The sequence below is a fragment of the Selaginella moellendorffii genome, unplaced genomic scaffold (genome assembly GCF_000143415.4).
Source record: "Selaginella moellendorffii unplaced genomic scaffold, v1.0 SELMOscaffold_36, whole genome shotgun sequence".
Taxonomy (NCBI): domain Eukaryota; kingdom Viridiplantae; phylum Streptophyta; class Lycopodiopsida; order Selaginellales; family Selaginellaceae; genus Selaginella; species Selaginella moellendorffii.
This window is the reverse complement of record NW_003314297.1, coordinates 266,036-329,717: the sequence shown is the minus strand read 5'-3', so window position 1 is coordinate 329,717 and position 63,682 is coordinate 266,036. Positions and strand designations below refer to the sequence as shown.

Here is a 63,682-nt window from a genome sequence, read left to right as displayed (position 1 = left end):
ACTAATTATAGTACTATAGTATATGAAGCGTCCATGAGGGACTAAATTTGGTCTAGAGGTCTAAACCGCAATTAATATATTTATTCCCATATCATAAGCACTCACAAATTGAAATATAACCAAGAATGATGCTCAAATGTAAATAATAAGGGAAGTGTATTAAATTGCCAAAAAAAATTTCTTAGGGTGTAGCCATCAAATGGATGGCCCAGGTATCAATAGCTACCAAATATATAACCATTGAATCTAACAGCTACCGACTGGTACTCATATACTAGGTTGCAATGTTACCTAGTTGGTAGTTACTAATACCTAGGCTATTTATTCTGGCCATGAGGGCATTCCAAGACCTGGTGAACCAGGTATTTATCATGCACAAGCTCATTTGGCTTTCATGCTTACAACATATCGTCTGTGCACGTTTTGCTACAAAGGTTTCAGATATAGTATACTACACTTACCTTGTTGTTTGTTGTAGATGTATTTTTGAATGCTGTCACATGCATGTCTGGATTTCCCATACCATTAAAGATGGTATATTTATATTTGTTGTTACCATAATCAATACCTGTTGCTACTGTAGAGGTTGTTCTGCTTATTGTTGTTAGGGTTGTTGCTAAACTGGTTGTTGCTACTACTCTACTTCTTGTGGTTGGTGTTGGCAAAGACTAGAAATCCACTTAATCCTCCTCAAGTTTTTCCTTAGTATCTGGTTAAGTAGTGGTTATTTACTCCTTTTCCTTGGACTTCTCAGACTTGTGGCTTCTTTGCTCCACTTGATATCTAGTTGTTCTTTCTTTACTTTATTGTTCATATTTTCATTCATATTCTTTAAGATATAAATGAATTGTTTTTTATATCCAAAAGTGAATTGTTTTTTATATCTTTTGGATATACACTATTAGAAGGAGAAAATCCTGGATTTAGTGGGTAGCCTAGTCTATCTAATGCTATCACTTAAATCTCCTCACATGCTCTCTTTTCTCTTAAGTTCAATTAGGATTAGGAGAGTGGATTATAGTGAAAGTTGATGACTCTTCTAGGAGAGGACACGATTATATAGGAGAGGAAGGAGATATCATTTATAACCTTGGGGAGGAATAATGAAGGATTTATGGAGAAAGAAGAGGATTATGGCAAATAGTTAAGGCATCCATGACTTAATCTCCAAGTATGCTTGACTTGAGTGTTATCATTTTGGCCTTAGCATCTTTTAGTGCACTGCCTACTTAAAACTTCATCTTGGCTACCAACTGAAAATAAACCCTTGATAGTTTAATATGCATACTTATTATAGTTTTTGCACTTGAGATTCAAGATGGGACTTCGACCTTAATAAAAAGACAAATGCTTGACTTATGAGTGATATATTAGTTTTATAATCCTTAAGCAATAAAGCTATATTTAATACAAAAGTCTAATGGTACCAATTGATCATTAGCATTTTAATGATATCACTCTACTTGACTTTTACCCCTTACCATAGGTGGATGATTTGATGAATGAGTTAGGCAATAATCAGTACTTCATAATATTTGATTTATTAAAGTATCAGTAAATCCTAATGGATCTTATAGATGTTGTGAAAATTGCTTTTCACATGCCTATTGGATTTCATGAGTTTGATTAGGGCTTTTGCCACATTTCAACATATAATGGATGAGATGCTCAAGGGGTTTAAAAAGTTTGCTCATGCATACTATCAATAAATCATGTGTATGAATTATTGGGAGGATCACTTATGTCATATGAAATGAGTGTTACATCAACTTGAGAAGTAAATGTAAGTTTAATCAAGACTTAAGGTGTATAACCAGATCCAAAGAACATATGTCTAGTGGATGAATATTGCTAAGTTGCACAAATTGGTCACTTATTTGGTAAGGTTTGTCTCTTAGTTCTCCTAAAATGCTACAGATTTTCTTTGCCATGATTTGTCTTATAAGTGGTCTCATCATTGCTAACATGCTTGTATGAAGGTTAAACAATTATTGACTACAACACTAATCTTCCAATATCTTGATTTCTCACAAAGATTTATTCTTCAAATAGATGTTTCTAATGCTAGCTTAGGTGCTAATTTGATGCAAGAATCTGGGGATAGGTCATGGCAATGACATCCTATTGCTTATACTAGTCATTTACTCATAAGAAGTACTTAGCCATATATAATGAGTGTTTGGTAGTGATATGTGAATTTTCAAGTTCTATGCCTATCTCTATAGATTTAATAATTGGTTGAAACAAATCATATGGTAGTGACTTCAATTCTTAAGTGTAAAAAATTTTCAAAGGCATTTAACTTATTACACTATGGCACTAAGTTTGTCATGGTGTATCATCCGCACTCTTTCTCTTCACAACTTGATGATGGCTAGGCAATGTATTCTTAAAGTGTGGAGGTAATCCTTCAATTGTGGCCAACACCAAAGATGCACACTACCCAAAAGGAAGAGTGATAAATTAGCTGGTTGTAAAATGTTTTTGATGGTAGTGAGTCTTGTAATAATCCCAACCTTTTGTGTATGCAAAGAAATTTAAGGTGGTGATGATATGTTGATGTATATTGATGATTATGTTAAGTATCAATTAATAGAACCTATATCTTATATTAACTCATAGCTACATTTTATAGAGAGAGTTTGCTAGTAGTTTTTTGGCCTTAGATATGCCTAGATATGTCTAAGTATATAAAAACTTATGGAAAATATCAGCAGTTTAATATTTCCATAATTCCACATATCTTATGTTTGAATTGGTCATTTTCAACTTGAAAGGGTCTTTTCTACAATCCTCCATAGGGCACAATACATCATTGCATTTTATTTCTACTCAATGGATTGAAATATATATGCTTTACCTAATGCAAACTCTTGATATAAGTGGTGTATTGTTTGAGCAAATGCCAAGTCCATTTTAAAGGTACTAATACAAATTATTATTTCTAACAATTTTTTTTTGTAGGTTAGAGCAATCTCATAACCATAAAAATTTAGATTGCAAGTTAGAGCAATCTTATAAAAATGAGAATATAACAATTATTATAAATAAATTATTATTTCTAACCTTTTCAATATTTAGAAAAGATAAATAACTGTTATTGCTTGTAATGCATAATAAATATATAAATATATATAAATTTTAAAGGGAATAAGCAATATTATTAGTTATTGTTAAACCTGTAGGAAATATCTTGAGTATTAGATATTTTGGGATGTTCTACCATATAATAGTTGTTATTCATTTAGATTGATCTTGTATTTATAGCTTATAAACATCTATAAAGTTTGTAAATATATGTATATATTACATATATTACTCTAGCTAGATAATACATTAATTATAATACTATAGTATATAGACTGTCTATTTGCAATTTGTCCATCTATTGCAATTTGTCTCTAAAGGGCAAAGCTTTTCAGCAATGCTTTGCTATAGTGTTCAGGATCATATTTTTATTCTTATTTCTTCATTCTCTTTTAGATCAATATTTGCATTATATTTTTGTAAGATCTAGAATTTTAACTATCACTATGCTTAAATCTATTCTTTCTTATAATTTTCATTACATTCTCTTCTTCTACCACAATTATCAATCAAAGAATATATCATTTAAGGTTGTTGATGTTATACAATTGGATTGAGTTTTTGGTATTGTGGGGTGTCATCATATTTATGTTGCACTTATCTTTAGTTGTGTTGCCATTTCCAACTTCTATGGGATGTGATTATATAGCTTGTCTTGTTCTCGGTGTTTTGCCATCTTCTGTTAATATGGAGCATAATCATGATATCAATTGGTAAGCTATAGATGATACAATCCAATTTTTGGAGAATGTTCAAGGATCAAGTTTATAGGAAAATAATGTTTACTAACTCAAATGGATTCTGAATTGTGATGAGGAACTTGATTATTATGAAGAAAGCTTTAAAGATTCGCAGGGTAAGTGTCAATCTTTAATTTGTCATTTGATCTTTTTACTTTATTTTCTACTCTTTCCCAACCTTTTTTTATTTCTTGGTTTAAGCCACTTTCTCATGTTCGTAGTGTTCCTTCCTCGTTTGCAATATTTCCTTCTCTTGGCACATTAATCATTTCTGACTTTTATGATTTTCATTTATAATCTGATGTTGAGTTAAGTGTTTTCTATCCTTCTTATACTAATTTAGATGTTTGAGTATTTACATGAAGTTGAGAATCAATTCTAGTATTAAATATTCCCTATTCTAAATGTTAAGTCACTTTGGTTAAAATTTCAGGTTGAGTGAATGTAAGAGCTTTTATTTTATCATTGAGGGGTTATCTTGAAAGTGTGGACTTCTTTATTAGTTTTTATGTCTTAAGTGTTAACTTATGTATTGAAGAAGTTGAGCAATGTGAATCTTTTGTTTATCTTATATTAGCCAAAGCATTTTATTATAATAGATCTTCTATTCTCCAAACTTTAAATATATTTCCTTCTTTTCTCCCCATTTCTACTTTGACAATTGTTGAAAATTCCTTTTCAAATGCTTTTTTGTTCATTTTTTTTTCTTTCACAATGTTTTTTCCTCCCTTTTCTTGCTTTCTCTTTTTTGCCCCAATACTTTAAACTTTTTTTTCTTCAAAGGAGGGTTGAGAGGGGATGGATGCAAGTTTGGCCCCAAGAGTAAGGATAAATGGATATAGTAGTGGAGCAAAGACAAACAATATAAATTGTGAAGTGAGGATGAACATAACAAGCCCAAATGGCATATTTAACCCTAATTTAGTGAAGCCAAATAAATGTAATAATGAAGTGAGGCCGAATAAAGATGGTAGAGTGAAGACAAATATAACAAGTTCGAACAAGCTTAAAAGAAAAAAATTTCCTTCAAAAAGGCAATAAAGAGGATGTGGAAAACAATCCAACCTCTCATATACAATGCTAAATATGGACAATAGTAATGAGTTTAAATTAATATGAGCCTCAAATATTGACCAAAGGGAAGATGCAAAAGCAAATTCTATTTATAGTTATGAGTCCAAGCTAATGGTGGTTTTGAAGGATCGTTGATAAACAAACTTAGAGATGGAATGTATTATTTGCTACAATGGTGATTTATAAATTATAATAACTTTCAAAGTCTTTTGCTTCGGTTCAAAATTATAGCTTTATGGTTGATTTAAGCATTTGGTAGTTGCATATCGAGTTACAACTAATTTACTAGAATTCTGTAGTCAGTGAATGTTTGTGTCATAACTTTGAATTTTGTTTTAATCATGGTTGTCAACAACTTTGTTGGTGGTTTTGTGGGAGTTTCAGATTCTTGTGATAGTTTATAATTACTTAATAGAAACTCCAAATGTTTCATCTAACTTATTATCATTACCTTTTCATCTTTCAAAGGGAAAAACGGTATAAAGTTTGTAAAATATATGTATATAATATATATTACTCTGGCTAGGTAATACATTAATTATAGTACTATAATATATGGACCGTTCATTTAGAGGACTGAATTTGGTCCATCCATTTTCATAAATAAGCAGGTTTAAACTTCAATTAATATATTTATTCTTATATCCCAAGCACTCACACATCCTATATTCTAGTTTATTCTACCATTTAATAGTTGATTAATCCTATGTTTAGAAATTATAACTTCAATTTGATCAATTCATTCCTGGCTATGTGAACCAGTTAAGTAACCCAAAATATGCAGTAAATTATTTTTAAACAACAATTTTCATGTTTTTTATATAATAAATTATTTAGTTAGACTAAAGTTTATTATCTCACAATTGACTTATAAAGTTAAGTTATCAAGCCCAAAAAGATTAGCTAAAAAAGATTGCTTAACTAACTTTTGTGGCCACTTAGTTTGGGGATTTAATCCTTATTTCATTAGTACATAAAAGTAGAAAACACAGAAAATAAAAAATAAAAAAATTAGTAAGTCGATAAACTTTGGGATTCCAGAACTAGCGCTTTTTCCAAAAACGTTGGACACAAAAGAGGAAAAGTCTGTCAAAAAGACTTCCAATCAACAAAATGTACACATGATAAAGATCTGCAAACTTTTGATATCACCCCCTGGTAATATCATTGTTGCTCCGGACGTGCATGACCCCTTGTTCTTCGTCCCATACATCGTCGTCGTCCAGCCCAAAACTCTCCCCGAATATCTCGTCCACCTCGCCCTCGTCCGACGAAGACAGCACCGACGACGATCCCATCCAGCTCCGGAACCCGGCGTTCACTCTCCTCTCCATCTCATAAGGCGGCACCGCGCTGGCCTCGAGCATCTCCATGCCCACCGTCCGGCTGCCAAAGTGCTGGCCCTCGTCCATCACCACCGCCGCCTTTCGGTGCAAGAAGAAGGCCGTGATCCCAAACAGGAGAACCAGCCCCCAGCACACCACCTCGTAGCACCAGAAGAGGGCGATCGAGCAGCCCGTGTCGAGGGTGACGATGCTGGAGCCCAGGAAGAGCGCCATGAGGATGGCGGCCACCATGAAGCTCAAGTTGAGAGTGGACAGGCAGCGCACGCCTCCTGGGGGAGCTTGATCAAGAGCTAGCAAGAACTCCAAAGGAGAGGTTACCTCGCTTGGAAGCGCAGCAGCTGTTCTCCACGACTCTCACCATGAAATGCCGCTTTGGAGCTGCGTAAGCCACCACGATTCCTGGCGAGAAAAAAACCATCAATGGGATCCAAAGAACTTTTGCAAGCTTACCAGATGCTAGATACACCACGGCCACCGCGAAGAAAGCCGCGGTAGGGAGAAAGATGACCATCCAGAAGTAGATCCTGGCCTCCTCCTGGGTGAGGAGATAGGCGGCGCGCGATTCACCGAGCGAGGCTGCTGGCAATGGCGTCAAACGTTTCCTGGAGCACGAATGCCACCGCCCTACCTCGAAAACCATCGCGGTCATGGCGATCCCAGCGACAAACACCGCGGTTCCTAGAACAATCGTCGCCCACAGGAGCACTGGCCTCGCCAGGTTGTCCCACACTTTGTTTCCCACAGGCAGGCTCTCGTAATCCTCCCTCGACATGAAAGCCTGCTTCAGAGCATCCCCTGCCGCCTTCCTCATCCTGATCTAAATGCTAGAAACTCTAGAATCGCTCGCCTGTTTCTACAAAATCCTTGCGTGAATCACCAGCAGCAAGAGCGCCCGGAGATCTCCATCTCCCTCCTCGCTCATGATTTTCCCCAAGAACCCTAAAATTCGGCCTTTGATTTGCCATGTGTCACGAGACAATAGCCGTTGGATGCGGGCTGATCCGGCGGCTGACAAAGTGGATGGAGCAAATGATCTAGGGCTCTAATGTAGGGTTTTAGATCGATCGCGCTCCCATTTGTCACAGCGATGGCGCCAGATCGTGGCGCAAATAGGCGATTGGATGTGCGGTCCAAGCCCTTGAAGAAGAATGGATTGGAGCGGGCGAGGAAGCAAGCGTCGCTTGGCAGGCAGATTCGCGACATTCAGCGCCTGCTGAAGCTGGTATTGTGCTTGGATTGCTCGCAGCCACCGAGGATTTCTCCTCCCCTTTCTGTCTCGCAGAATCTCTCGCAGGAAGTGCGGCAGGCCCAGGAGAGCCGCTTGAAGCAGCTCAAGGACAATCACAATCCAGGGCTGCAGCCCTCCCGCGTCAAAGTGGATCGCAACATCTCCAAACGCTACAAGCAAGTGAAATTCGTCGGTGAGTTTTCTATTTTGCGCGATCGGTCCAATCACACGAGCGTTGTTGTTCCAATGTGCCTAAGGTAGAGCGAAGAAAGGTCGAGAGGGGATTGAGGCGTGCCGAGAAGGAACTTAAGAACGCTCCCGATGAGAAATCCAAGGACGAGGCCGCTGCCAAGCTCCAGCAACTAAAGCAAGACCTGGAATACATCAAGGTTAGTGCCATTCCAATCTTTTCTCCTGAAATCCTGCCACTTTTCTTGAGCAGTTCTTCCCAAAGAGCGAGAAGTACGTCTCTTTGTTCATGGAGAACGCCGACTCACACGCGATTGCTCGTCGGGAGAAGTTGCGAGAGACGATCCGTGCTAATATTGCGGCAGCCGCCGCCGCTGGTGTGGAGCTCGAGGAAGAAGGTATGAGCTTCCTTAGATTCCTTCTTTGCTACCAAGAATATCTCTCTCTTTCTCTCTCTCTCTCTCTCTCTCTCTCTCTCTCTCTCTCTCTGTGTCTCTCTCTCTCTCTGTGTCTCTGTGTGTGCTAACAAGAAACCATTTTTTTGCAGAGACTGGTAGCGAGGAAGAGAATGACTCCGCGGTGGACATGAGCGAGGATGACTTCTTTGCGAAAGAAAACAGCGACGATGGCAATGACGAGGAGCAAGAGAATCCCATAAGGTAATCTAGTGTTTTGGATTTGGATTTTCCTCTCTTTTGGTTTTTTCTTGGCTGACAAGGAGTTTAGCAGTTTGCCAAACACTAGCACAGCGACACAATCAAACTCAAACCCCGTACAAACGAAACACCATCAGACTGCGACGCGACCGGTTAGTATTTGTATCGATCGAAAAAACGCACTCTCATCTGGCGTACATTTTCTGTCTCTCAGTCGACACAGAACAAGAGGAAAATGGAACAGCATAACGCCACCACCAGCCGTGGATCCACTGTCCCAGATGCCACACAGGACCACACAAGAGTGGCAGTGCCTGGGAATCTAGGAGGAGAGAAAGAGAAACGCAAGAGGAAACGTAAACGTCCCAAAAAGAAATAAGAAAAGGGAGTACCTCTCACTTGAATTCTCCGCCTTCTTCTTCTTATTTTTATGCGTTTGGGAGCTTTGCTATCTGATCATCACCGCTGGAAGCCGGTGACTCGCGTGGTCGTGTCTTGCAGCACCGCGAGCGCAAGAGTCGCCACCTTTGTGATCCATCCACCGCAAGCACTTGCGCTCCGAGTCTCTCATGGGGCTGGCGGGAACGCTCGGCGAGGACGCCAGGTCTCTCTTCCGGAACTCGAAGAGTCTCATCGGGCTGGCGGGGACGCTGGACGCTTCGCTGGTCTGGCCGGTGAGATGCCTATGCCGCAGCGATCCAACCATGCCCGGCTGCCTGGTGTGAGCGTCCTCCAGCCTCAGCGGGCTGCTGCAAGCCAGCATTGCTCGTCGCGTCTGGATGTCCGAGAATCGTATGGGACTGGCTGCCAGGCTTCCGGGGGGGCACCTCATGTCGAGCCACGTTACTATGTCCTCGAAGACCATGTCGATGTTCTCGTCGGGCTCTCCGGACGTGAGGCCGTGCCACATACCGGGGTAGATCTTGATGGCTTTGTCCAGGCTCCCGGCCGAGTCGTAGAGCTCCTGGCTGATGGCCGGGTCCGTGACGACGTCGTTCTCTCCGTGGAGCACGAGAAATGGGAGCTTCACCTAGAAAAGAGAAAGCTCGCCAGCGATACGATGCGATTTAAGAAAAGCTTGGAAGGTGGTCGTACCTCATGGAGCTGACATTCAAGATTGAGACTTGTGTAGAGCATCTCCACCGCTGTCCGCAATCGTGGGCGGCCTTGATAGACGTAAGGGTTGTCTCGGATCTGGAAAACAACCTCATGACGTTAGGTGAACGAGTTATAGTTCGATTGCTTGCAAGTCGTAAGCGAAGGAAAAGAGAAAAGCTTGAGAGAGATGAGTATCTGTTACCTCCTCTCGTTTCACAGGATCTTTAAAGGCTTGGCCGATCACGTCTTTGATGGGGACGACCTTCCAAGTCGGGATCGTGCGGGCCAGCTTCACGAGGACGCGAATTAGCAGTGGATGCGGCTTCATATTCTTTGATATCTGCGACAAAGATAGTGTAAACTTTGGAGAAAATCACGAGCTTTGTTTTGTTTATACCTTGCACATTGGAGCCACCAGGATTGCCCCGTTCCATTCGCCTGGAGTCTTCTTCTGGACGAGTAGCGCCACAGCGCCTCCCATGGACTCGCCGTAAAGAAAGCATGGCTTCCTTCTATACTCCGGCCATTCTATGGGATCCAAAAGTGTTGACGATGAAATAACAATTCCATGGAGGTTCTCACCTCGGACGTTCTTAAAGAACACGATGCAATCGTCCACGAGATAGTCGAAGCTGCGAATGTAACATCTCCGCCCCTCAGATCTTCCATGGCCTTCATAGTCGATTCCAAACACCGCGTATCCAGCTCTTGACAGGCGTTGTCCAGTTCCTGGATAAAGATGAGAATTTATCACTGCCGACCTCTAGCGATCAATGCCTCGATACCTTTCATGAATCGGCTGCATTCCATTCCATATCCTAGGAGCACAAAGAGCGATCCAAGAACGCATATTTCAAGGAAGATCTCGGTAGAACAGGAAATATTTCGCGTTACCGTGGCAAAGAAAGACCAATCCCTTGACATCCTGGCGCAGCGGGATCCATCGGCAAGTGAAAAGCCTCGTGCCTCTGGAATTGTAGATGAATTCCTGCACAGAAAGGGAGAAAGATCCGGATTAGAGCTCGTCCTGGCCGAGAAATCACACCTCCGTGTAGCTGACACGATCGGCTTTCATCCCTGACATTGCCGGGCGCCCGCTCGCCCGATCTGCCGATTCGATTGCCGCAATGCGGGATCCGGAGAGGCTCCCAGGCAAGGCGCTCGTGATCTTGCCCGGTTCGTGCTCCAAAACCCAAAATACTAAATCCTCCACCGTGAATTTTGTGGACAGCGGCGACGCTAGGCGGGAGCGGCGCCGCTAGTCTCTATAAGTCTCCTAGCGGCGCCGCTAGAGTGTTCTACACAATAGAGACTATGTATCGGCCATAGCGCACAGTTAATGAATGAGAGTTGTTGACGAGGATATATGTGAAGGGAGGTTGGTTCTTATTCTAGTGACACCTGGCACACATCCGGACGTGTCCTATTCCAACGGGTGCGATGCTGACCTTATACCATACCGTGATGCTCTCCTTGTGATGCTCCAACAAGAGAGTTCCATCATTGGGTACATAGAATTCACATTGACATAGACAATTCATCCACCCTAAATTGAACCATGATAATATGAACAAAAGATTACAGCTGAATGTATCTCCAATACCCAGTACCATAAATATGCACGTCTTTTGCACCTCCTTTTTTTCTTTCATTGCTGTAAGAGGCAACAACAGTGCTACTGTGCTACCCATTTGGCATCATTATATATTGCTCAATTTAAAATCCTAATATTTATCTTTTAGATTCAAATAATAAGATTCCTTAAATTTGAGGGCAGAATAGAATAATATATCAGGATCTAGGGCTTAGGAACTACGGAGGATGAGCTAGGAGGTGGAAGACCAGCTATACATTTTAGACTACCACGCAAGGCTATTGAGTGTGCTTGTGGCAGAATCTATGCCAAACCTGAAGAGGACAGGGTTGATTATATAATACATAAACTTATTGACGACCAAATGAGTCCTGATATGCACAAGCTTAATAAAGGTAAGCATTGGCACGGTTGGAGAACTTTTTCGAGATTAAAACAAAAGAGAAACAAATTGAGTTTTCCATGTTTGTTTTATGGATTTTGTTTTAATATTTCTTCTTGGTTAATAATAAATTTTTGCATTGTTCATGATTTCCCAGGCATACATTTTCCAAAATGAGCATGTATAGTGAACTTGTTAGTGTACAGCAAAGATTAATTGGCACAAGGATGAGGTTAGATTTTAACAGTGGTGTCAACCAGCACTGATAAAACTCCTCCTCAAGAACTTTATTTAAGCTACTTAACATCTCACCAGAGAATATTCACACAAATATCCGATTTAGGGCTTTGGGAACTAGGGCAGAAGCTATGGCGCATTTGGGAGGCGGTGCTGAGGCGCACGCCCGGTTCAAGCAGTACGAGTACCGCGCCAACTCCAGTCTGGTGCTGACGACCGACACACGGCCGCGCGACACTCACGAGCCCACAGGTGAGCCGGAGAGCCTCTGGGGTAGGATAGATCCGCGGCGGTTTGGGGATAGAGTAGATCATGGCAAGCCGCCGGAGCTCCTCGAGAAGAAGGCCAAGGCCAGCAAGCGCAAGGAGAAGGAGAATCAGGACGATGTGCTGCGGCGGCCCAGCAAGCGATCAAAGGGGTCACAGGAGGAGAGTGTTTTGTCGCTGCAAGAAGAGGGAACTTATCGCCCAAAGACGAAAGAGACGCGGGCGGCATACGAGGCACTGCTCAGCACGATCCAGCAGCAGTTTGGGGACCAGCCACAGGACGTGCTGCGTGGAGCGGCGGACGAAGTGCTAGTGGTGCTCAAGAATGACAAGATGAAAGACTCTGACAAGAAGAAGGAGCTGGAGAAGCTGCTCAACGAGCTTGGCCAGGAGCGATTCAACCAGCTCGTGAATATCGGGAAGATCATTGTCGACTTCTACGATGGTGGTGACGCTGGCGGTGCTGCCGGGGAGGCTCTGGATGATGATATCGGCGTGGCTGTGGAGTTCGAGGAGGAGGACGAGGAAGAGGAGAGCGATGTTGACGAAGTCCAGGAGGAGAGTGAGAACGAGGAAGATGGTCAGGAGACGAACGAGGCATCAGCAATGCAAATGGGAGGCCTCGATGACGAGGACATGGAGGAGGCGGACGAAGGACTCAACGTCCAGGATATCGATGCGTACTGGCTCCAGCGGAAGATCACTCAGGCGTACGAGGAGATTGAGCCTCAGCACAGCCAGAAGCTTGCCGAGGAGGTTCTGCAAACTCTTGGAGAGGGCGATGAGAGGGACGTGGAGAACAGGCTCGTCATGCTCCTGGACTATGACAAGTTTGGGCTCATTAAGTTGCTCCTCAAGAACAGGTGGAAGATTGTCTGGTGCACTCGGCTGGCCCGATCGCAGGACGATAAAGAGAGGAAAAGGATTGAAGATGAGATGACGGAGGGAGGTTCGGTTTTGTCGGGAATTCTGGAGCAGCTCCACGCTACTCGAGCGACTGCGAAGGTAATGTATTTACATATTCTTGTTTCTTTCTTATCTAACGAGATCGAGCCTTTGCAGGAGCGGCAAAAGAATCTGGAGCGTAGTATCCGTGAGGAAGCGAGGAAACTCCGTGAAGAAGGTGGTGACGGAGAAAAGGATCGAAGGCCGGAGAGGGAGGTGGTCTTGGAAGGAGGATGGCAAGGCCAGCGGCAATTTCTCGACTTGAAAGACCTGGCGTTTGAGAAGGAGGGCCTGTTCATGGCCAACAAAAAGTGCGAGCTTCCGGAGGGCACTTACAGGACGATGAAGAAAGGATACGAGGAAGTTCATGTTCCTGCCATGAAGGTGAAGCCAATGGAGGAAGGTGAAGAGCTGGTCAAGATATCGGACTTGCCGTCTTGGGCTCAGCCTGCATTCAAGGAGATGAAAACGTTGAATCGCATCCAGAGCAGAGTTTACGAGACGGCTCTCTTTACTCAGGAAAATATTCTCCTTTGCGCACCAACAGGCGCTGGCAAGACCAACGTTGCGTTGCTCACCATTCTTCAAGAGCTTGGTTCGAAGCAGGAGTCGGATGGTACTTTTGATCTCAGTCACACAAAGATCGTCTATATTGCTCCGATGAAGGCTTTGGTCGCTGAGATGGTTGGGAATCTTCAGAAGAGACTGGCGGACTATGGTGTTGTAGTGAAGGAGCTCACTGGAGATCAGTCGCTTTCTCGGCAGCAAATTGAAGAGACGCACATCATCGTAGCGACTCCGGAGAAGTGGGATATCATCACCCGAAAATCAGGCGACAGGGCCTACACTCAACTTGTCAAGCTGGTTATCATCGACGAAATTCATCTGCTGCACGATGGCCGTGGTCCAGTTCTGGAGAGTATTGTGGCTCGAACACTTCGCCAGGTTGAAACAACGCACGATATGATCAGGCTGGTGGGCTTATCCGCGACACTGCCGAATTACGTGGACGTGTCCATGTTCCTGAGGGTGGACAAGTCGAGGGGCCTGTTTCACTTCGACAACAGCTTCCGGCCGGTCCCTTTGAGTCAGCAGTACGTTGGGATATCCGTGAAGAAGCCGCTTCAAAGGTTCCAGCTCATGAACGAGATTTGCTACGAGAAGGTGTTGGCTGTTGCGGGAAAGAGCCAGATTCTCATCTTTGTGCACTCTCGGAAGGAGACGGCAAAGACAGCAAAAGCTATACGGGACTCGGCGCTCACAAATGATACTCTAGGGAAATTCTTGAAGGGAGACAGCGCTAGTAGTGAGATCCTGCGGACCGAGGCGGAGAACGTGAAGAACACGGACTTGAAAGGCCTTCTGTCGTACGGTTTTGCCATTCACCACGCTGGAATGGCGAGAGCCGACAGAACTCTTGTGGAGGAACTTTTCGCAGACGGGCATATCCAGGTGCTGGTTTCGACTGCGACTCTAGCTTGGGGAGTAAATCTTCCGGCCCATACCGTTATCATCAAAGGGACTCAGGTGTACAATCCCGAGAAAGGTGCTTGGACGGAGCTAAGTCCCATGGACGTGATGCAAATGCTTGGGCGTGCTGGACGGCCTCAGTTTGATAGCACTGGCGAAGGCATTATCATCACTGGCCACAGCGAGCTCTCGTATTATCTTTCACTGATGAACCAGCAGCTTCCAATCGAAAGTCAGTTCATCTCCAAGCTGCCGGACAACCTCAACGCCGAGATTGTGCTTGGGAGCGTGCAAAATGCGAGGGAGGCTTGTGCGTGGCTTGGCTACACGTACTTGTATATCCGGATGCTGCGGAACCCACTGCTTTATGGCGTCAACCCAGAAGTACTCGAGACTGACGAAACATTGGAGGAGAGGAGGGCGGACTTGGTAAGCACTTTTAGTAATAGAAAATCTGAAAACGTTACTTAACCTTGTTTTTTGTAGATTCATACTGCGGCAACAATTCTGGACAAGAACAATCTGGTGAAATATGATCGAAAGAGTGGCTATTTCCAGGTGACGGACCTTGGCCGAATTGCTAGCCATTACTATATCAGCCACGGTACAATGGCCACGTACAATGAGCACCTAAAGCCAACGATGGGAGAGATCGAACTGTGCCGGTTGTTTTCACAAAGCGAAGAGTTCAAGAATGTTGGGGTCAGGGAGGAAGAAAAACTTGAGCTCGCCAAGTTATTGGACAGAGTTCCGGTACCTGTCAAGGAGAGTCTGGAGGAGCCGTCCGCCAAGATCAACGTACTGCTTCAAGCCTACATATCGCAGCTGAAGCTTGAAGGCTTCTCTCTCTTCACAGATATGACGTTCATAACACAGGTAAGAGAATTGGACTTCACTTTGCTTCAAACTAACGTGCGCATGGTTTTGCAGAGTGCCGGACGGTTGATGCGCGCATTGTTTGAGATTGTTTTGAAGCGGGGCTGGGCTCAACTGGCTGAAAAGGCTCTCAACCTTTGCAAAATGGTCCAGAGGAGAATGTGGAGCACGCAGACACCGTTGCGGCAGTTCAAAGGCATTCCAATCGACGTTCTCACCAAGATTGAGAAGAAGGATTATGCGTGGGAGCGGTATTATGACCTGACATCGCAGGAGATCGGAGAGCTTATCCGCATTCCGAAACTTGGAAAGATGATCCACAAGTTCGTTCATCAGTTTCCAAAGCTGGAGCTGAGCGCACATGTTCAACCCATCACAAGGTCCGTGCTCAAGGTGGACCTGACCATCACACCGGACTTTCAGTGGGACGAGAAGATTCATGGCTTTGTGGAGCCATTTTGGGTCATCGTGGAGGATAATGATGGCGAGACCATACTTCACCACGAGTATTTCCTACTCAAGATGCAGTACGTGGAGGATGACCACAACCTGAGCTTCACAGTTCCGATTTTTGAGCCGATGCCGCCGCAGTATTTTATCCGTGTCATCTCGGACAGGTGGCTGAAAGCGGAGACTGTGCTTCCGGTTTCTTTCAGGCACTTGATTCTACCCGAGAAGTATCCACCTCCAACGGAGCTTCTGGACCTGCAGCCTCTTCCGGTCACAGCTTTGCGGGAGCCTTCTTTTGAAGCTCTCTACCAGCAGTTCAAGCACTTCAATCCTATTCAGACACAGGTGTTCACGGTTCTCTACAACACAGATGACAACGTTCTTGTTGCAGCGCCAACGGGAAGCGGAAAAACTATCTGTGGAGAGTTTGCCGTGCTACGCATGCTGCAAAAGAACGCGGACACTGGAGGTGGTAAATGTGTCTACATTGCTCCGAAAGAAGCTCTTGCGAAGGAGCGGTTTGAGGACTGGGAAAAGAAGTTCGCCGACTTGAAAGTTCAAGTGGTGCAGCTGACAGGGGAAACTGCTATGGACTTGAAGCTTTTGGACAGAGGCCAGGTGATTATCAGCACACCAGAGAGGTGGGATGTGTTGTCACGAAGGTGGAAGCAGCGGAAGCAGATCGGACAGGTTAATCTCTTCCTGGTAGACGAGCTTCACTTGATCGGTGGTGAAGGTGGTCCGGTTCTGGAAGTTATTGTTTCTAGAATGCGTTATATCTCGAAGCAAGCTGGAGACAAAATCCGGATAGTCGCACTGTCGGCGTCACTGGCTAATGCCAAGGACCTGGGTGACTGGATCGGAGCGAGCTCCCACGGACTTTTCAACTTCTCTCCGGCTGTGCGACCAGTTCCACTCGAGATCCACATTCAGGGAGTCGACATCACGAACTTTGAAGCTCGGGTTCAAGCGATGACGAAGCCAACTTTCACAGCCATTCTCCAGCATGCCAAGGGTGGAAAACCGGCCTTGGTTTTTGTTCCTACGAGGAAGCATGCACGCTCTACTGCTTCCGACCTCGTTCTCTACGCGCTGGCCGGCGGGAACAGCTTCTTGCAGTGCACTGAGAAGGATTTGGAGCCCCTGCTGGAGCGGATAAGGGATCCCGAGCTCAAGGAGACTCTGCAAGGTGGTGTCGGATATCTCCACGAAGGCTTGTCTCCAACCGAGCAAGACATTGTTGGGGAACTCTTCAGTGCCGGAGCCATTCAGGTGTGCGTTGCAAGCAGCTCTATGTGCTGGGGGATGACACTTACTGCGCACCTCTTGGTGGTCATGGGGACGCAGTACTACGACGGCAGAGAGAACGCTCACACAGACTATCCTATTACGGATCTTCTGCAGATGATGGGGCGTGCAAGCAGGCCTCTGGTGGACAGCTCTGGCAAGTGTGTCATCTTATGCCATGCTCCTCGTAAGGAGTATTACAAGAAGTTCCTGTACGAGCCTTTCCCCGTGGAGAGCCACTTGGATCACTACATCCACGACCATCTCAACGCAGAGATAGTGGTGCATACCATCGAGAACAAGCAGGATGCAGTGGACTACTTGACATGGACGCTCATGTACCGGAGGCTGACTCAGAATCCAAACTACTACAACCTTCAGGGCGTGAGCCATCGGCACCTTTCGGATCATCTCTCCGAGCTTGTAGAGTCGACTCTCAACGATCTGGAGTCCAGCAAGTGTATCGCAGTGGAGGACGATATGGAGCTGTCGCCACTCAACCTGGGAATGATCGCGTCCTACTACTACATACGATACACTACCATCGAGCTCTTCAGCAACTCTCTGACTGCAAAGACGAAGATGAAAGGCTTGCTGGAGATCCTGGCTTCTGCGTCCGAGTACGCTACTCTTCCCGTGAGACCTGGCGAGGAGGATATCGTCCGAAAGCTTGTCAACCACCAGCGCTTCTCGGTTGACAAGCCGAAGTACTCGGATCCACACCTCAAGGCCAACGCGCTGTTGCAAGCTCACTTCTCCAGGCATCCCGTCCCGGGTAATCTGGCTATGGACCAGCGTGAGGTGCTGCTCCAGGCAATCAAGCTTCTCCAGGCCATGGTCGACGTGATAGCCAGCAACGCTTGGCTCAACCCGGCGCTTGCAGCCATGGAGATAAGTCAGATGGTAACGCAGGGACTGTGGGAGCGAGACTCGGTGCTCCTGCAGCTCCCGCACTTCACCAAGGATCTAGCGAAGAAGTGCAAGGAGAGGAACGTGGAGACGGTGTTTGATCTGCTCGAGATGGAAGACGGGGAAAGGCGGGAGCTGCTGGGAATGGACGACTCGCAGCTGCTAGCAATCGCTCGGACGTGCAACCGGTTTCCAAACATCGATATGGCTTTCGAGGTGCTGGACGAGGCAGAGGCGACCGTGGGAGAGCCAGTTGCTGTTCAGGTGACGCTGGAGAGGGAAGTGGAAGGAAACGAGGAGGTTGGAATCGTGGAGGCTCCCAGGCTTGCAAAGACGAGGGAAGAGGGGTGGTGGCTAGTTCTCGGCGACACTGCGAACAATGTGCTGCTGGCGATCAAGAGGGTGACACTGCAGCGGAGGAACAAGTGCAAGCTGGAGTTCACTCCGCAGGAGGCGGGTGTCAAGAACTATAAGCTCTACTTCATGTGTGACGCGTACCTCGGTTGCGATCAGGAGTACGACGTGACCATCGATGTCAAGGAAGCTGCCGGCGGTGGTGAAGCGGGAGAAGTTCGTGCAATGGAAGAGTAAGGATTCGGTTTTTCAATGTATTTTTCTTTCTCATTGAATGCTTGTTCTCGCAGGTAGGCGGCGGTGAAGCGGGTTGTGCAATGGAGGAGTGAGACTTCCTCTTCTCATCAAATGCTTGTTCTTGCAGAGGTGAAGGACAACTAAACTAGTTGTGTGTATCATGTTTCTTCGAATCCAAGTACTCTTAAAGCAGGATTCTACCACCGCCGTGCAAGGTTTATTTGAGGCCTGTGTTGCATTTTTGTGACAGTAGCCCCGGGACGCCTGATCGTGCACAGCTTCGCGTTTCCCCGCCATACCCAGGCTCTGCTTGTTGCTGCAGGAAGAAGAGATGGAATAATATTGACAGACTGACCAAGATTGACTACCGTTGACTGTGAGGAACGAAAGCATTAAACACGAGAAAATTCTTTCCACTACTTCACTCCCACAAGCTCCTTAGCTCTCGGACTCAAGAGCAAAGGGTATGTCAACTCGCCACGGGACATTCACAAGACAAAATCCACAACGATGCCGGCTTCTTCACGCCAGTGATGATTCCCAAAGGCTGTGAATCAGCCAACACCATGCCCTTGCCACCATCGATCGTGCATTTTGCCCAGCAATCTCAACGTCATTGCAATTGCCATGGTTCCTCCATCAAAGAATTTTCTTTGGTTTGCTTTAGAATACTTAACACTGCCCTATTTCATTCCTTAACTAGACCGCGAAGGAGACGATCCTCCACATGGCAGCCAAGGTATGCCACCTCCGCTCGATGATCTTCCTTTAAGTATGCTGTCCTATACGTGTACAGCATCGACCGGCTAGCAACGAAACTTGACCGGCTAGCAGGCATTGTGGAGTCGAAAATGGGAGCTAACAAAGGTCGTCCGAGGAACGAGGCATTTTTATGGGAAGGAAAGTTGAAAGACTTTGTCCGTTGCATTGTTCACGATAATGTATCACAAGGGTGACGAAGATGGCATGGTTTAAGATGGACTTGGTTTATTACCTTTTTAAGTTAGTCCATCCAAATAATCAAAAAGTATAAAGAAAAGAGGGTCTCCATCCATGGCCTTTTATCCATCCAAAACCGACGCGCACCAAAAGTGCGTGTTCACGGCTCCTCCCTCACAAGGCCGACGCGAGCTTGTGCCACTCGCTGTGAAACCACCCGCTTTGATCCACTCGCTCGTAGGTGTGAGCTCCAAAATAATCGCGCTGCGCCTGGACGAGATTCGCGGGCAGTCGCGAGCGCCTGTACGTGTCGAAGTAGGCCAAGCTCGCGCTCATCCCCGGGGTGCTGATCCCGGCATTGATCGCCAGCGTCACCACTTTCCTCCAAGCGCCCTGCCGCTCCACCATCTCGGTCGCAAACTCGGGATCCATGAGCAGATTGGCCAGATCCGGGTTGCGGTCGTAGGCCTTTTTGATCCGGTCCAGGAACACCGCCCGGATGATGCAGCCCCCCTTCCAGATCCGAGCCAGCTCGCCCAAGTTGAGGTTCCAGCTCTTCTCCATGCTCTTGGCCCGGATCAAGTTCATGCCTTGGGCGTAGCTGCAGATCTTGGACGCGTACAGCGCCTTCCGGACGCCGTCGATGAGCTCCTTCTTGTCGACGTTGCTGGGAGCCAAGATGTCCGACACCCCGAGCTCCTTGAAGTTCTTGGCCGCCGCCACTCTCTCCTCCTTGAGGCCGCTCAGGAACCTCGAGTCGAGCGACGCCTCGATCGTGGGAGCCGCCACCGAGAGCTCCGCGGCCTGCTGGACGGTCCACTTCCCGGTGCCTTTCATGCCCGTCTTGTCCAGGACCTTGTCCACGAGCTCGCCATCGCCCTTGTCGTCCTTGACCGAGAAGATGTGGGACGTGATCTCGATCAGGAAGCTCTCGAGCTCGCCCTTGTTCCACTGCGCAAAAGTCTCGTGGAGCTCCTTGTTGGTGAGGCCACCCACGGACTTGAGCACGTCGTAGGCCTCGGAGATGAGCTGCATGTCGCCATACTCGATCCCATTGTGAACCATCTTCACGAAGTTCCCAGCTCCACCAGGGCCAACGTAAGTCACGCAGGGGCCATCGTCCACCTGAGCAGCGATCTTCTTCACAACATCCTCTATGTACTTGAAAGCCTCCACGGCTCCACCGGGCATAAGTGAGGGGCCATAGCGAGCGCCCTCTTCACCGCCAGAGACCCCCATTCCCAGATACAAGAGCCCCTTCTGCCGCACGGCCTCGGCCCGGCGCTCGGTATTCTCGTACCACTCGTTCCCCCCATCGATGATGCAATCCCCGGGCTCCAGGAAGCTCGACAGCAGCTCGATCGTCTCGTCCACCGGCCGCCCGGCCTTGACCAGGATTATGATCACGCGCGGCTTCTGGAGCGACGCCACGAACTCACCCGGATCCTTGAAGCCGTAGAGCGGGAGATTGCCCTCGCGCGCCGCGCGATCCACCGTGTCGTCGACCTTGCTCGCCGTCCGGTTGTAGACGGAGATGGGGAATCCCTTCTCCGCGACGTTGAGCGCCAGATTCTGGCCCATCACGGCCAGCCCCGCGAGCCCTAGCCGGCTGCCGCCCTGATGCCCTAGAGACGCCATAGCTGTGGAGGAGGAGGAATGAGGAACAGGGCAAGGAGACCCTTCTTCCAGCTTTATAGCGTGGACACGCATTGAGGTCCCGTGTTCGAATTGTGGACTGGTAGGTTTCGCGGATTTTGAATTCAAAAAAGCTCCGCGGGACATCGGCCGTCCAATGGGGTGGCAGATCGAACCGCTCTATGCGTTCCACGTGGCACGAGTCATTAGGTTATTATTTTGTTTTGTACATAAAATCAAAAGTTATTCCTCTTCTTCCTTCTTTTCTTCTTCTTCTTCTTTAGAACGATTAGTTCGTCCGGATCAATGCTATTTACACCTGTACATAGCATATATGGATGGATATGGTGGCTATCTTCCTTTCCCCGCAATCACACACAGCCTTGTTCCAGAAGCGCTTGAGCAACGCGGAGAAAGCTCGCAATGTTTGCACCGTAGACTAGTGACCTGATCCAAAAACACTGCGTGAGTTTTGCCGTGATTGAATTGCTAGTCAAAACAAGTCGTGAATGGCTTGAGCTAGAAACTGTGAGAGGTTAGAGTTAACGAACGAGCTAAGCGAGGGGATGAGTTGCAAAGGAGAGAAGAAAACTTGCTTACTCTGGGGCTCCTCTGGGAAATCCATACTCGTTTGCCACTCCCAGGCACTTCAGGTACATCGTCCTGACGAATTCCTACACAAGAGGGATACAAGTTTAGACGCAAGTTTCACAAACGAATGACGTGCCTGGAGTTGAGCGTCGATTGTTTCCGCTGAGAGTTGAATGCAGCTGCTGTTTTGCATCGCCTCCAGGTCCGTAATGGCCACCTGGTTCGCCGCAACACATGAACATGTCAAACAAAGTGACCTGCAAGGTACAAACATTACCCCTCCGGCATTCGCAGCTTTGCTAGGCGCAATGAAAATTCCAGCCTTGCGAATCACCTCCGCAGCCTCCGTTGTGCACGGCATGTCGGACCCTGACAAGAGTAACTAGACAATGTTAAAAGAAAGAAGGCAACCAAAGAGACCTTACCTTCGATGAGTACTTGACATCCCGCATTGACCAGAGCCAAAGCATCTGAATGATTGATCTCGTTTTGCGTCGCGCAAGGAAACGCGAGATCGCATTTCTCTCCCCACGGTTTCGCGTCTTCATAGAAGCGTGCTTTCGAGTACCTCTTTGTGTACTCCCTGTTTCAGGATCGAAAATTGAATGCTTAGACATGAGCGCAATAGAACGTACCGCAAGCTTTTCCGTTGGAACTTGATTTCTTTTATCAGAGCGAGTTTGATATTGTCGAAACCATCGTCGTCTAGCAAGTAGCTCTTAGAGTCTGCCAAAATTGCAAACATCGGTTACTATTATCTTGAAGAGCAGACTAGACCTGATACGGTCACGGGAACTGCACCGAAGTTGATGAGTTTTTCCAATGCGTGAATAGCTACTTTCCCAGATCCGCTTACAACGCACCTAAAGCAGATTACATCGCTAAAGCTCAAAACTCTTGTAAACAAAATATTTACCTTAGGCCCCTTAGATCCTTGTTCAGATCAGCCAAAAGAAACTTCGCAAAATAAACCTGAAACCGTTCAAACCAGGTCACCGAAGAACGAAAGTAAAAAAGATAGCTACTTACCAGACCATAACCCGTGGCAGCAGTCGCTATGCTTCGAATGTTTCGACTAGCCCACCCTGCTGAAGACAGCTGCAGTTATCAGAGATCAGTCCAGAGGCCAAAAAAGATTACAGAAAATGCAGATTACAAAGCAAGCATACGTCAAAATGGCCTGTTAGACGACGATACTGGCCGAAAAGATATCCCACTTCTCTGGAGTTGACACCAATGTCACCAGTAAACACGTCCTAGAAAAAATAGTTTTAGTCAAATAAATATTCTGAGCACAAAAAGACGATGACAACCTGATGAGCCTTGATGTGGCGATAAAGCTCTTCCATAAAGCTCTGACAAAAACGTAGAACCTACAAACTTCACACTGCCATGAATTTAGGCCACATTCTAAAACATACAAAAGCCTAACCTCGTTATCACTCTTCCCTTTGGGATCGAAATCACTTCCACCTCTTGCACCACCCAGATTGAGCGGTGTCAATGAATGTTTCAACGTCTGCAGCCGCACGGAATTAGAATCAATAAAGCTTACGAGAGAGAAAATGTTGGTCACTCACTTGATCAAAAGCCAGAAACTTGATGATGCTTAAATTCACAGACGGATGAAACCTCAAGCCACCCTTGTATGGACCAAGAGCTTGACAGAAATTTACCCTGAATCCTCTGTTCACGTGAATTTCACCTTTGTCATCCATCCACGGAACTCTGAAAATGATGATACATTCCGGCTCCAAAAGCCGCTCCAGGACATGAGCGTATCTATTGACAGCCGAAAAACAATCAGCTCTAAGCAAAAACACTTTTGAAGCTTACTGTGGATACTTGGTAAGAACAGGTTCCAAAGTATGCACAACTTCGTGTACCGCTTGGATGAACTCTGCTTCATTTGGATCTCTTCTTGCCACACCCTCGATTATAGACTCGGAAGTTCGTGATAGAAGAGCTTCGCCATGCAAGACAATGTGATCTTATAAGAGAAGCAATCAAAGTGGAAACAAATCGAGTACCTTTGATATAAACTGGACGCTCGAGCATTCCATGTCCCTTGTCTCTAGACGCTGCTTGCAATCGCAGTGCTTCCTTGTGTAGCAAACTGTTGTTGTGTTCTTCGAGAGCACTCATTTGCATGTTGCGGCTGCCCTCGTTTCCATAGGGATTCCTTCTGTGCTTGCGGCCAAACTCCTTGCAAACGCGGCAAAAAATTCGAGGACTCCCCTCCTGGAGCGCAACGTAGGCCCATTTGTAAGTGTCGGCCCATTCGTCCCTCCATTTCTTCACCACTTTCTTCTTCCGGGGAGCCTGTTGCTGCCCCTGCTGATGATCTTCCAAAATAATTTCTCGTGTCAGCTCTAAATCGCTGGAAATATCGAACTGATGAGGGAGAATCTCTCACCTTTGTCCTGCTGCTCCTGCTGAGCGGCCTCCTGGAGCGACAATGCGCTGCTGGAGCTCGCGCCATGCAGCGAGCGCTCGATTTGCTCGTGCTGCTGCTGGAGCTGGACGAGCGCCTGCGTGTCGAAACCTCCGTGCTCGTCCTCGGCTCCAAGCTCCAGATCGATGTCGTCCATCGCGAATCCCAGACCTACACTGGCGCCATGCCGCACTGAATTAGGTCTCCTCAATCCGCCATAGCCGAGAATGTCGCTGTACGTTATAGTGACGGAATATCCGTGCTCGTTTGGTTTGCTGATAAGTTTTGGTTGAGTGGGGACTCTACCTGAGAATGTGCTGTGGATCCTTGTCTTTAATAGGAATCCTGTTGTTTACACTAGAAAACTCATCTCACTCGTGATATCAATGGAGCAAAGAGAAGATGCCGACTAAAGATCTAGTGTCTTGGACTGCGTTTGCGCAGAATGGGCATCTGCAAGATGCTTGGCATCTTTTCCAGACTATTCCAGTGCATAACACGGCAACTTGGAATGCAATGTTGAATCCTTTTGCCAAAGCTGGATAGAAGATTTCAAAGGACTTGTTTAATCAAATGCCTGAGCACGATCTAATTTCTTATACAGCTTTGATTTCTTGCTCCACATCTCAAGGATATTTTGAAGATGCCAAGAATCTTTCGGTGTTTGGAATGCCAGAAGACAGCCTCGTTTGCTGGACAGTGCTGTAGAATGCATATGCCCAATAAGGGCATCTTTTGGAATCTAAACGAATGTTTGATGAGTTGCATATGACGGACTTAGTGTGCTGCAACACTATCTTACTGGTTACGCTCTTCATGGAGACATTAATGCAACAAAAACAAAAACAAAAAACATTCTTCTCGGAAGCCATGCTCTTTTTCGATATTGATGCAACCACGTCTTTTGTCAGTGTTATGCCACAGCGTGATCTTGTTTCCTGGACCACTCTTTTAAACACGTATACTGAACATGGTTCTTTTGAGATGATCAACATAGTGATAACTAAGCTTCCAAGGTTTTAATCTAGTTGCTGCGAATTCCAGGCATTTTGTATGTCATGTAAAGATTTCTTTGGTGATGTAAAAGACATAGTTTCGTAGACGACCATGTTGTTTGGGTTTACAAGTTCCATGCCTTTGAAGAGTGTTGGAGTTATGTTGTGTTTATTTCTGTTTAGTATTATTTATTAATCAAATGGATAGAAACATCAAAATTAATATTAATCATCACATAAACTGAAATGTTTAGGAAAGTTTATAAATTATAAATACATAATTTATCTAAATGAATAACAATATATCCTAAAATATTTACGTATATTTAAATATTAAGACAAGCAACAGCATTGCAAGGTTTCAAGAGTCGATTGATGCACTCAGCCCATTCTTGAGGGACTACAAAGCCATGAAACTGTAGCACGAACTCTTTCACAGCCTCGTTCACCAGCAAATCAAGAAGTTAGTAATGAAAAAGCATTTCCAAAGAATACCTTGACTAGTCCATGGAGAAAGAAATAAAGAAGGAAGAATTGCGTCTACCTGTTCTAAATCCATTGACAGAGAGATCCTCGGCAAGGCAGAGAAAACCGCAGCGCCATTGACGTCCCCCTCGATTGCCAATGCCTGAGGTAAAACAACTCAAAACTCTAATTCCATCCTTTTTAGTTTCTGGAGCTTGGCAGAGGCCTCGTCCTTGGATTTCTCATCGGGAAAGTCTACCTAGCAGGTATTTTGCTCTTCGCGATGCCGCTCCCTCGAATGCGATCAATCAAGCCATAGCTGCCACGGCTTTCGTCCAGGTAAGCGATCGCGTTGAGTGATGGAGTGATTTTCTTTTTTTCTAGACGATCCAGAGAGATTTAAAGTACCTCTCCGATCCGGATCGAAACACCAGGCAAAGGCATTGGAGCGCGTTGACAAGCTTATTTGACCGAGTCTCGTTGCTCCAGGTATTTTTTCTTTCGCCTTTCTATCTCCCAAGAAAAAAACAAAATTTGTTGATGGTTTAGATTGTTTCTACTGAAACTGGTCCCTTCACGACCCCGTAGAGAGCTGTCGAGTCGAGATGTAGGATTTTAAGTTCCAATGCTTCTGTGCTAATTTTGATGCAGGTGGAGCAAACAACCTTTGTGATAGTTCCTGCAATAGCTGAGCGGCTTTACTGATTTTCCCTTTGTTTGGATCTGGAAAACTTTGTGACAGTCCAGTTCTTGAACATTCCGAAGAGATACGTGTAAGTTTAATCAACTTGCTCAGTGCGATAATTTGTCAGTGCTCAGTGGAGGGCGTTCGTGAGTTCTCTGAGCACATAGCAAGGGTGAATTCAGTCTTAGTGGTTTTTTCTTTTGTGTTCCAATTGGCTGCTTTTGCAGGTAATCTGCGTGACTTTGTTGGATTCTTTTCACGAAACTAAAAAAGCTTCTTGTGTGCTGCTGTCTAGACTATGCAGTCGTACACCTAATGTTATAGGCGAGAATGCAGATGCTATACTGAACGCGCTTCCGAATATTTTGTATGCTCACTCAAGGGTTGTAGAGATGTTGAAAAAACGTTTCAAAGGTTTGCGGTTGTATCTGCACTCAATGACGTTGTTTTGTGCGGGTTGTCGGCTGGTATGATTGCCCAACACGTTGCTCCGGGCGTCAAAGCGGTCATTCTGATACAGTGAGAAAGGTACATAAGCATTTTTTTCTCTCCCTGCGACTACGACATAGATATATTTACAAAACAAGAAAAGACTTTCCAACGCACGACAATCAAAATGGCCGCTCACCAGAACGCTGGCTTGATCGTGGGTAGCAACATTAATTCCCAAGTTTCTAAGAAAGAGAAGAGAAGAATGCTCCTGCCCACCTCATAGCCACATTTGTATGATTTCTATACGAGAGCCCAAGAAAAAGGGATTAATCCTGTTCAAGCCCGAGATACGAATTTCTAAGATATGTTACCTGACAGCTCCGGCCTCGTGAACACACAAAGATGGCAAAAGAAAATAAGAAACCCTAAAATTGAAAGCCGGATAAGAGGTATGGAGGCGGCGTGGATCGGGCTAGAGGAGGACGGGGGTGGGAAGGCACTGCTCTTCCCTCTGCACAAATCCAAGCACCTCATGCTGGATGGCATCGCAGCGCACTGGGGGCTGGACCCGTGCACGCTCCGTGCCGCTGACTTGGCGCTGCTCAAGGACGCCGAGGGCAACTCGGTCATGTCCCTGGATCAGATCACCTCGTTGCTCTCCTCGCAGCCCAGCCACTCGCAGCTGGGCGACGGCCTCTCGCAGCAAACCCCTCTTGTCATCACTGGCAAGCGCCGCCGCGATTCCCTCTTTGAAGCCTCGGACACATTTCACGAAACGAAAGTGGGCAAAGCGCTTGCCGAAGTGGAAGCCAGGAAACAGGAACTCGACCGTCGCAGGCGGATGAACGCAGCGAAAAGTTACGCCATGAAGGAGGAGTTGTACCAGCACAAGAGAGTTCACAAGTACGTCCTGAAGCTTATGGGCAATTCACCGCCAACTGTGGCGAACGCGCCTCTTCTGCAAGAAAAGGTGGGGAGCATGATTGGCGCGGTGCACCTCGTCTCTCGCCAATCGTCGCAGCCGCCGAGCATTGAGAGCCGCACGGGGATGGCGACTCTCATCAGGCCGAATGGCACCTGTTGGACAGCGCTGGGCTGCGTTGCGCCAGCGTCCAACAGCAGCAAAGGTGCCGACGACGCCATCATGGTCAAGTTTCGGGATGCCCCGTGGTTCGAGTGCAAGATCAGTGCTACTTACAACGATTCGGTGGCGTGCCTGGAGCCAGTTGATGGCTCCCTCAATCTAAGCTTCGACACCTGCATGTGTGCGGAGAAATGGCGTTGCGAGTTGAAGTATTTGGTCACAGTGAGCAGCTACTCGGTGTGGCCGGATCTCATCATGGGCGTCGTAGTTGGCGAAGGGGTGATGATGCCGTGTTCGACTGTCACCGAGCGGGGAGCTCCTGTTTTCCTTTCTTGCGGATACCTTGCTGGAGTTGTGGTAGCTCCTCAGCTTGGGCGATACCATAAAGGAGGGGTGAGGACGAGTAAGGGCAGGGAAGTGGAGCTCGCGCCCATTGCAAAGGTGCTGGAGGAACTGGGGAAATCAAAGTACAAGAGCTACCTTGAGGGTGAGTTTGTAGTTATACTACTCTTTTTTATCATTCGCTAGCTGCATATGTATTTTAGGTGAGACGGATATGATTATGGTTCTCAAAAGCCGCCAGCAGATGCTGGTGGAGTTTGCTCCCATCTCCTGGAAGCTACCAGAGCAGGAATGGAAGGATAATCATCCTCTGGAAGGTTTGTGTAATGCGTCTTCGTTTTACTTGTTCCTGAAAGCGTTTGTGGTTTTTGGTACAGAGTTTGCTGAGGCTGCAAAGTCTGTAAAGGGTAGACCGTTGATACCCGGGAAAGCTCCCAGAGGGAAGCTGCGGACGAGGGAAGAGTCGAAGGCGATTAAAGAGAGAAAAGAGTTGGAGGCAAGACAAGTATTGGCAGCGAGAAAACAAATGGTGAGGACAGTTTATGGAGGCGACGAATGAAGGAATTGTCGTGGAGTGAAATAACTAGTGTTCTGCAAACACTATGGTAAGATTAAGCTAAGTATTTTACTTATTCCCTTGAGGCTTTGTGAATTTGGGCTGAATTACGAAATGGTCCTGTTTTTTTTTCAATATTTGTTATAAACATTCTTGAAAGTGTTATTATTTACTGTTGTATTTAAAACAGTTAAATACATAGTAGTTTACAAATTATACTTTATAAAATTTATATTAATTAATAATAGAAATAAATTACATTTATATTAATTAATGATCTATGTTTGTTATTTTATTTTATCATATTTTTATTTTTATTTTATAATGTAATATTTTTAGTGATAGTGGATATACTTAAAATATGCTTGAATATTTTGGGATATTCTACCATCTAATGGTTATTATTCATTTAGATTAATCTTGTATTTACATTTTATAAAACACTAAAACACTTTTTCATATATTCTATTTTATTCTACCATCTAATGGTTGATATGTAATAAAATTAATCTTTAATTTATAAATTATAAATATGTTTATGATTATAGCCTTTCAAGCTAAATACAATAAACATTTTTGGGCTTAAAAGATGAGCTTTATAAATAATGCTTTAACACTTTAAAGTGTGAAAGAGTAAAGTTACACCATAAAAATAAAGACTCACAATATGGTTATTACAAGGAAACTGTTCAATTACTTAGAAATGCAATTACATGCTTACTCAAAAAGTTCATTGTTAAACATAATACAGATTCATCAATCAAATGCAAATTTTGGAAAATTCACCAAACTTCATTCCAAAATATAATTATTAAAAATAAATGGTTTGTCTTTATGCCCATAGCTGTGTGATATATATTCATTTAGCTTCATATCTACTTCTCTTCTAGTAAAACTTTCAAAATTCTTAATTGAATCACATATTAATTAATTGGGTTAATAAATAATATTAAATAGGATTGAGACTACTATTAGGCAAATCAAGTGTTATTGTATGCAATGGATACCAAATTATTTTGATATTATATACAGCTTACTTAAAATTAAATTATTATTGATATAGAAAGATTCTTAATTATTTATATTAATAAAGGACTAAGATTCATTTAATATTACAATCCCAAGCCTCTAAACTTTAAGATTAGGAAATAGTGGGTGATATACCTAAACTGAGTTTGAGTTCATTTTGGATTGAATTTTGTCAACTTTATATAAGTAGATATCAGTTATAACTATCATTCAATATGTAATTTTGCTATTATAATTTTTTTGGATGAAATGAACTATTACTTTTTGTATTCATACAAAATATGACTTAATGTACTAGATCACCCTAGATCTATAATAGAGTAATACTGCAAATATAATTACAAAGACTTTTATTTGAGTAATAAAAAATTACAATTTTTTTTCAATTAAAAAAAGTATATTATGAATATTGGGTGGTCTAGATTCAATCCAAATCATATGTTCATATACTAAATTATTAAAATTAGTGTATTTATATATATTTACATGCATATCTATAATAATAAGGAAGAGTTGCTGAGGTTGCTAGATCCAATCAATGGCAGCTGATAAAAGGGTAAATTTCAAAAAGTTATTTTCTTAACTATGTCTTACTGAAATATTTTAATAAAGTTTTATCCTCACCAATATTGTCTACCAGAACTTATATACCCATTAAGAATTTAGCTTTAAGTTGCAAATTACTCTATTTTTACTTTTTATGTGATCATATATAGAACCTTCAAGTAAAATTAAAAACCTATGTGTAAATTGTGATTTTAATTTTAGAGCACTAAAAAGTTATTCTCAATTAAATTGGCCTGGACATCTTCACCTGACTTCAAAACCAGGTAGAGATTGATTAGGCATAACTAATGTGATTTACTGTAATATGAAGATAATACTAATAATTCCAAAATACTTTATAGATAAATATAGTAAGTTTTAAAATGTTAGTGGTTTCGTAATTCTCTTTATGAGGAAGTTGTTTATATATTTAGCCAATAGCTTCGTGACACGTCGGCTCTACAATGTCATAGCGTGTTTTGCCCTGCTTGATGAGCGCCCTCCAGGAGGAGCTACGATATGGCGCTGCTCCCTTCCACCAATCGCGATCTACAATATGACAATGCCAAGCTTAGGCGGCGCTCGGCCATTCGGGTACGTTTTCTTGCTCTCCCGCTGGATCTAGCTCGATTTGTCGTGCCCTGAGCTGCCGACGATTGAAATGGATCGAAATCTCCGGGATTTGGAAGCATCAGTGGCAATTGGGCCCGATCCGTGAGAGAATGCGTCGCGCTTCTTCAATCCAGCATTGTAGGGCTAGGTTTTGATCTCTCTCCGGCCTTCCATTGACTGTTTTTTTTTCCCTCTCGATCCTTCGAGTTTGTTTGTTTCCTCTTTATATAATGCTTTGGTTTTTGCTCTTTTCTTTTCACTGTAGATTTTTTCTCTCGAGCTCTCAACGTTTGTGTGTCATTTTTTCCTAGCCATTTTGTTTCTCATTTATTGTTTTTATCGATGTGTTTGGTTTTCTTTCAGGTGGTAGTACGAGCTCTCTTCTCAAGTGGAGTACGAAGGAGGTGCTGCTCGTCATGCGGGCTAGGACAATTACTCGCACTGCTCATGTTGATGGGTCTCGGGTACCTTGCATTCCTCCAGCCGGATCAATCCGGTCACACAAACAACAAGAGTTTGCTGCGGAATCTAGGGGGATACAATGGCCACAGGTGGATGAAGGACAGTCCTTTCCTCAAAAAGTTTTGGAGCACACACAGGCTCCCGAACTTACCACCAAAGCTCCGGCTCGGCCTGCTTCGACAAGTCAGTAGCTCCGGCAACTCTAGCAACCATCAAGAGAACGAGGTGAAGCTGCCATTTATCGCGGAAAGAAACAGCCCCGAGGAGCTCGTGTGGATAAAACGCCAAGCTGCCGTGGTCGACGCTTTCAAGCACGCGTGGAATGGTTACAAGCAGTTCGCTTTGGGATTCGACGAGTTGCAGCCAGTGAGTAGAAGAGGTATAAATGGTTTAGGAGGGATTGGAGCCACCGCGATCGACGCTTTAGACACCGCTATGATCATGGGACTAGACGACGTAGTAGAAGAGGCCGGGGGATGGATAGAAAAGGAGCTCGCGAACAGGTTTAGCCACCAGGGACAGGTAAACTTGTTTGAGACAACCATACGAGTGCTCGGAGGACTTTTGAGTGCGTACCATCTAAGCGGAGGTGACACTTCGGTGCCTGGTATAGACGGGAGTAAGAATGGAGTTGCTCTCTCGCCTGGACCGAAGCCCGAGGTCTATCTGAAGCTAGCGAAGGACTTGGGAGACCGGCTGATGGCCGCTTTTGAGACGAGTCCGTCGGCGATTCCATTCTCGGACGTGGTTTTGTCGGCGAGAAGCGCTCATCCGGCTGCCGGTGAGCGTGGAGCGAGCAGCACGTCGGAGGTGACGACTTTGCAGCTCGAGTTTTGGTACTTGAGTAAAGTCACAGGTGATCCCAAGTATGGAAAGGCTGCAATGCGCGTCTTCGAGCACATCAAGGGACTCCCTAAGCTCGAGGGGCTGGTTCCTATTTACATGAAGTAAGTAAGCTTCTCTTTCTTTCTCTCTCTCTCAGTTACTAATAAGGTGAGTGTTTGCTCTTTGCAGCCCGCATTCTGGAACGTTTCAAGGGAACAACATAAGACTCGGATCGAGAGGGGACAGCTACTACGAATATCTGCTCAAGGTCTGGATCCAACAGGGAGGCGTTGGCGATGGACAGGATGTCCAATATCTTCGAGGTATGTACGACGAAGCAATGGCGGGGGTCAAGCACCTTTTGGTCGCGAAGTCAGTACCAAATGGCCTCACTTTCGTAGGCGAGCTTCCGAGTGGAAGAAACGAAGATTTCAGTCCGAAAATGGATCACTTGGTACGTTTACGTTTCGCATATAGCGCTGTCTTGTTTACTTTTGAGACTGATTCTGCTTTTCCTTGTGCAAGGTATGCTTTCTAGCCGGAAATCTTGCTCTAGGAGCAACTCGAGGATTTCCCGAGAAGGATGCCAAGGAGTCCGGATTCTTGAGCGAGAAGGACGTGCAGGATCTGGCCCTTGCGAAAGAGCTGGCTAGAACTTGCTACGAGATGTACAACGTGACTATTACCGGACTAGCTCCCGAGATAGCTTACTTTAGAACTGAGGTAAAGTCTGTCAAGCTTTCATCCTCTTCTTCTTTTCTTCGCTGTCCTCGAAGAGTTTAACGCCGGCTTGGAACAGGGCGATCACACAGAAGGCATGGATGGCGGCAAGCCTGACGCTCAATACAAAGAGGACATCATCATCAAGCCTCTGGATCGTCACAACCTTCTTCGCCCCGAGACGGTGGAGTCTCTTTTTGTATTGTATAGGATAACTGGCGACTCGATGTAAGTTTTTCTTCCTTTGGAGCGGCTCAAGAGCTTCTCTCTCACTCTTTGCTTACTTCCAGGTACAGGGAATGGGGATGGAAGATCTTCCAAGCCTTCGAAGCTCACACCAAGATCAGCACCGGTGGCTACAGCAGCATTGACGATGTCACGGTCGCGAATTCTTACAAGCGAGACAAGATGGAGACGTTCTTCCTGGGAGAAACGCTCAAGTACTTGTTCCTTTTGTTCGGGGAGGACGATGTTTTGCCGCTCAGCTACTTCGTCTTCAATACAGAGGCTCATCCCTTGCCAATTACGTGGGAAGGAGCAAACAGCGTTCTCTCATGAAAAAGAATGAAGAAATTTTTTTTCCTTCCTTTTGTCCCTTTCGCCTTTTAGGGTTCTTGGGTAGACCTAGGGTTTAGGGCTTTAGGCGCCATGGGGCGTAGGAGGCCAAAGAAGGGGGCGGCGCCAGGCGTGGCGGCCCAGGAGGAGGAGGCGGAGCCCATGGATCTCGTGGCGCTGAAGAAGCCGATGGAGGAAATCCTCCCCGAGGAGCACGAGGTCGATCCCACCAGCGCGGATTATTACTTCGATTCTTATGCGCATTTCGGTAAGCAGTCGCGGGCTTGTGGCGTGGAGAGGCTGATTTTGTGTTTGTTTGCAGGTATTCACGAAGTAAGTGCCAGAAACAAGCGATTGTCTCGGCCACATTATTGTTTTTCTCTTTGGTGCTTGCTTGCAGGAAATGCTTAAAGATACTGTGAGAACGAAGACTTACCAGAACGTTATTTATGAAAATGGATTCCTCTTCAAGGACAAGGTAGTTCTAGATGTCGGTGCCGGGACGGGAATTCTCTCCTTGTTTTGTGCGAAGGGTGGAGCAAAGCATGTCTATGCGGTATGGTTTCTTCTCTTATTTCTGTTCCTCCAGATGGATTGCTCCTCGCCTCTTGCAGGTGGAATGCTCGCTAATGGCCAATACCGCGAAAGAAATCATACAAAAGAATGGATATAGTGATGGTAAGCGCGAACCAAACAATGCGTGTTTTAGAAGCTCAACTTCCTCTATGTGGTGTGCAGTGATTACTGTCCTCAAAGGCAAGGTGGAAGAGATCGAGCTCCCTGTTCAGCAAGTGGACGTGATCATCTCCGAATGGATGGGATATTTCCTTCTCTTCGAAAACATGCTCGACACTGTCCTGTATGCCCGTGACAAATGGCTCGTAAGTTGTCCAGTTCTCTCTTGTTTCCATCGTAATGAATTCTCGATTCTCCCAGGTGCCCGGCGGCGTGGTTCTTCCGGACAGAACAAGCTTGCACTTGACAGCGATCGAAGACGCAGACTACAAGCACGAGAAAATAAACTGTTGGTAGTTTACTTTTACATGGCGTCTAGCTTGTCTAACGCAGCCATTTCAGTCTGGAGCTCGGTCTATGGATTTGACATGAGCTGCATCAAGAAACAAGCGATGCTGGAGCCTCTGGTTGACACGGTCGAGCCAAACCAGATCGTCACACAGACGCAGCTGATCAAGGTCCGCGTTTTCTTTCTTTTCCTCTCTTTCTTTCTTTTCCTCTCGTTCTTTCTTGTTTGTCGTCTCAGCTTCATATCTTTCTATCATATCATCAGTTTCATTGTCTCTATCGTTTGGATTTCTTTGCTTCAAATCTTCAAGTCTCTCTCATATTCTTGTATCCTTTCAATTTCTTTGTTTGCTGAGCTTGAAAGACTGATTTTCTTTTAAAAAAACTTGCAGACAATGGATATTAGCAACATGACACCCGGGGATGTGTCCTTCTCGGCTCCGTTCAAGCTCGTTGCCACCCGAAACGATTTTATCCATGCGCTGGTAGCATACTTCGACGTCTCCTTTACAAAGTGCCACAAGGTGGTGGGATTCTCCACAGGTAAAACGCCCTTCACTTTGCCTGAATTGGAGTCTTCTCACGGCTTGGATTTCTTGTAACAGGGCCTCGTTCTCGTCCAACGCACTGGAAGCAAACCGTCTTGTATCTGGAAGACGTGATCACGATTTGCGAGGGAGAGGCGCTTACCGGGAAGATGTCGGTGGCTCCAAACGCCCGCAATCCTCGAGACGTGGACATTGTCGTCGAGTATACTTTCAATGGCAAGCGCAGCCAAGCGTCTCGGAGGCAACACTTTAGGATGCGATAAGCCTCCGTTGCCTTTGATATTGTATTTTGCTTCCTCTTCTTTTGAACGCCAGCCACCACCTTTTCTACATGAGCTGGAAACTGCTGCAAGAAAGCCCATGCAACGTTAAATCACCAAAGAGTTCCCGGTATGTGAGTCGGAGGAGCGACCAAGCAATCCAGCCCCAGGCCGAGCGCCGGCTTCCTTCCGTCGCACGAGCACACGCCCTTCTCGATGTGGTGGAACTCAACGTAGTCCCTTACGATTATCCTCCTGCCGCGGATCTTGGAGAAGAGCTTGATCGCGTGGTGGCAGTCGGCGCACAGCTTGAGGTTCTTGACCACTCGGATGGTGGTGCCGGGCAGCGTGCTCACCAGCCCCAGCACCACGGCCCTCTTGGCGCTGTGGTTCTTCTCCTCCACCTTGCATCCCCGCTCGATGGTCAGCTCGATGTTTAGCCGGTGGAGCTCCTCGTCAACGGCGGCCGCGTAAGGATGCGCCGCCGTCTCCCCCGCCACGATCTCGTGGATCTGGTCCCTCGTCTCGATGAAGCACCGCCCGACCTGGCGCTGGATCGAGTTGAGCTTGTCCGAGACGTTGAGCCGCTCCTGCCTGTAAGTCCGGACGCCCGAGTACATGTACGAGAGCGCGAAGTAGATCCCGGCGTTGTGAGGCTCCGTTTCTAGCGCCTTGTCCGCCGCCACCTTTGCCTTGTCGTAGAGGGTCGAGTGAGTCCGGCACGCCGCCAGGAGCGTCGTCCAAGTCACGGCGCTCGGCTCGAACGGCATGCTGTCGATGAGCTCCTCGGCCCGGCCCAGCAGCCCCGTCCGGCACAGCAGATCCACCACGCAGTCGTAGTGCGCCAGCGTCGGACTCACGCCGTAGTCCTGGATCATGTTGGTGAAGTAGCTCCTCCCTTCCTTGAGTTTTCCACTGTGACTGCAAGCGAAGAGCGCCGCCAGCAGCGCGACACTGTCCGGCGCCACCCCTTCCAGCTCCATCTCCGTGAACAACCGCAGCGTCTCTCGAAACTCGCCGTGGTGAGCCAGCGCCAGCATTGCCACCGTCCAAGTCACCACCGTCTTCCTCTCCAGCTTCGCAAACGTTCCCAGCGCGTCCTCGAGGCTGCCACACTTGCCATACATGTTTACCAGCGCGACCCCGACCTCCACCTCCTTCTCAAACCCGGCCGGAGCCAGCCTTGCGTGCGCAGCTCGGCCCTGGAGCAGCGCTCCCACCGTCGAGCAAGCCGTGAGCACCGCCAGGAACGTCAGAGAGTTTGGCTGCGCGTCCATGGAGTGGTAGAGGTTGAGCGCCTCCTTGCCATACCCCCACTGAGCATACGACCCCATGAGCGCGTTCCAAGTGATTGTGTTCTTGTCCGCCATCCCATCAAAGAGCGACTTTGCAGCGCCGAGCACTCCACACCTCCCATACATGTTGAGCAGCGCCGTCCCCAGCACCACGTCTGGCTGCTGGATGATCCCACTCACGAGCAGCCGGCTGTGGATCGCTCGTCCCTGGCTGAGAGCCCCGATGCTGGAGCAAGCGTCGAGAGCACTGATGAAAGTCACCCGGTCGGCCTTCCTCCCCTGCGACTCCATCTCCCTGTAGATCTCAAGAGCTTCCTCGCCGAGGCCGTGCTGTGCGTAGGCCGCGAGCATCGACGTCATGGTCACCGTGTTCTTGAGCGGCATGGCGTCGAAGACCCTCTTCGCCTCGGCGAGGCAGCCGCACTTCCCATAGGCGTTGACGAGCGACGAGGCGACGAACACGTCCCACTCCAAGCCCGAGAGCTCCAGCTTCTTGTGGATCCTCCGGACGTCCCCCGCCGCCTCCACGCCGCCGCAAGCGTCGAGGACGTGGAGAAAGGTGACGGCGTCGGCCGCGACCCCCTCGGGATCCATCCGCTGGAAGAGCTCCATGGCGTGGCCGCGATGCCCCTCCTGGGCATACGCCCCGATGATCACGTTCCACGACACCAAGTTCTTGGCAGTGATCTTCTCGAAGGCTTTCCGCGCCCTGTGGAGCTCCTTGCATCGCCCATACATGTTGACAAGCCCGTTCCCCAGGTGGGTGTGGTGATCCAGTTCCCGGGAAGAGATTTGCGCGTGGATGGCTCTCCCATCGTCGAGAAACTCTGCGCTGGAGCAGGCGGTGATGGCACTGAGCAGCATCACAGTGTCCGGGGGCTCGCTGGATACGGAGAGAAAGCGCTGGTAGAGCTCGAGCGCTTGGCGGCTATGCCCATGGAGCGCATACCCGGAGACCATGGCCGTCCACAGCGCCATCCTCTTGGAATCCACCGAGTAGTCGTCGAAGACGCGCCTAGCATCGTCCAAGCTCCCACACTTTGAATACATGTCCACCAGCGCGGTGGCCACCAGATCGTCCTCCTCGCCCGCCACCGCCACCTCTCCTCCGCCTCCCCGCCGCCACCACTGGCGGTAGCGCTCGTGGAGTTCCCTGCCTTGCGAAAGAAACGCTGAGCCAAGGCGAGCGCAGGCAGAGATGGAGCTTACCAGATTGGAGGCGCTCCTGGGAACGCCCTCGAGATCCATGCTCTTGCCGATCTCCAGCGCCTCGCGCGGGAGATGGTTGCCCAGGTACGCCGAGAGCATGTTGTTCCAGGTGTAGGGCGTGCGCACTGGATCGCAGGCGCGGAATGCCGCCTCGGCATCCGCCACGCTGCCGCATCTGCCATACATCTTCACCAGGTAGCTGGCGACGATGGGATCGGCGGCGCTGCGCTCGAGGAATCCGGATTCCAGGAGGTGCGCGTGCAATCGCCTGCCCTGGGGCAGCGCGCGCTGCTCCAGGCAGCGCCGGAGCAGCGGGATATAGATTGCGGTGCTGCCCGCCTCACTGCTGCTGCAAATGCGATCGATCGCAGCCTCCAGCGGCTCTTCGATCGGCCTGGCGCCGCCCCTGCCGATCGATCGCGCCATCGAAAAGCCCTAAACCTCCATTAAAATTACAAATAATGCTGAAAAAAACTTAAAATTTGAAGCTTATCAATCAAATAGAACAAAGATAATTAATTATCGTTGATGTTAATTAATTATCATAAATGTATGCAAGATATGCAAACTAACTTGAACATCAAAGTTAATGAGGTAAAATGTTTTTTTCAATAACTTTTAACAAATAGAATAATAAATATAAGAATTAAAAGATGAAGAAATTTATAATTAAGTTCTATATAATAAGATCACTAATCTCACATCGACTATTTACAATGCTCAAAAACAATCTAAAGTATAATCTATAATGTTTTTATAAACATATTTATAAACTGAAACTTTAATGAAAATCATATATGCATTAATCAAAAATTTAAACACAACAAAGCTATGTTTAAAAATTGATCACTAAACCACTCTTCTATGAATTCATTTCCACACCAAAAGCATCTCATTTCAAAACAAGCATAATAAAAATCATCAATGATTGATAATTTTAAACTTAAATCCAACAGCATAAACCATGATTAAACCACTTTCCAAGGAAAAACTACCAAGTAATCTTGTTTAAAATAAAACTTACTCAACTTGTCATTTATTTTGTTTGTATGTGAATATAGTTACCAATTAGTAAATGCATGAATCTAATAAAATAAATGTATAGCTAGATCATCAACATCATCATCATCAAAACTAGTAAAATTAAATGTTAATTTTTAATTAATAACTAACCATTTAAATCATTGTAGATAGAAAATCCAATTTCCTTTGTAAACCCATAAAGAAACATCTCATCTCATTCTAACATTGACATTAACAATGTCAATGTCAAAACATCACCTAAATACTATCAAACATTAAAGTAAAGTTAAAAAAAAAGCAAAAGCAAACCACCACAATCAAATAATACTATTTGTGTAGTTTGATCTAGTAATTAAACCTATCACCACTAAATTATCATTAATCTCATCACACCTTTAGAAGGTGTATATACATGGATGTACAAGAAAATTAAGAAAGATTTAAAGACACAAATTATTATATTTTCATGCTAGAATGCTATCATTCTTAAAAATATAACTCTACACTTTACTCATAATGAAATAAACTTTAAAGGAAACTAAGACATTATATGCACAATAGCTTTAATGGTATTACTTATTCCTAAAAAGGAAAAAAAAAGAAGAAGAAGAATATGGTATTGATTGTAGGTAGCATACCTTGTTCTAGAGCCATGAAAGTATAAAAAAGAAACTATGACTCTCACATCACATTATAGGGTGGCCTAAATCCTATATTTAGCATTCACTGATATAATGCTCTATTTCGTTAAAGTAGGATTTATTCAGTAAAATGGGACTAGGTACAAATTTTCAAGTATTTGAAAATGACGTGAAATTATATGTTTTTTGTCCAGGGGCTAGACATATCTAGGGCATGGTGACTAGCGCGGTGACTTTGTGTTCAGACTGAGTCCATCTGGTTGTATAATAAATCTCATTGTCAAGGTGAACAAGCCGAATCTGAAGCTAAAGAAAAGCGATGGCATGCGCACACACACTATTTGTTTGTTCATTGAGCGTGTGGTGAGCTTTCTAAGATGAACGTCATTCCTATTAGCCAGACATATAACTTAATGGTGAGAACATTTAGATATTATTCAATGTTATCTTTTTCTAACGAATCTAATTGTGAAGGTGTAGCAAGAGGCATTGCTAGTCTGGAGAAGTCATTTAACTCATTTGACCCTTAGTGTATTTTCATGAAACTAAATAACATTCATATTATTAAGGAATTTCTCTAGTACCTTTTTTTTACGACATAGAGGCTTGCATTTCTTTCAAAGGTGATTTAGTAAAAGGCCTGAGGGCACATGCCATTCTATTTCTCAGACCGGTATTAAGATATACTAGTGCAAAGGGAAAAAAGTATTTGGTGATCAAATAAATGGCATGAGGGCACACGCCATTATAAGCCTAAGCGCTAGTGGACACCTCCTTTTTGGTACTCTCAGCAGTACTATCATCCTTCTCCGGGTCAGTTGTTTTGCTTTGGATTGTTGTCTTTGATGTTATTGGGGCGTTCTCAATAGTTGTTAATGTTGTCGTTTGTTCAGAAAAATGATCACCTGGAGTATAGTACGGGGAGTTTGGAAGACTTATATATTCTACATCTTCACCTATCTCTTTCTCTGTCTCCTTTTCTGCCTCACTTACAGATTTTGTGCTTGCCATGAGAACGCTCTTCACCCTAAAATATGGAGTTCGTTGTGTTATAAAAGGAAACCAACACACACGCTGCAAGGGAATGATGGTACATAAAGCACGTAAGCCCACAATATGGGTTTATGTGCCATTAATATGGGCCACACGCCATATTATTAGATTTATGCACATGTAATTGGTAAATGCATATGTCACATCATCTTTGTTTTACCTCACACACTATATCAGGCCTAATGAACCATATCACATGTGCGCACATGCTATATATATGGAGAAGTATTATGCAAGGATAGAAAAATTCAATACATGATTGTGGAGAGCAATGGCATGAAGCTACATGCTAAATAACATTTTAGAGAAAGAATTAAAATAAAAACATGCAAACAGTACTGAGTGGACCAAGACTTAGAAGTGCACAATTGAATGAGGTATTTCTAATAAATATTTCACTCACCTCATATAGGAATGGCTACCACTCTCAAATGGCGTATCGCCTCATGCCATCACCTCGCAATTTGTTATAACAATCCGATGAATTCATATTCGGCTTGTTCACCTTGAACTTTAAGTAAGATTTGCTAAAACAACTAAGAATTTATACTTGTTATTTGTATCATCTCACCTAGGAATGGCGTAAAGCCACATGCCATCACGCCTCCTCTGATTCAGATTTGGATTGTTCACCTTGAAATAAAATACATTAGAAACTTAGTAAAGGAATATTAATGAATCTCACCTTGAACCCGGGTTATGAATGCTCTTGCTGCATCTCTTGCATGGTCTGGCAAGGTGATGGTGGCACTTTGCTTCCGCATCCAACCATGCACAACATTATCCACCGATATGCTCATGCTGGGATCCCTTGGATTCAGCACCCATCTCTTTTCTAGGCAATCCTTCGTATATCCGGAACTTGGCTTGAACCACTCCACAGTTACATTGAAGGAGTTAGTTTCCGCGTCCTCCTCTGCATCAGTGATGCAGCGCCCCACCCATATCATTTGTTTTTTATTACTGGGTCTGACAAGCACAACCATTCCTTTGCAGACCTGTACTGGATTGAATGCTGAATCCGGCTTCTTGTTCCTCGGCCCACAATAGTGATCCTCAACATCGTTATCTGTCACTGCATTTCCAGAGGACATTGTTCCGCTACTATCTGGTGCTCTGGGTTCTGGCCAAAAGGACTCTTCCAATTCTTCATATACAACCGGCCCATTTTGGATAGCAGATATAATCTTCTCCCAATATTCGATCAAAGGCTTGCACCTCTGAAAATAGGATTCTCCACCAAACACCAACCCCCTCTTCCAGAAGGCAATATGCTGTCTAATCCCGGCCACTATACTTTCCTGGTCTTTGAGTCCATCCGGGTGCATCGGCCGTGGGGAACCCTGAGGAATCATAGGTTCCCCAGTTATAGGATCTCTCTTGAAGAGTTCAATGCCGTCCACTGGCAGCCACACTGTGTCCCATTCTCTCATCTTGTACCTCATCACTGGAGCACCGTCACACATGCTGAAATGAAATTGAAGAGGCTTGGAGTGGCCAATCAGCGTTTCGGATCCGTCCCTGATGTAGCCTCTTACAAACCCCTTAAAGTCTGGAACCTCTGTCACAAGTGCAGCTCCAACAGTGCCTTTGATGCAATTTTGGAATTCATCGTAGAGTTGTGGGAGGGTGAGGACATTGGATCGCCGGAGGGACTCTGCCAGGTGACTAAACATGGCATCGACGTCTTCATGAGTGTGCCCAACTATGAGAAAGCCAAGTGTAACCGTTTCAAATATGCCTTTGGCAACAAGCATCGCCAAGTACGCGAAGACGTACATGTTTTTGTTCTCACTGCCAGCATTGTCTGTTTGGAGCAGAAGATGGGGTGGAAGGCCACATCAGCCGCAAGAACTTCCTTGAGATTCTGCTTCGTTTGGATGAGGCTGTGCATTCACCGGGCGACCAGCCTCGTCGGAATGGCATGAGGCCTCACGTGATAACCCTACAATCTGACGGCCAACATATTCACTGGGATGGCATGGGGCCCCACGCGATACTGCAAGCCTTTGCTCCTCCTCCAGCTGAACCCTGTATGGGGTTCGATCGACAAGGGCCTTATGCAAGGGTTGGCCGTTCAGCTCATTCTGCGCACTTTGCAGAGACCTTAAGTGTTTTGCTAGGGACGCAATCATCATGTTTGCACCCCCGCCACCCCATAGAGGTACAAAGAAGTTCCATAGTTCTAGGCACCATGCCCATGAGCGATTATGCCAAACAGAGACACAGGCAGCTGCATGGATGAAGAGATTGCCTTGGGGGCAGGATTGAGTCGAGGTAAGCACATCTTTTTCTGGTCCATTTTGTCATGGATGATGCAGAGGTAAGAGTCAGGTCTCTCCATGGAGAGAATCCTGTTATGATAATATGCAGTCCTGCAGCTTCTCTGCTCGATGTTGTGGTCGAGCCGCCTTCTAACCAACGTCTCTCGCTCTTGAGCGATGCAAGAATTCTTCGACAAAGCCATTTTGATAGCAGTGCACTCGTCACACTTTGAAAAGCTGGAGTACTTTCCTATACTCACATCCCTGAACCTGTTGCTCCACAATCTACTAAATCTAGATTGGCTCAGCTTCTTGTAGCCATTACTCTGGAGTTCCCGATTCACATCTTCCAATATGGCCCCCTTGGTATACATGGAAGGGAGAACTCGTTGGGTGTCTCGAGTTCCATCTTCCAAGAGGCGGGTTTTATGTGGTTGCTGCTCACTACATGTCTTGACAAACATCTTGAAGATTGCCTCTCCATATACAACATGACCCCTGGTTTTGTGAGTACCATCGTTCCTATGGACTGCCTGTTGAACCCTTTGTTCCTCGAACTCAGTTTTGATTCTGTAGAATGTGGTTCGAGGGACTCCATAAATGATTCTCCATGCCTTCATGCAAACCAAACCCTTCTAGAAGACCATGCCCCCCACCTGATGTTCTGAAGCATCAACAGATGACCGTAATGCCTCATACACAAAATTGCGAGCTGCCTTCCAGGACAATGTCTTGTATCTTGCTCTCTCCTCTTCAATAGTATCCTAATCAGCATGTTGACAGCACCTCCTCTTGCAACAAGCAACTGTCGAGACCATTCGAACCTCCATCGCCATTTTCTGCCTTTTCGGTTCGTTGCTCAGATCCCTTTGGCTGCGCTTTAGGAAGGTGTACTTTCTTTTCCCATGAAGAGATGTTCTGTCATCAATTGTAGTGGTGTTTGATTGTGAATCCTTCACATTCTCAAACACTAAGTGCCTCAATTTCCACCGCACAATGCTTCCAATAGTCAGACTGTTTTCTTCTGTGTCAACAACCTCTAAAATCACAACTCCAATATCATCCCAGCCCAATTCTTGATTAGCAACCGCATCTCTTGGATCGACAACTGTGGCTAAGCCCTCAGCTACCACCTCCCCCTCGGGGTTGTTTAAAAACACCTTTGCCTGAATCCATATAGCACGGTTCTTAAGATCCACAGAGGGAACATGCGTCGCACTTGCGGAGGCCATTTTGAAAGTGCAAAAAAGAAGTTAAGACCATACAAAAAATGATTGGAGAATGGCATAAATCATAATATACCAAACAACCTCAATAGCATGAGGCCATATGCCATTATTCAAACATGCTATTGACACCCATGTGAAATTTTGCATTCACAAAATTGGCATGAGCCCTCATGCCATTAGTGGTACTACTAATGGCATGAGGCCTCACGCTATCTTTGGCCCCTGCTAGCCTGTTGCTATATTCCTTTTGCCTTGCTGCAACTATATATATTTTTGTGTGCGTGACTAGTCACTCATTGAAATTGCAAGGGCCCAAGATGGCATGTGGCCTCATGCCATTTCTAAATGTGGTCCTAAGCCATTCCATGGTGAACATACCAGGAAGCACAAGTGCCGAATATCAAGAGGAAGCGGTAGCCACACCAAAGACAGTGCCGCTCGCAACACCGCAACTACTCGTAGCGCCGCTCGCAACACCGCAACTGCTCGTAGCGCCACTCGTACAAACTGCCACTCGCATAAACTGCCGCTCGCAATGGCGCTCGCAATGCCGCAACCGCTCGTAGACGCATAAACCACAGCTCACAACGCCGCTTACACAAGCAGCGCTCACTGCGCTCAGCGGAACCAAGAACACGGCGCACAAAAATGATAGACCTAGGAATGAGTTCGAGAATTCAAAAATAACACACGCTTGAACGTCACATCAAATCCTCTGACAAACCAGATCTTATGATTCCTCTGACAAATTTCAAACTGAGTAGCTTCTAGACTTTGCTGTCGGAGGTTGAACTTTGTCACATCATGTCCTTGCCTCGATCCAGCTGTGCCATGTCAGTGATTCGAACTTTGCCATGCCATGTTAGCGATCCGCGCCAAGATTATTCGCCGTATAAAGGAATAATTATGCTGTGTGTGTATGTCCATTTATGGCAATATAAGGCCACACGCCATTCAAAGAATAATGCTAGTCGAGCATTTTTTGGTGCATTTTTGGGTTCAAAATTACATGAGCCCACACACTATAAAGTTTACCTGTACCAAAAATAGAAACAGCTTTATTTACTTGGGAATTTAAGTGGTTGAGGCATTTTTAAACTTACAAACACATGCCCTACTTACATTCCTTTGGTTTCTTAAAATTCAAAAATATTATAAACCTTTCTTTTTGCATTTTCAATGTTTTCAATTATGGTTTTTGATTTTCGCAGGACCAGCCTAGTAATCTATTTGCATCCCATCATGTTTATAGCTAGCTTTCGTTTGTCCCCTTCGCTAGCTTGAGATACATCTGCTCGGCATCTGCCTCTTACAGCATTTGCCCAGAAAGGGCATCTTTCTTCACGCAGCATTTGCCACATGTTTAGGGTTTAGGGTTTAGGGTTTAGCAATTCAGTAGCTTGATAAACATGCAAATACAGAACTTGATGCAAAATCCTTTGATATATCACAATGCCCCTAGGACCATAAACACATTTCAATAGAAAGGGTCCTTTCATTTCATAACTCCTTACGTAGATCTTGGTGAAACCAGAGTTAGTGAAGTTAGTTTCTTGTGATCCCGCATCTGATTGTGATGTCCTTTTGCAGTGTCGATGGAAAGGTCAATGCACACCAAACTGTAAATTCTTGGAGCAAAATAACGGTCGGATCTATGGCAAATGCCCCTGAAACATTGTAAGGCTCGTGTGGTCTCATGTGGTGTCCGATCGAGATGCTTCTTTGCAAGGTCATCAAGAAAGACATTGTATACCATTCTGTAAAATCTAGTTGCGATCTAACGGTTGGATCTCCAGAAAACTCAAAAAAATCTCGCGCATGTTAGAATATTCTAGGAATATACTCCTATGTGCCCCTGAAAATGGCATGCGGCCCCACGCCATTCAAGAGATAACGCCAGATGACGCCGAGCATTTTTTGGTGCATTTTTTGGGATCAAAATTGCATGAGCCCACACGCTTGAACGTCACATCAAATCCTCTGACAAACCAGATCTTATAATTCCTCTGACAAATTTCAAACTGAGTAGCTTCTAGACTTTGCTGTCGGACGTTGAACTTTGTTACATCATGTCCTTGCCTCGATCCAGCTGTGCCATGTCAGTGATTCAAACTTTGCCATGCCATGTCAGCGATCCGCGCCAAGATTATTCACCGTGTAACTGCTCGGCATCTGCCTCTTACAGCATTTGCCCAGAAAGGGCATCTTTCTTCACGCAACATTTGCCACATGTTTAGGGTTTAGCAATTCAGTAGCTTGATAAACATGCAAATACAGAACTTGATGCAAAATCCTTTGATATGTCAGGACCATAAACACATTTCAATAGAGAGGGTCCTTTCATTTCATAACTCTTTACGTAGATCTTGGTGAAACCAGAGTTAGTGAAGTTGGTTTCTTGTGATCCCGCATCTGATTATGATGTCCCTTTGCAGTGTCGATGGAAAGGTCAATGCACACCAAACTGTAGAATCTTGGAGCAAAATAACGGTCGGATCTATGGCAAATGCCCTTGAAACATTGTAAGGCTCGTGTGGTCTCATGTGGTGTCCGATCGAGATGCTTCTTTGCAGGGTCATTAAGAAGGACATTGTATACCATTCTTTATTTAGCTGAACATCTGGCATTTTTGGAAATACAAGATGCTTTGGAATATCCAATCATGCATGGTATAAATATAGCAAGGGTATTAAATGATATCCCAATCATGATCTTTCTTTTGGATTTTGCGTGCATGCAGTCCGAGGAATGATGACGTTGCGGATTTCTTTTGGATTTCACGTGCATGCATGTGCGCGGCGATCTAGAAATTAATGGTGGCGCCCAAGTCCGAGGAATGATGACGTGGCGGGATTACCAACCGTCGTGACATTTCGCGCGTGTGAGGTTAGGTTTTGCATCGTACTCGCGCTCGCACACTCGCGATCATGCTCACATTCGCGCTCATCTACCTTCTCTACAGGTTTCTCGTGTGCATCGGCGTCCACTCGCGCTTGCATCACACTCGCGCTCGCATTGCGCTCGTGTGCATCGGCGTCCACTTCAAAACACACCCAGTTTGTAACTTCGCCGCCAACTCCGCCGCCCACTCCGCCACCCACACGCAGCCCACTTGGCGTCCCGGGAGATTTCAACGCCACTCTCCAACTGTAAGTGGCAGAGTAGCCTTGCTGCTACGATCCGCTGCACACACAGTGCACATTCGCCAGCGAGTCCGGCCTCGATTGTCATGCCTCCATTCGGCTTCAAATGGTAAGTCTTTTAGGCCAAGTAGAAAATGGCATAAGGCCACATGCCATTCAGTAGCAACATTGGCATGCACCGATTGGGCTCTCGATGGCAGTCCGGTTACAGATGGCATGTAGCCTCACGCCATCTTAGGATGCAGCCTCAAGACATCTGATGTAGTGGTGAATGGCGTGTGGCCTCACGTTATTTCCAGTTGCTAGCTTTTCATCTGTCAGCTCTAATTGTTGTGCATTTCTGAACAGGCAAGGAATTGCATTCTTCTTCCAGCCACTGTCAATGTGGATGTAGAGAAGGGGGAGGAGCTCACCAGTTGGACTTTCGGGATGGAAGGCGAGGATCTGAGGCTGTACAACACAGATGGTGGGAGAAAATAATGCATGGGGATCCTCATCCAAGTGACAGACACTCCATGCAGTTCCATGCAAGAATATGGACTGGCACTTGTGGTAGAGACAGCATCCGCCTTCAAGATCCACCTTGCACATCCTAGCGGCTTCCCGGAGGGGGGCAGCAGCTATGAGGAATTCCTAGAGGGAGCTAGGGAGAGGTTGTCCAGGAGGCCCACAATTTCAAAGACGTTGCAGGTCTATGAAGATCACATGGAATCCACGGACCTCACCTACGGCGATGTTCAAAAACTATATTCCAACATTGAGCCGTTGAGAGTGCCTCCAGTTTGCGAAGCGAAGGGGAAGGGGGTCGATCTGGAAACTACCCCGAAGCAAAAAAGGGTGGTCAAGCTCAAGCCGACGTCCGACTCTCCTGCTCCAAAAAAGAAGCTACTCGGTGATGCCATTGCCTCGGGTTCGAACACTACACCCACCAAAAAGAAGAGCCGCAAAAAGCAGAAAGAGCAAGAAGAGGCAGCAAAAATTGTCGCAGATAATAGTACTTGTTACTATTCCAACAAAGTATATACAATCGACATGAGCCGTATCGACATCCAAAGCAAATACAACCACAGGCTAGTATCTGATGAGTGGGTGGAGAAACTGAAGCAGAAGATGCTGGCAAGTCTAGTAACACCCGACATCACAGACGTGATCCCCTACTACCGAACAATGAAGGGCGAGACGAGGTTTCCAGACTTGATCAATAGGAAGGTGTTGGACGATCAGAACATCCGGTTCTATGCTGTCTCCGGGCAGCATTCTAGCTTGGCAATGCAAGAGATAGTTGTGGATATTATGGTGGGCGAGGAGGTGAAGAAAGTCTTCAAGACAAGAGTTGTCTGCCTGATAAAAGGCAACTCGCCCCTCCGATCTATCATATACATCTCCTACGCGCAGAATGTCAAGCAAGAAACGTGCTACAAATCGGGTCTGCACGAGACATTGGCACGAACACGGAAGCTCTGGGTTCAACTGAAGAAGCCACAAAAACCAGGACAAGGACGTGCACTAGCAACTAGCGCCTAGCAGGTAAGCCTCGTTGCATGTGGCATAGCATGTGACCTCACGCCATTTCCATTGCAGGAATTCTCGAGTCTTCTCTCGAAAACACTGGGGGTCAATGACACACTTAGCATCCATAACATTCTACTCGCGACAAAAGTTGTTTTTGACAAATGGGTAGATGTGCTGAGGAGGTACCATGACGGGGAGTTGCTAAACTCAATGGGTGTGGAGGACGGCCGGAAGCCCAATGATTTGAAGCTCAACGCCTTGCGTTTCTCGCGGTCTCTAGACGACGACGACCTTCTAACAGTGGCTAATGCTCTTCTACGTGGTGAGGTAGTCTTCAACAAGACCAAAATGACTCCCGGCCATATTGTGACATACGAGGACTTGTGCACGACTCTGAGAGCTCGTGCACTATTGAAGGATTGGATCTTCGAGCAAGTGGCCGTGGAGAGGGTGAGCATCGACACCACGCAAGAGATGATGGAAGAGCTGGAGTTGTCAAATGAAGACATCGACGAGTACGTGAAAGGGGCCCCCAAGTTCATCGATCTGCTACGGGATGCCACGAAAAGTAAAGCTGAGAAGTTGGATCAGTATCCAAATTTCATTAAGAGGGATGTCGACTGCTGGCTTCAGAAACAGCTCGACCCCGCAGTAGAGGCCTATCGAGAACCTTACCGGGTATACGTGAATTCGGATGAGGATCAAAGGTGGAGGAGCATCGTTTCCTGCGGAGATGAGCAGGTCAAGAACATCTTTTGTGTGATGGACTTCACAAACGAGGAGATCACTCATGCAGACGAAGTCAGCTCCATCATTGACTTAATGGTGGGACTTGCGGAGGTGGAATCTTCAGTCCACTATATGATCTACGACTCCGAATCCTATCACAAGTTCTAGAAGGCCTTGAACGAGGTGAAGGCTCAGTTGAAAGGCAAGGAGATGCAGGAGATCCATGGGATAATGGCTAAGAAGAAGATACCGACGAATGTCCGCATCTTCACACTCGCCCTTGTTATTAGTCCTGCAGCAGAGTGGGACTGGAGTGACTTCCCAGCTTCATTCGACAAGGCCGATCGAATTGATCTGAGGGAGGTCAATTTACCCGTGCCTAAGGAACTGAAGACGGCTATGGAGCTTTCGAATCCAGAGAAAGCTCCAGGTGCAGCATGGGAAATGCTCAGTTGGGTCTTCAACGCAATAGCGGGTGGGTCACCTGCTTCCGACTCCAAGGGCAAATGCGTTGTCGAGTACAACTGCGGCGGACTATTCTTTCGAGCCGCACTACTCAAGGGTGTCCCGTGTGTTGCGGTGACAAACTCCATTGAAGAGGTGACTTCAATGGAGCATATAATTACAGTTGCCAAAGAAAAACAGTATCTTCTCTACGAACCTGGTGAGTACGCACTTTAAGTTTAAATGTTATCTCACAAGCTCTGTATGCAGGAGCGTGGCCACCCCCAGATGCTGAAACGGCGTTAACAGCTACTGTTGAAGATACCCATGTTGGGCCGAGCTCACAACCTGCACAAGGTAAGGTCACGTGAGGCCTCACGCCATTTTGATTATAGATCTTTGTGAATATTCAGACACGAGGACTGAAAAGCGCACTGGTGGCGCATCGAAGAAGGACAAACAGACAAGCAATAGGAAAAAAGGAGGTACAAATTATATTTGCAATGGCGTGTGGTCTCATGCCATTCCTTGCAGGAGACACTTCTTCAAAGGCAAAACAGGCAAGCACCAGCCAAGCTCAAACTGACAGTGGTCATAAAAAGCAAAAGCACGTTGGACAGTCGTCGGTGGAAGCAGCAAAAGGGAACGACTCGAGAGACGATCCATAGGGGTTCAAATATAGAGGGAAAGGGCCCATGAATAAGAGTGCACCCCCTTTTCCCATCGGTTAAGGGTCTTGGTATAGTTGGAGTTACACGTCCTTGGGTTTGAATAGTACTGGGCTGGGTGACCTCTCGGGAAGTCCAAACTCAGGAGCCTACATTTGGTATCAGGGGAGTCTCGGGTCCGACTCTGTTGGTTGGCTAGGGGGTGCAGAAACCATGTTAAGACAGTCGGGTGAGGATATGGTCCTAGGTCACACACTAAAACAGGCTATGGATGTCTTGTATTTTGAGATGGAGACTCGGCCAGATGATTTTCCCAAGATGGTCTTGGAAGAACAAGCCATCCAGCCTGAGCAGCCTATGGAAGAAATGCAGGAGGGGGATGAGGGGCCAGAGAAAGATAATGAGCAGGAAGAGCAGAAGGACGAAGAGGAGGACAAAGAAGAGGAGGACGAAGAAGAGGAGGACAAAGAGGACTTGGATGGTCCTCACAATGGTGACGATCACAATAACGACGACGACGATGATGATGACGATGGCCAGCCTGAGGTGGCCAAAGAGCAGCGGAGGAAGGTCATACAAGACAAACCATCAGGTAAATAATAGTACATCCATTCCTAACCTTTTACCATTTCTAACATTGTCCATGTAGGTTGCAAAGCAAATGGTAAGTAGAGATTATTCAGTTGAATTAAGATACAAACTCTAGCCTTTAGTGTCGAGGAAGGATAGTGCCAAGCAAGGGTCGAAACGTATGTCCAATCCTTCAGAATCAGCAGTGCACCCAAGTGATATCGGTCCTAGTTCCTCAATAGCAGTTGATGGTAAATACAGTATAGTCGATTCAATGTGCTAATGAGTTTGTTTTTAGTAGCCAGTAGGGAGGATACCATCTCAATCGAAGGGAGATATTTGGACATGCATATGGATCCGCCAGTGGACTCTACTTGCCTGCAAGAGTCATCAGAGCTGGTGGAGGCTACTATCCATATCAACGCCAAGCAAGCTGACCACGCTCCACTTGATGCTGCCCATACCACTGAGTCAATCTTGTCCACGTATCCAACTGACGGTGACCAGGCGCCATTGGACCTGCATGAGGCCGCCCCAGCCGCCGAGCCGGTCGTATCCTCATTTCCAACGGACTCAACGTGTGCCCAATCGTCTGACTATGCGCCGTTGGAACCTCCCTACACCGCCCCTGCTGCCTGTTCGGTCATGTCCACTTTGCCAACGGAGGCACTAGCTGAAATGGCGTGTGATCACACGCCATCGGAACCACCCCATGCCACTGTTGAGCCAATTGTACCAGAGTCTACAGCTGAAATGGCATGTGCCCACACGCCATCGGATGCGATTGACCCCACATTGCAGAGGAGAGTATTTCTGCCCTTCACGTTTCCTCGACCAAAACCCTCTCAACGACCATCAGGAGCACCATTCGCTAATATTGTAGATGGTAAAATTGATTTGTACCATTTTTTATGCTGACGCATTTCATTTCAGAGTCACGGCGAAGGTACTGTATCGTTTTTTATCTGAACGGTGTCCTTTTCTCCCATGAGTGTGGCTCATCCTCGAATGTCACTACACCCTCCAAAGCCTGCAGTCGCAAGTTGGTCAAAAGAGACAGATTCACATTAATCACACGGGAGAAACTGCAAAATCTAATAATGACCATGCAACACTTAAAACAAAGGGCCGGGTTCAATTTGCAATTGGGAGTTTGGACATCCATGATGCGCCACAATGCATTAACATTGCTACAGATGATGCACGATCAGACACGAGTAATATTACCATTTGACTTTCTCCTAACGCAGGAGGATTGCTTGACTATAGTCCATGTGAGGGGTAGCAAGCCCATCTTCATCAAGCCAGAGGCTGTAGTGATGAACCGGACTGCTAGGTCAAGTGAAATCCTTATCATCGATGACTCGCCGATTAAAACTGCAGCGAACATGCACACATATGCAGTGCACCCCATCTCTTGCAGTATGGAAACTAGGGAGAAGAAACCATATGTTCTGGGGGACCTTGCAAAACGGCTTGGAGCGATGGTGATAGAGAACCGGCCAGTCCAGGAGGTGGCTGCAGAAATCAACCAAATGGCAGATAGAACGGTATATCAGAAGCCATTTGATCGGACAGACACCAGTCATCATTTATGGCATGTATATTGTTTAGCCAAGCACTATCCGCATCTCCATAATCTGCTCAACCGGATGGGTTCTTCGACCACTGAACATGAGCGTGGACGTATTAGAGAAGAGATGGCATTACTATTGGGTTTAAATCCTGATAGTGTGGAGAGTGATGAAATTCCAAGATTATTATATAGGCGTTGGAGGCAAAAAATAACAGTCTGAGATGGCATGTATTTATTTAAAAATGTAACTTATTATGGCATGGGGTTCCATGCCATTGTATTAATATTAAAAGACAATTCTTTGAGAGGATTTGCATTATACTAGAAGTGTTACAGCATGTTATTGGAAGTCTACGAAGTTGTTTTATTAATAAGGGGAAAGTAAAGATTGAATGGGGACTTGGGCTCCACCTAGACTCAGAGCAACTAAGCCAATATTAAAAGGATGGAAAGAAATTGGATGACGATGACAAGGAGAAGAGAGAGGTGAAGCAGTGGCAGGGGGAGGAGAAATGATTGAGTAGACATTTCCTTGTTTAAAATAAAATGACATGTGCCTCAATGCAGTTGAATTTTGTTATATTTATATACTATATAAAGGTTTGGAAACCTTATTTTACAAGTGGGATAATGACAATTCCCACTTTAACGAAATAGAGCTTTATAGTGTTTACCAATGAAATATTGTTCTTCACCATGTGTAAGAACATTATTATATATAATTGTAATATAAGTGGTTCTAACATTATTATGATTCTAAAGTCCTAAATTTCCAAGATTAACAATCTAAACTATCAAGAATCTGTATATTGTCAATGTCATATTAAAAACTAGAGTTTAACTTAATATACATACCAATAAATACCATTCAAAATTCAATTTGCTTAAAATGTTATTATTACTCGAACTTGGTCCCATGCATTTCATATGAGTCTCCACCTCCATTTCCAATTTTTATTCCCTCCACACAATAATGGTTGTAAGGTTTTTTCTTTTATGATCTTAAGTGTGACTGAATATAAAATCCCTTTTCTAGATAATGTTTTAGATATTGCTATTAGAGTTGGATTGACTCATGCACCTCAAAAATGATGTCAGTTATTTTGTCAAGATTTTACTCCAGATATAATAGAAAATCTTGTCACATATTATTTTTAGTGTCTTATATATGTTACTTTTATTTGGACAAAATAAATGGATGCATTGGTTTTAAAACTTTTCTTGTTGCAACTGAAAGGACATACAACTTTCGTTTGTAACATGTCCTAAATATGGTATTTGTAACCACCCTACTCTGTAATTACTTTCTACATTATGATATTGTCCTCTCTAAAAGCTTGCTCAGGGAGAGACATGTACGCAAAGACTGGGAGCCTTGTGGACGCTCACAAGGTGTTTGACATAACCCTTCTCCAGCATTCTGTCTTGGACCTACAGGGCTACGCTGGCAAGGGGGAGAGCGAGCGGGCTCTCAGATTGTTAGCATCACCATCGGGATGTGTGTGACTATTATGATCCGGCGCAAAAAGACAAAAATTTAGTTGCCCTAGACTATGTTATGCCACCTCTTGAGGTTCCTCACCACCCAACCACCCCTGAGCTACCTCAAAAGCTCCACTGCACCGCCGCTCCACTGTGACCCTTAGGGTAGGTAATTTTAACATGCCTTAATATACCCTTGAGCCTCCCTTTGACCAACGTTGACCACGTAGTCAAAGTTGGTGCCTAACAGTGACACATGGACTTAATGCCACTGCTCTCAAGGCCAAGTCCATCCACAGAGATGGTCTGTTCGACATTGAGTTTTCGGCAGCACACAGCAGTCGTTCTGTGTCATCACTTGGATGGCAGGCTACTGTGCTCGAGGCGAGAGCGATCGAGTGCTTGGTGCTCTCCACAGTAAGAAAGACGAAGGCTTGAAACCCGATGCTATCGGCGTGCAGCCACTCAGGACTGGTGGAGAGTGTCAAGTCTCCGTTTGAGGAGCTGGCGGTGAAAGCACAGTGGACAGCACTACCACTGTATGATCGGCACGCTGGGACGAGCCAACCGTCTGGAGGAGACAATGCTGCTGGTGGAGAGCATGCCTTTCACCGCTGGTGGATCCATGACATGCTCGACGCTGCTGGCCGCTTGCTGCAAGTGGAACAGTGCAGAGGTGGGAAAAGCCGTGTTTGATCGCTTTGTGGAGTTGGACAGCGGTTCCAGTGACTCGGCTTGTTACATGCTCATGGTCAAGCTCTATGGCAGCGCAGGCCTGTGGAAGGAGCAATCGCAGACCAAGTTTGGCATTTCGACATGTGGTTTCTGGATTGTCCAACTTTAGGTGGCATTGTAGTGGCTACACTCGGAGTGCAACGTGGGAGCAGAGAGAAGATCGAGGTATAGTTTCAAGAGCCCTGTGCTATCTGGGTATGGCATGTTGAACCAAGGTAGCAAACTATATTCCATCGGATAGTAGCGAATTTTTTTTTTACATATACTATCAAAAATTGGAAAACCTGAAAACACCGACATTTCTAGTGTCATTTCTAGTGTTTACTGTCGGCTGGCGCACCTAAGTGATCTCGAGGAGGCACTTGCGTGCGTTCCACGCATTGAGCGCATCCTGGGGACTCCAGTTGGTGACTTGACGACCAACAAGAGTCTTGAGCATGCCATCGTAGAACCTCTTTTGCCCCCTGGCAAGCTCCGCTTCACCGCCAAGGGTAGGCATCTTGTTATACCCTTGCACCGTCCTGCAAGTCTGTCAATACCAAAGCGCTTGGAAACGCGGCTCTTACCTGATGAAGAAGCGGCCAACCGGGTGAAGACCATTGGGGATTCTCATCTTGATCTTAGCGAAGTCCTTCTTCCACGTTTCGAAGTTGTTCTGTAATTCGGCACGCGTGAAGCTTGGAGTGAATTTCTTCGGATTCACCTCCATCTTTTCTTCCGGGAACTCTGCGCACACGACCACAAATAGTTAGACTGGCAGCCGTTTGTGCAGTCATTTACCTTGCAAGCTGGCCTGATCAATCTGATGGTTTTCCACCCAAACAAAACCATCTATTTCCAGGATTCCGTAATACCAGTCATCCTTGTCACCGGCCTAGAAGACGATATGTCAGCGCTCATGATCCAAGTGACTCGCTATTCTTACCATGATGGTCACTGGCGGTCTGTAGCTCTTCGGACGCGCCGCTGTCTCCACCAGTTCCTGTATGGTGTACATAGCTGGCTGGTAGAGATCCTCGACGCCCGCGTCGCGTTTGAAATCCACCGTCACTTTGAGCCGCAGTCCACGAAGCGTGTAGCGATTAGTGTACACGTACATCTTACAATCTGAATGGTGCCTCGGAGAAGAATTGCTCGCGGACTGAGGTTTTATCAGCGGGTAATCTGCTGAAGAGTCCGAAGACTGAGAGTTGGGAAGGTTTTCCTCGTCAACCTGGACCACCTGGGACTTGAGATCTTCCTTGTCAGCCTCATACTGGAGCACAAAGTCCGCTTTTTTGTCAGATGGCGATGACGGGTCTGGTGATTGGCCGTAAGCCGGCTCCTTTTCAAGTTCCCGGGGCCTTGTAAAGCGGCCAAGGTTCCGTAGCATCCTGTCCAGTATCGGTGCGACCTGCATCTCTCCTTTGCAATCACCTTGGAACGCAGTCGAGTAGGCGACATCGTTGGCGATGAGCTTGTTGACGCAGTGAAGAGTTTCGCCTGACATCTCCACGGCAGCAAACCTATAAAGGAGACTTGAAAAAAAAGAAACAAAGATTTGTCTAAAAACCTCACCGGTCGTACGAGGGCGTGTAATGCTTGATCTCGATCAAGCCATAGCGCATGCGAAAGTCGGCCTCTTTGATGTCGCTTGGAGGAATGGCGAAGAGTTGCTCCTCGCGCGCTCCAGCCAGTTGGGCGATCATGGCTTGTGGCTGTCCAGAGCCACATGTCGAGCCATGACTAGACAAGACAGGGAGAGCTTACCGATTTCACGGGCAGCTTGTTGAGGTGCTCCATTAGCTTTTGCCGCTTGGTTAGCCGCTTGCCCTGCCGTTCCACGTAGTCTTCGTCCTCCATTGAAGCCCTAAATCGGAATAGAATTCCTAACCGTTGAAGAAGAATTTATACTTTCCTCACGCAACCACCATTGATCTAGTTTTAATCTAACGGCTGATAAAACAGAGAAGGAACATTATGCCCTAATCTCGATGTCAATTTTGTGTTTTTTTCAGAGCATGTGACTCTATGCATGTAAGGTCTTTCGTCGCCTACTGTGTTCGTCGAAGTTATGCTTCATCCACAAAAGAACAGAACTGGAAACAGTCAGCAGGAGCGGCAGGATGAGATCTATGAATAATCTGTGTGCCTGGACGGCCCTCACCTCATCTACGACGACATGCAGCAGGGAATTGCAAGTCTGTGTGTCATGGTGCCTAGCGGGAGAAATCCAGCACAATGTCGGTGCACATTATGTCTCTCGAGGTAATGTTTGTTGAGAAGATTTTAACGTTTTTACCATGACCTCTTGCGAGTTTCTTTTCCTAATTGAGGGAAACATGAAAGTGTTCGACAAGATGAAACGCTGGGGCTCTATCTTTTGGATAATGCTCCTTCTGGGATATGTCAAGAGTGGGAGAGCAGAGGCAGGTGCTAGAGCTCCTGGCTGAAGTGGCCAATGCTCCAATGCTAGCTGCTGCTCTAAAAGCCTACTGGAGCCTGGCAACCAGAACAAACTTCAGACTTTGCCAGGCTAACGTATGCATTGGGGACTGTATTGTAAATGTGATTTCTAAAAATGTAATTTCAGGTATTGAAAGATATTTGTTAATTAGTCTTTTCAAACATTTTCTTCTACTAATGTCAAGATACATTATGATATTGTGTAACTCTCTAGTTCAAGCATAAGGAGCCCTCAATGTTGATTTTTTTTATAAAAACAAACTAGCATTGAAATCCAAGTGGCTGACTGACGAACTTCATAAACCAGAGTGTTTGATTTTGTAAGTGTGGCTTTTGAAAGGAAATGGATTTTTTTTAGTATTGAAATATAAATAAGTTCCATGACAAATTTTTCCATGTGTGTTTGGAACGGTTTTGATGTGAGAGTTATCTCACCTCCTAGTATAATGGAAGTAACTTGCTGTAGTATGTCTAGCATCAGCAACATATATGGAACAAGAGGATATCTAAAAGAAGTTAAAATTGTTAAGAAAATAAATGAAGATTGCACCCTTTGTCTTGCTTGCATGGCATACCAATATGTCACTAGCTATTGTGAAGGCAAGTTCTAGACTATAAAACTATACCTAATCAATCTCTCACTTTTTTATTTGTTTCCAATGCCAATGATTACTATAGTGGTTGTGGCAAAATTTGCACAAAAGAACATATGTCACCAATGCCACGTTAATGCCTTTTGCCAACTGTTATCTCAGCCCCATGTATAACCTTGCTAATATTTTGTTGAGCAACAAAGTTGTTATAACTCAATGAAACTATAAATAATGTAAATAAATTTATTGAAGCTAATGTTCTAATGTTGGGGTATGATTCTAGAGATATTCCCAGATATACTCAGAGATTATACATTTCATTATTGAGATGGATGATAGAACACATTTTTCAATGGCATTTTCTAGTGAGAGATTTATTTTCATGGGATTTGAATGTGCAAAGAGGTTCCCTCACAACAAAGCAACTCTCTGCTATGAGCACAGAAGGGAAGTACAAACTTAAGATTCCTAATCTTGGCTTAGCAGTAGCTGTGGATGGAAGAGGTAATGGTATATCTCTTCTAAATCAATAGCAACATCAGAACAAGTACATGGTCTAAGAGGCATTAGGTGTAGAGGTGACTCAAGTTGTATAGTAAATTAAGTTATAAAGTTTTGTAGGTTGAATGCCCCACAGCTCTAGAATATGAGCCAATTCCCACTATTTAGATTGGCCAACAAAGCTTAACTGATAGCTGGCTTGTCTGGAACCAGCATGGGGCTGGTATAGCAAGCACCATCTATGGAGCTCTAGAAGATGGCATTAGACATTATAGCAAAGAACAGTCAACGGTGAGGGAGTTCTCTAACTAGCTTTTCTTCTTTATATCTTATACACTGGACGGTATGGAGCACTTACTCCATACTGTGGATTGAGAGTTTTGTGATTTCTCCTACCCTAGAAAGCTATTCTTAGCAAGGCCGTCAGACTATCACCACCTACATAGTTGACAAGGAAGTCACGTACTAGATGTCTTCTAAGACATCGTCCATCACGAGGTTACAGAGTTTGAAGAGTATAGGCTCGAATGGAGGAGCGATCAATCTCTTGATAGATAGATAGATTCTTAGAGCGCTTACACTCTGTCCAGTATTTCCTCGTCGCTGGATTTTTGCGTTCCGTTTAGAATCGTGTATTTCACTGTGCCAATCTTGATTCCGGACTGGTCTTACACAGTCACAAATTCCTCCAGGGAAAACGGTACGGAAAACTTACTCCCCACCACCTGGATCTCGCCTGGCTGGCTCAGAATGACGCACTTGGATCTCACCATCTATAGCCATCATCAAGAAAAGAGTGCAAGTTAAAAACTTTTTTAAAGTCTACAAACTTATGCAAAGAAAAACTGCTATGTCTGAGAGCACGGTCTTCTCGTAAGACCATCAACACAAAGCTTCTGCCCTGCTAGATCTTAGCTCAAGAGGCTCATCTTCTTGTTGCCATCGCTATTCTCATCTCCAACAACTTGTGGTGGCCATTGCTTTATTGGGTCTCTCATGGCAATCTTGAAGATCAATGAAACACTGAACACTTGTTGTGAAGATGGTTATTGTTAGCTTGTCAACCTCTATGCATAGAGTTGGTTTACTATATCACAACCAAAGAAGATGGAGCACTCTTGCCTCAGCACGGCCTAGATCCTGGGTGGGGCCATTTCAAAGGTATTGTCAAAGATTTCAAGGCAACATATTGATGGACACAAACTAGAGGGATCCAGAAGAATGGGGGTCCAAAGTATTGGCTCAACACCAATGAAAGTTTGAAAAAAAAAATGTTTTAATTGTAATGTCAAAAGAATATTTGGAACTTAAAAATTATTATTATCATTATGATTTATTTATCTTATCATTTTTTTATATTATAGAGATAAATAAGTAAACTACAAATTACATTTTGGTTTAATAAATTTGAAATATAAATTAAAAAATTTACTACACATAAGTAATTAATAATTTAGAATATTTTCCCAGCTCAAACCCCTGCAAAATGTAGTGGGATGCTTGCCATTAGAGCTTGAGATAATAGCTTAAAGCTTAAACTCAATAAAAATAAAACCCTTTTCAGGTATACAGATACAATCCCAACTCACCCCTATAAAGTTGATATTTATGGCAATCAATTTGTAGCAGGCAGCCTGGCGCATACATTAAGGTTTGACATATGGCGCATACATTACATGAGTCAATGTACTTAAAACATTCCTTACTACATTTGACTGGTTAAGGTGTATGGGAATGGCATGGGATCCTGCCACATCAATATGACATGTCAAATCGCCAAAGTTTGCCACACAGGTATATGTGACATTGTATGGCAGCCACGTCTTTCTCGTCGAGCTCTAGCAGCAACTCGAATGCAAGCCTCCCAAACTCTACGTTCTTCCACTTTCTGGCATGCTCCCAGCAGCGTCTTCCAAGTCATGGCGTTGGCTTCGAAAGGCATGGCGTTTATCACAGACACTGCTTCGTCCATATGGTTGGCTCTCCCAAGCACATCCACCAAGCAGTGGTAGTGATCGATGCCCAGACGAATACCATACTTCAAGTACTCCCTGGCGACGTCAACCAGGCCCGCATGGCTGCAAGCCGCGGGGACGGAAGTGAGCTTGGCTGCACTCCTCCGTCCTCCATGTCACGGGAAATGATCCAGGACTTCGTTCACATCTCCCAGGTGGCTGTAGCCTGTTATCAGTGCGCTCCAGCTGATAATGTTCCTCGTAGAAAATGAGTCGAACACCCGTTGAGCAGCGGCCACACCCCCAAGCAAGTCGCCAGAACCATGTCCATGCCGATAAACGTCCCTGTGAAGAGCATGCCCGGGACTTACCATCGAATGCCATCAAGCTCGCGAATGATCGATCGCCCGTTTCTGGTCTCCAGAGCCACAAAGCTTCCGCAAGCCTTGAGCACGGCAAGAAAAGTCCAAGAATCCGCCTCACAGCCGTCTCTCCTCGTCTCCTCGTCTTTGAATCTTTCGTGCGTAAAGATTCAAAGCCACCTCGGGGTATCCCAGTATCAGTACGTTCCAGAACACCACCTTTTTTCAAGGCATATATATATATATATATATATATATATATATATATATATATGCCTTGAAAAAAAGGTGGTTTTCAAAATATTATTTTGTAAATCACAAAATAAAATGTTTAAATTATGTTGGAGCTTAGTTACGATAAAATAGTGCAAATTACATTCTTTCGTTGCGACCTAAATTTAGCTTAAACTCAATAAAAATAAGGCCATCTTTTAGGTTATGACTTTTCACCAAGGATGCTTTCACGAGTTTTAGGAAGCAAGCGCTTGACCAGCAATGGTTTACGGTCCTTTCAAGTGTACAGATACAATCCCCAAGATGGCAAATCACCCCACCTCCAAGAGTACAAGGTTGACACCAGCAACTGCGTTATGATGCTTGATGTTTTGTTTGAGATCAAGAACAAGCATGATTCGAGTATCACGTTTAGGCGTTCTTGTCGCGAAGGTGTATGTGGCTCTTGCGCCATGAACATCAATGGTAAGAACTGCCTGGCATGCTTAACAAAAGTTGACAGGGATGAGGATGGTATTGCTTCTACTGTGGTGTTGCCTCTGCCACATATGTTTGTGATTAAGGACCTGGTGGTGGACATGACTTATTTTTATCAGCAATACAAGAGCATTGAGCCATGGTTGAAGACCAAAAAACAAAAGGAAGATGGGCAAAAAGAGTTCTTGCAAACCAAAGAAGAGAGAGCAAAACTGGATGGGATGTGGGAGTGTATCCTATGTGCTTGTTGTAATACTTCTTGCCCTAGCTACTGGTGGAACACACCTACATTCCCTGGTCCAGCAATTCTGCTCCAAGCATATAAGTAAGTACCATTCCATTTTTTTCCTAGTAAAATTTTCCAAATGTTTACTGTTTATTAGAATGATTGCTGATAGCCGCGATGACTTTACCAAAGAGCGTGTGGAGGCCCTCCGTGGAGAGATGAAGATTGGAAGATGCCACACTATTCGTAATTGCTCTAATGCTTGTCCAAAGGGACTGAATCCCGCTGAAAAGATCCTACAGATCAAAGGGATGCTTGGGTAAAGAGTTCATAAATTTAAATAAACATCACAAGCTCATGTCGTTTTTAAGTACTCTTGACAAAACAACACCGGTAGATTAGAATAAAGAGCAGATGGAAACTCGTCAGACAGATGCCCTAGAGTGAAGGAGCGGGAGCGCCATGGATTCAAGAAAGCGAGGCCGGCGAGCTCTTCGATCGATCGCCGCAACTCCGACTGAGGATGGCCGCAAGCATTCCATGTCCTGGATGCAGATATGGGAAGGGCAGCTTCTTTTTTCTTTTGCACAGGCTCGACTGCCCGCTGGATCAAGGTCTCAAGGACGGATTTAAATGGTAACATTATATGTGACAGTGGATCGAGGAAGCTCGTTTAGAAGATATCGATGTCGAAGAGATCAGTGCAAGTCAAGGTTTAGCTATTAACCATCTTTAGTAAATTTTTAGCTCAAGCCTGTATTCTCACAAGCTTTCATGGTTGACGCGACCGACGAGAACTCGCAGCTCGAGGAGGAGCTCCAATCCAGTGAGGAGTTACTTCAAAAGCCAGGCCTGCTGCTTTACTTTTACTCTTATGGTTTCTTTCTTTCCAGCGACGAGCGAATTACATCGAGCGATCGTGAATTAGTACTTGAAAACAACCTCGTTCTTCTCCAATTTTATGAACGAGAACTTGAGGCTGGTCCGGCCAAGCTCGTGGCTCTTCTGGATTCCTTCCCGGCACAGTGTAAGTGCATCCTCGAACTCGGAGTTCTCGATGTTTCGGCTCGAGTTCTCCTCGTTGAGCCAGTCCAGGATGGTACTGCCAGCGGATCCCGCTGCTCCAGCTTTAACTCGCATAATTCCCAGCCCCGTTTCTGCGAACTTGCCGATGATGAAGCGCTCCTTGGCGTCCACAACGAAGATGTTGAAGTCGTCCTCCATATCCAGAAGGTCCAGATAAACCACCAACGCTAGCTTCACGAACGCTTCTCCATTCTCGTTCACGCGGTCGTAGCTCCTGGCCGAGAAGAAATTGAAAAAGATAAAAGAGGAATCCCAATTGAGAAGTTATCTACCTGGAGCCGTCGGGAGCCTTAGCGCTCTCCGTGGCCGGCCCCCGCTCCACCCCGTCGTCAGTCGTGTTCTCCTCCGCGATCTCTTCTCCATTGATCTTGTCCTGCATTGGCGTGAAAGAACTGCTAGCTCTCGAAACGATCAGAATTGCGGACAAAGAATCGAGATGAAAGCATTGTACCTCACGAGCTTGTTCTTGTCGGCGCTGCGGAAAAACTTCGAAAAGAAAACCTCCAGACAGCGCCGATCTCTGGCGCGTCGTGCTTGTCTATCCCCTGGGAAGCTAGGATCGCGCTCCTGGTCGATCGGAAAGCTTTGCCGGCTGAAGGAAGCAGTCCCTGGATGCAAACTCCTGCACCACGGCCATGCCTGGAAAAAGAATTGGAAACAAGAATCAGCATGAAAGATCCATACCCCGTGACGATCTTCTTCGCAGCTCGCAGCATCGAATTCATCCAAGAAGAAGAAAGAAGTAGAAATAAAAAACGAGAACGCTATACCAAGATCCCTTTTCCCCTGCCTTCTACCATAGGCATCACGATACATTTCACGATCAGTGCAGGTTGATCATCATCAGATTATGTCAGATACGCAGAGAAGTGATACGGTGGCGGTTTGTAGTATTTCTACTATACGTATGTATACCACATGACGGAACGAAAGGGAATCACGAAGACTATATGGTGAGGGAGAAGATTCAAAGCCAAAAGTCCAAGAAGTTCAAATCAAGCAAGCTGGGTCCTCTAGAGTCGACTGCAGCAGCAGCTGCCTGCCGTCTGCCGGGTCGGGTTCTTTTT

General features: G+C 45.7%; 11 protein-coding genes across 14 annotated transcripts; 5 read left to right on the top strand and 6 right to left on the bottom strand.

Moving 5' to 3' along the window:
- Window positions 1-5,916: 5,916 nt before the first annotated feature.
- LOC9653184 lies at window positions 5,917-7,185 on the bottom strand. Its single transcript, XM_002977952.2, has 3 exons — window positions 6,698-7,185; window positions 6,566-6,646; window positions 5,917-6,516 (listed from the first exon to the last, which is right to left on the bottom strand). The coding sequence occupies exons 1-3, from the start codon at window positions 7,056-7,058 to the stop codon at window positions 6,050-6,052; spliced, it is 909 nt and encodes a 302-aa protein (XP_002977998.1). The 5' UTR covers window positions 7,059-7,185; the 3' UTR covers window positions 5,917-6,049.
- An 86-nt stretch (window positions 7,186-7,271) lies between these two features.
- Window positions 7,272-8,727, top strand: LOC9657830 (rRNA-processing protein efg1). Of its 2 annotated transcripts, none has more exons than XM_024683159.1 (7): window positions 7,272-7,469; window positions 7,530-7,668; window positions 7,737-7,864; window positions 7,918-8,062; window positions 8,212-8,323; window positions 8,394-8,472; window positions 8,535-8,727. In XM_024683159.1, exons 1-7 carry the CDS (start codon window positions 7,335-7,337, stop codon window positions 8,697-8,699), a joined length of 903 nt encoding a protein of 300 aa, XP_024538927.1. In that variant the 5' UTR covers window positions 7,272-7,334; the 3' UTR covers window positions 8,700-8,727. The 2 variants fall into 2 exon arrangements, with proteins under 2 accessions (XP_024538927.1, XP_002978167.1); XM_002978121.2 differs by having other exon boundaries at window positions 7,281-7,469; window positions 8,391-8,472.
- On the bottom strand, window positions 8,680-10,673 carry LOC9653183 (caffeoylshikimate esterase). 2 transcript variants are annotated; one of them, XM_002977951.2, is made up of 8 exons: window positions 10,464-10,670; window positions 10,313-10,406; window positions 10,204-10,236; window positions 10,001-10,147; window positions 9,816-9,946; window positions 9,621-9,758; window positions 9,416-9,514; window positions 8,680-9,350 (listed from the first exon to the last, which is right to left on the bottom strand). In XM_002977951.2, the coding sequence occupies exons 1-8, from the start codon at window positions 10,500-10,502 to the stop codon at window positions 8,769-8,771; spliced, it is 1,263 nt and encodes a 420-aa protein (XP_002977997.2). In that variant the 5' UTR covers window positions 10,503-10,670; the 3' UTR covers window positions 8,680-8,768. The 2 variants fall into 2 exon arrangements, with proteins under 2 accessions (XP_002977997.2, XP_024538926.1); XM_024683158.1 differs by having other exon boundaries at window positions 9,816-10,147; window positions 10,464-10,673.
- A 1,081-nt stretch (window positions 10,674-11,754) lies between these two features.
- Window positions 11,755-18,628, top strand: LOC9657829 (DExH-box ATP-dependent RNA helicase DExH12). Its single transcript, XM_002978120.2, has 5 exons — window positions 11,755-12,902; window positions 12,960-14,741; window positions 14,799-15,188; window positions 15,243-18,421; window positions 18,479-18,628. Exons 1-5 carry the CDS (start codon window positions 11,763-11,765, stop codon window positions 18,480-18,482), a joined length of 6,495 nt encoding a protein of 2,164 aa, XP_002978166.1. The 5' UTR covers window positions 11,755-11,762; the 3' UTR covers window positions 18,483-18,628.
- A 764-nt stretch (window positions 18,629-19,392) lies between these two features.
- LOC9657828 (6-phosphogluconate dehydrogenase, decarboxylating 1) lies at window positions 19,393-21,364 on the bottom strand. The gene has a single exon (XM_002977950.2). The coding sequence runs from the start codon at window positions 21,144-21,146 to the stop codon at window positions 19,539-19,541; it is 1,608 nt and encodes a 535-aa protein (XP_002977996.2). The 5' UTR covers window positions 21,147-21,364; the 3' UTR covers window positions 19,393-19,538.
- On the bottom strand, window positions 21,190-24,372 carry LOC9653142 (NADP-specific glutamate dehydrogenase). Its single transcript, XM_002977949.2, has 16 exons — window positions 24,007-24,372; window positions 23,621-23,935; window positions 23,427-23,556; window positions 23,171-23,372; window positions 23,023-23,109; window positions 22,904-22,963; window positions 22,760-22,846; window positions 22,620-22,688; window positions 22,507-22,562; window positions 22,368-22,453; window positions 22,226-22,316; window positions 22,016-22,173; window positions 21,868-21,959; window positions 21,727-21,807; window positions 21,600-21,673; window positions 21,190-21,446 (listed from the first exon to the last, which is right to left on the bottom strand). The coding sequence occupies exons 1-16, from the start codon at window positions 24,179-24,181 to the stop codon at window positions 21,371-21,373; spliced, it is 1,839 nt and encodes a 612-aa protein (XP_002977995.1). The 5' UTR covers window positions 24,182-24,372; the 3' UTR covers window positions 21,190-21,370.
- A 6,221-nt stretch (window positions 24,373-30,593) lies between these two features.
- LOC9653140 (mannosyl-oligosaccharide 1,2-alpha-mannosidase MNS3) lies at window positions 30,594-33,364 on the top strand. Of its 2 annotated transcripts, none has more exons than XM_024683136.1 (6): window positions 30,594-30,752; window positions 31,134-32,179; window positions 32,247-32,511; window positions 32,583-32,780; window positions 32,857-33,005; window positions 33,068-33,364. In XM_024683136.1, the coding sequence occupies exons 1-6, from the start codon at window positions 30,678-30,680 to the stop codon at window positions 33,333-33,335; spliced, it is 2,001 nt and encodes a 666-aa protein (XP_024538904.1). In that variant the 5' UTR covers window positions 30,594-30,677; the 3' UTR covers window positions 33,336-33,364. The 2 variants fall into 2 exon arrangements, with proteins under 2 accessions (XP_024538904.1, XP_002978164.2); XM_002978118.2 differs by lacking the exon at window positions 30,594-30,752 and adding an exon at window positions 30,759-30,908.
- A 23-nt stretch (window positions 33,365-33,387) lies between these two features.
- LOC9657827 (protein arginine N-methyltransferase 1.1) lies at window positions 33,388-35,233 on the top strand. The gene is made up of 9 exons (XM_002978117.2): window positions 33,388-33,600; window positions 33,655-33,665; window positions 33,733-33,888; window positions 33,947-34,010; window positions 34,071-34,213; window positions 34,269-34,356; window positions 34,410-34,525; window positions 34,748-34,898; window positions 34,961-35,233. Exons 1-9 carry the CDS (start codon window positions 33,426-33,428, stop codon window positions 35,164-35,166), a joined length of 1,110 nt encoding a protein of 369 aa, XP_002978163.2. The 5' UTR covers window positions 33,388-33,425; the 3' UTR covers window positions 35,167-35,233.
- A 43-nt stretch (window positions 35,234-35,276) lies between these two features.
- On the bottom strand, window positions 35,277-38,093 carry LOC9657826 (putative pentatricopeptide repeat-containing protein At3g11460, mitochondrial). The gene has a single exon (XM_024682914.1). It carries the CDS (start codon window positions 38,091-38,093, stop codon window positions 35,277-35,279), a length of 2,817 nt encoding a protein of 938 aa, XP_024538682.1.
- Window positions 38,094-54,934: 16,841 nt separating this feature from the next.
- On the bottom strand, window positions 54,935-56,578 carry LOC9653139. Its single transcript, XM_002977947.2, has 6 exons — window positions 56,486-56,578; window positions 56,294-56,433; window positions 55,662-56,241; window positions 55,517-55,610; window positions 55,303-55,462; window positions 54,935-55,257 (listed from the first exon to the last, which is right to left on the bottom strand). Exons 1-6 carry the CDS (start codon window positions 56,576-56,578, stop codon window positions 55,077-55,079), a joined length of 1,248 nt encoding a protein of 415 aa, XP_002977993.1. The 3' UTR covers window positions 54,935-55,076.
- A 4,508-nt stretch (window positions 56,579-61,086) lies between these two features.
- LOC9657825 (succinate dehydrogenase [ubiquinone] iron-sulfur subunit 2, mitochondrial) lies at window positions 61,087-61,852 on the top strand. Its single transcript, XM_002978116.2, has 2 exons — window positions 61,087-61,628; window positions 61,687-61,852. Exons 1-2 carry the CDS (start codon window positions 61,183-61,185, stop codon window positions 61,850-61,852), a joined length of 612 nt encoding a protein of 203 aa, XP_002978162.2. The 5' UTR covers window positions 61,087-61,182.
- Window positions 61,853-63,682: the final 1,830 nt, after the last annotated feature.

Bases quoted from the DNA above. Each gene is read 5' to 3' on its own strand.
- LOC9657827 (XM_002978117.2), top strand. From the start codon at position 33,426: ATGGGGCGTAGGAGGCCAAAGAAGGGGGCGGCGCCAGGCGTGGCGGCC. The intron at 33,889-33,946 runs GTATGGTTTCTT...CGCCTCTTGCAG, and splicing joins GAGCAAAGCATGTCTATGCG to GTGGAATGCTCGCTAATGGC. The intron at 34,526-34,747 runs GTCCGCGTTTTC...AAAAACTTGCAG, and splicing joins CACAGACGCAGCTGATCAAG to ACAATGGATATTAGCAACAT.
- LOC9657828 (XM_002977950.2), bottom strand. From the start codon at position 21,146: ATGTCCCGCGGAGCTTTTTTGAATTCAAAATCCGCGAAACCTACCAGT.
- LOC9657825 (XM_002978116.2), top strand. From the start codon at position 61,183: ATGATGCTTGATGTTTTGTTTGAGATCAAGAACAAGCATGATTCGAGT. The intron at 61,629-61,686 runs GTAAGTACCATT...ACTGTTTATTAG, and splicing joins ATTCTGCTCCAAGCATATAA to AATGATTGCTGATAGCCGCG.
- LOC9653184 (XM_002977952.2), bottom strand. From the start codon at position 7,058: ATGAGGAAGGCGGCAGGGGATGCTCTGAAGCAGGCTTTCATGTCGAGG. The intron at 6,647-6,697 runs GTAAGCTTGCAA...TTTTCTCGCCAG, and splicing joins CGTGGTGTATCTAGCATCTG to GAATCGTGGTGGCTTACGCA. The intron at 6,517-6,565 runs GTAACCTCTCCT...AAGCTCCCCCAG, and splicing joins CTGCTGCGCTTCCAAGCGAG to GAGGCGTGCGCTGCCTGTCC.
- LOC9657830 (XM_002978121.2), top strand. From the start codon at position 7,335: ATGGCGCCAGATCGTGGCGCAAATAGGCGATTGGATGTGCGGTCCAAG. The intron at 7,470-7,529 runs GTATTGTGCTTG...TCTGTCTCGCAG, and splicing joins TTCAGCGCCTGCTGAAGCTG to AATCTCTCGCAGGAAGTGCG. The intron at 8,324-8,390 runs GTAATCTAGTGT...CAAGGAGTTTAG, and splicing joins GAGCAAGAGAATCCCATAAG to CAGTTTGCCAAACACTAGCA.
- LOC9653183 (XM_024683158.1), bottom strand. From the start codon at position 10,502: ATGTCAGGGATGAAAGCCGATCGTGTCAGCTACACGGAG. The intron at 9,759-9,815 runs GTATAAACAAAA...TCTTTGTCGCAG, and splicing joins TGGTGGCTCCAATGTGCAAG to ATATCAAAGAATATGAAGCC. The intron at 9,351-9,415 runs GTACGACCACCT...TCTCTTTTCTAG, and splicing joins TTGAATGTCAGCTCCATGAG to GTGAAGCTCCCATTTCTCGT.
- LOC9653140 (XM_024683136.1), top strand. From the start codon at position 30,678: ATGGCGCTGCTCCCTTCCACCAATCGCGATCTACAATATGACAATGCC. The intron at 32,512-32,582 runs GTACGTTTACGT...TCCTTGTGCAAG, and splicing joins GTCCGAAAATGGATCACTTG to GTATGCTTTCTAGCCGGAAA. The intron at 32,781-32,856 runs GTAAAGTCTGTC...GGCTTGGAACAG, and splicing joins TAGCTTACTTTAGAACTGAG to GGCGATCACACAGAAGGCAT.
- LOC9657829 (XM_002978120.2), top strand. From the start codon at position 11,763: ATGGCGCATTTGGGAGGCGGTGCTGAGGCGCACGCCCGGTTCAAGCAG. The intron at 14,742-14,798 runs GTAAGCACTTTT...TGTTTTTTGTAG, and splicing joins AGGAGAGGAGGGCGGACTTG to ATTCATACTGCGGCAACAAT. The intron at 15,189-15,242 runs GTAAGAGAATTG...ATGGTTTTGCAG, and splicing joins ATATGACGTTCATAACACAG to AGTGCCGGACGGTTGATGCG.
- LOC9653139 (XM_002977947.2), bottom strand. From the start codon at position 56,578: ATGGAGGACGAAGACTACGTGGAACGGCAGGGCAAGCGGCTAACCAAG. The intron at 56,242-56,293 runs GTGAGGTTTTTA...TCTCCTTTATAG, and splicing joins TACACGCCCTCGTACGACCG to GTTTGCTGCCGTGGAGATGT. The intron at 55,463-55,516 runs GTAAATGACTGC...TCGTGTGCGCAG, and splicing joins TGATCAGGCCAGCTTGCAAG to AGTTCCCGGAAGAAAAGATG.
- LOC9657826 (XM_024682914.1), bottom strand. From the start codon at position 38,093: ATGGCGCGATCGATCGGCAGGGGCGGCGCCAGGCCGATCGAAGAGCCG.
- LOC9653142 (XM_002977949.2), bottom strand. From the start codon at position 24,181: ATGGACGACATCGATCTGGAGCTTGGAGCCGAGGACGAGCACGGAGGT. The intron at 23,936-24,006 runs GTGAGAGATTCT...TTATTTTGGAAG, and splicing joins GCAGGAGCAGCAGGACAAAG to ATCATCAGCAGGGGCAGCAA. The intron at 22,317-22,367 runs GTCTAGTCTGCT...CAATTTTGGCAG, and splicing joins AGTTCCCGTGACCGTATCAG to ACTCTAAGAGCTACTTGCTA.